This window comes from Ailuropoda melanoleuca, chromosome 8 (genome assembly GCF_002007445.2).
Source record: "Ailuropoda melanoleuca isolate Jingjing chromosome 8, ASM200744v2, whole genome shotgun sequence".
Taxonomy (NCBI): domain Eukaryota; kingdom Metazoa; phylum Chordata; class Mammalia; order Carnivora; family Ursidae; genus Ailuropoda; species Ailuropoda melanoleuca.
This window is the reverse complement of record NC_048225.1, coordinates 54,086,116-54,158,204: the sequence shown is the minus strand read 5'-3', so window position 1 is coordinate 54,158,204 and position 72,089 is coordinate 54,086,116. Positions and strand designations below refer to the sequence as shown.

At 40.5% G+C, this 72,089-nt stretch overlaps 1 protein-coding gene and 1 pseudogene across 2 annotated transcripts; one reads left to right on the top strand and one right to left on the bottom strand.

Moving 5' to 3' along the window:
* Positions 1-12,374: 12,374 nt before the first annotated feature.
* On the top strand, positions 12,375-56,320 carry POLD3 (DNA polymerase delta 3, accessory subunit). Of its 2 annotated transcripts, none has more exons than XM_019795381.2 (12): positions 12,375-12,556; positions 13,864-13,919; positions 23,319-23,421; positions 28,365-28,404; positions 29,644-29,776; positions 34,759-35,014; positions 36,130-36,202; positions 40,542-40,707; positions 43,377-43,483; positions 49,315-49,427; positions 50,820-50,895; positions 55,517-56,320. In XM_019795381.2, exons 1-12 carry the CDS (start codon positions 12,497-12,499, stop codon positions 55,714-55,716), a joined length of 1,383 nt encoding a protein of 460 aa, XP_019650940.1. In that variant the 5' UTR covers positions 12,375-12,496; the 3' UTR covers positions 55,717-56,320. The 2 variants fall into 2 exon arrangements, with proteins under 2 accessions (XP_019650940.1, XP_019650939.1); XM_019795380.2 differs by having other exon boundaries at positions 34,759-35,023.
* LOC105235889 lies at positions 26,976-27,454 on the bottom strand (annotated as a pseudogene).
* Positions 56,321-72,089: the final 15,769 nt, after the last annotated feature.

Below are 72,089 nucleotides of genomic sequence, written 5' to 3'. Positions count from 1 at the left end.
CAATGCCTCTTTCCCAGATTTTTCTTTTTGGCTAACTCCTCTTGATCTTTTAAAAAAAGGTCTCAAGTCTAGGTGAAGTCCTCCTTGAACTCCCTAGTCACAATACCCCCACGGCATCTTCTATCCAGCAGTCTCCCAGCAGCCACTGTGCTCTTTAAACTGTCTATTGAGATGCCTGTTCTCTCTAGACAGGGCCCTTCGAAATCGGGAGCCATTGCTGCACCCCCAGCACTTACACATCGGTACATGTTGGGGGTTGAGTGAGTGTATACATGGGACGGTTGGGTTGTCAGTTGGGTTGTTCTCACTTAAGCAGTTCTGACAAGGTCTACTCAACCTCTCCTTGATTGTATCCATCTCTGTCCCTCCCCATTGCCATTGCTACCACCCTAGTTCTCTTCTGTCATTGAACATCTAGACTATGGCAGCTGCCTGCCTGCTCACTGAGCTCTTTGCAACACTCTCTCCTCCAGATCATCCTCTATACAGCATCAAATAATGTATTGAAATAAAATATCCTTCAATAGCTCTGTGGAAAAGAGGGAAGTCCATACTGGTCTGAACTTTGTGGCCCCGTATGATCTGGCCCCTGGGGACCTGTCCATCCCCTCTGTTGCTCCGCGATCTCACACGCAAGCCTTCACCGTAGTGTTGCCCGTGGTTTCCCCTAATGCACTTGGCTGGTCCATGCCCTGATTTCCTTCCTTCTGCTTAGCAAGGCACCAACCCACTTTTTTCTTTTCTTTTCTTTTCTTTTTTTTCTTTTTTCTTTTCTTTTCTTTTTTTTCTTTTTTCTTTTCTTTTCTTTTCTTTTCTTTTCTTTTCTTTTCCTTTCTTTTTTTTTTTTTACCAACCCACCTTTTGAGTTTCTCCTCAAAGATTCTCCTCTGCAAAGACTTTCTGAATTTCACCAAGGAGAATTGACCAATCCCTTGTTTGTGCCCCTGTTTTCCTCCTTATAGTTTTAGCCTGGGACCCATAACACTCCATTTTTTCTTCTGCTCACTGCTTGAGTGCGAGGTCAGTGTTTTATTTGTTTCTGATTCCATATGGCTTAGCACAGGGCGAGCAAAAAGAGTTTTTAGGGGGCACCTGGGTGGCACAGCGGTTAAGCGTCTGCCTTCAGCTCAGGGCGTTATGGGATCGAGCCCCACATCAGGCTCCTCCGCTGGGAGCCTGCTTTTTCCTCTCCCACTCCCCCTGCTTGTGTTCCCTCTCTCGCTGGCTGTCTCTATCTCTGTCAAATAAATAAATAAAATCTTTAAAAAAAAAGAGTTTTTAGGTACTTAATAAGTGCTTACAGTGACTGCAGGCATACATGATTGAATATTTGAAGGACAGGTTAATCTGAAATATTTGCATTTTAACTGGGATTATATATATGTATAGAGGCTTGATTTTTAATTTTTGTTTGTTGTTTGGTTGGTTGGTTTGCTCACTTGCCAAACTCTAAACCCCTTTCTTATCTTTGGATATTTCTCCACCATAGGAGTCTTGGAGAGAGGCAGATCTTGTCTCCTATTATAGAAGTAAAAAAGGCCAGAAATGTCCTTTCCAGCCCTCCCTTACAGCTAAGGTATGCATATATGATTTAGACACTATCAGTCAGGTACCTTCTTCTGGAACGTAGAATAAGGCACTTGTATTGCAAAGAAGCAGGGATGGTGGAGAATTTGGTAGCAGTGGGGGCAGTGGTAGTAACATCTAGATTTCAGGGCAGCAATGCCAGTGAAGCGAATGGTGGCCTCTGGGTCCAGTGTTCAGGGCAGGGGTAGAGGTGGCAGTGGTGTCTGTATTGAATTGGTTCTGTAGCATGATAGATTAGGGATGAGGTTGTACCTGCCGACTCCCTTTGTTTCTGCCAATTGTTCTAACACCTTTATTGAGATATAATTCACATACCATACGATTCACCCTTGTAAAATATATAATTCATTTTCTAGATTACTCATAGATATATGTAACCATCACTGTGGGAAATTTTAGGATATTTTTATCATCTCAAAAAGAAACCTGCTCTTTAAGTATCACTCCCACCCCTCCTGCTTCTCCCTCCCCATCCCCCTCCCCAGCCTGAGCAACCGCTAAGCCACTTTCTATCTATCGATTTCCCTGTTCCTTTCATATGAATGGAATCACATAGTATATAGTCATTTGTGACTGGCTTATTTCATTTAGCACAATTTTTTCAACATTCGTCTATGCTGTATCTTGTATTAGTGATTCATTCCTTTTTATGACTGAATAATATTCCACTGTATTCCAGATCTTGTTTATTCAGTCATCAGTTGGTAGACATTTGGGCCTTTTCTACTTTTCGGCCATAATGAATAATACTACTATAAACATTTGTGTACAAGTGTGTGTGTGGATATATGCTTTCATTTTTAGCCCATTTTTTAAAAAATATTTTATTTATTTATTTGACAGAGACAGCCAGCGAGAGAGAGAACACAAGCAGGGGGAGTGGGAGAGGAAGAAGCAGGCTCCTAGCAGAGGAGCCTGATGTGGGGCTTGATCCCAGAACGCCGGGATCATGCCCTGAGCCGAAGGCACACGCTTAATGACTGCGCCACCCAGGCGCCCCATTAGCCCATTTTTTGACCCTAATTCTTCAGGCTTTCTGGTGATTCTATGAGCTATAGAAGATCATCCTAACGAATTTATTTCTTATTCAAATCAGCCAGAGTTCACTTCTATTCTTTACAACCTTGAGGTTTTTACTCCTTTCCCTTGGGGCCAAGTTCTTAGCCCCAGGACAAAAGGGTTATTGTTGGCTACTGTGACACACTTCCCAATTAACTTTCTAAGTTTCAAGTTCAGCTTTCTCTATACTTTCATGTGGATATTGAGATCCAAAGAGAGAAAGTGACTTGCCCTAGGCCACACAGCCAGTCAGTGGCACATCTAGGACTGGAATCTAGGACTCCCCATCACAATTTAAGTACCTCCCTTTATACTATGCTTCCTTTCATCAACTCAACAAATGTTTGTTAAGCTCTGTGGCTGTGGGATATATGGAAGAAGCAGGGGATATGAAGTCCAAAGACATGATTTCTATTCCCAGCTTTGCCACTTCCTACCTTTGTGACCTTGGACAGTTTACCTAATGTCCCTGGGCCTCAGCTAGCCTATCCATAGAAGAGGGGGAGGATTCTGGGGGAAGAGGTTGAATTAGACAGAAGCTCAAATGCCTACAGCCTCTGTAAAGTGCTACTGTTTTCCTTATTCTATTTTACTCACTTATAGTTTATTCCCTTTTAATTACAGTTTATAGCAGAAACATTTATCTGCATTAAAAAGAATAAATTCTGTTGTTTTAGTCCTTTCTCCCATTTTGTTGCTTTTTCATCTCACATCTTTTCCATATTCTTCTTAGTTCTTATTTTGCTTGATTTTAATGATGGCATTTCAGGTCGTATTCTTTCAACATAGACGACACTGTGTTTACTTCATTTTCACAAAAACTCGGTTCTTTTCCTCCTTTTCTTTATTTTCTTTCTTTCTTTCTTTCTTTCTTTCTTTCTTTTTCTTTCTTTCTTTCTTTTTCTTCTTTTTTTAAAGATTTTATTTATTTGACAGAAAGAGACCAACGGCAACATATCCTTGGCAGAAGATGGCAGCTAGATGCTTGGATTAATAAATAAGAACTAAAATCTGATTTTTAATGTGAAATCCCGTTCTTTAAACTCAGGCAATTAATTCAATTTAAAGATTGACCCACATAGTGTTTTTCCAATTAGTTGTTGAGATCCTGTAGTCACTATATTCTTCCTGTGAGAAGGAGCACCAGCGCCTCCTAATGGCAGATCAGAGAAGGAACGGTGACTCTGCCATGCGCCGCTTATTGACGGTACGTACCTCCTAGCCCTTTATTAGGGTTTAAGCACCACCCTCTGAAAGGGTCAGATCTGGAAGGCCTTGTCCTGGGCCCCTTGTTTTATGGCGTGTCTGAGGCACATGGAGGTCTTTCTTCCCAATACCCAGAAGCCACCTTGCCAGCTCCTGGGTAAAATCGATGAACAGAATCTGTCCTCTGGGAAGCATCAGGGATGTACTGGCACAGAGCCCAAATTGTGGCTAGAAAAGGATGTGGGGAAAGGAGAAAGGATTGGAGCAGGAGATACCAAAGGAAATTGGAGGCTGTTGCAGAGCTCTAGGAATGGGGCAAGGGCTAAGGTAAGAAAATGAGAAAAAAAGTGATTTGAGAAAAGAGGATGGAAAAGAAACAGACATGGGGAGACATGGGATCCAGAGAATGAAGGGGTGGGACTACCAATGTCCACCAATGAGTGACACTTTATGCTACCAGATTAGTTTTTATAAAACTTCAATTTGGCCATTCATTAACTGCAGCCAATTTGAGCTTTATCATGAGACCAGGCACGAGGCACTCTGTCACCATGTGGACACTGAATGCCCTTCCCCACACCCAGCCTTCTCCCCCAGGAGTGCATCAGGAATCCTAGACTAGATGGGGGTTAAGAAGTCCCAGTGTGAGTCCCATGTTCAATTATTTTCTGGAGCTTGGAGAAAGTCACTAAACATCTGGGATTTTAACTTTTTCATCTCTAGTGTACCTATCTGAACAATGGCTCCCTCCATGAGGCTGTTCTGCTGAGCCTGTGTGTTCATTCACTTTCTCCTCTAGTTGTGCATGCTATCTGAATTTACTCTTCTCACACAGATACCAGTCTTACTGGATTAAGGTCCACCCTAAATGACCTCATTTTAACTTTATTACCTCTTTAAAAACCATGTCTCCAAATACAATCACATTCTGAGGCACTGGGGGTGAGGACTTCAATATATGGTTGGGTTTGGGGGGGACACAATTCAGCCTATAACAGAGGCCATACACAAATAACTACAGATTGTAGGCTCCATCTATATGAAAAGACAAAATTACAAAGATGGAGAACAGATGAGTGGTTACCTGGAGTCGGGGATGGGAACAGAGATTGATTGTGTCAGTGGGGAATGAAGGCACACGGGAATATTTTGGGGGTGATCAAGCATTCTAAAATTGGGTTGTTGTTTTAGGTGGGGGGTAAAGTCATCAGATCTGTGTTTTAGAAACATCATCCTGGGGGCACCTGGGTGGTTCAGTCAGTTAAGCATCCAACTCTTAATTTCTGCTCAGTTCATGATCTCAGGGTTGTGAAAGCAAGCCCTGTGTTGGGCTCTGAGCTGGGGGTGGAGTCTGCTTGGGATTCTCTCTCCCCCTCTCCCTCTGTCCCTCCTTTCTAACAAAAAGAAAGAAAGAAATGGATGATCTTTCTTTCTTTCTTTCTTTCTTTCTTTCTTTCTTTCTTTCTTTCTTTCTTTCTTTCTTTCTTCTTATCATCCTGGAACTGGTGTTAAAGATGGACCATGGTACAGATTGGAATAGAGATGAGGTTGGAGAAGATGAAGGTGAACATGAATTTCCTTACTAAGCAGAAAAACAAGAAAAACAGACCGATGATAAGGATGTCCTGAAATTGGACAGGTACAGAGAAATCAAAGGTGTGATGGAGCCATCTCCTCCTGGACAGAGAAAGGGGAAACGAGGAGAATTTGTTTGGCTGAAGTTTACCCCTTAATTTTGTTTTTACTCCAGAGTCTTGGGAGAAAATATTGGAAGGTAAGATAATTCAAGTTAGTCAATCCATGGAATATTTACTAGATAAAATTAACTAGATAAAACACTGTGTATGAAGTTTATATATATAGGAATGTATGAAGCCTCCCTTTGGGGTCTCCAGCAGCAGTATTCTCTGCAACTCTCAAGCCTGTTTAGGACCTGTGCTTGGTCCTAACTTTTGTCCATAAAAGCACCCCACCCCCACCCCCGCCTCATTTCTGATCACTGGGCCTTTGAAGGAAGCTGGATTTCCCCAGTTAGTTTATCAGCAATGCTCACCGTGATAACAGACTATGCAATAGTTTGAGTGGTGGAAGGGGAGGTAGACAACACCTTCCACAAATAATATTCTGTAGATCAACAAAAGGGATTATAGAACAGAACAATATTTAATTCAGTTTTATCCATCCATTGATTCATTCAGCCATTCCGTTACCAGTCAATGCGTATTTGCTAAGGGCTCACCCTGTGCCAGCAATGACCACTCTGGGTGCTGGGAATCCAGGGATGAAAGAGATTTAAGAGATTTCCATTCCGTGGGAACTGAAGATCTGCTGTATGCCCTCCTTCTGCAGATTCCGGCCTGAAGTTTCTGAGGGATCCCTTCTGAGCACAGTCCAGATGGAAAAGACCCCAGAATGCCTGTCATACTTTTTCTAAGACAAATGCCCACCACCACCTCCCACCCCTGTTGCTTGGGTAGATAGGTTGTGAAGTTCATGACCACCCCCACTCCCAACCATTTCTGCATTTCCACATAGTTCATTGGCCAGAGCTGTCTTTACCCTCCATTTTAGTTCCTCTTCTTATTTTTTCTCACTCCGAACTCACTGCCATCTGGCTTTTGTGCCTCTTGCTTCTGGGACCCATGTCATCAGAGGCCTCCTGACTGCTGAATCCAATGACTTCCTCTCAACCCCTACCCTAACACCATTTCAGGGAAGCATTTGACACTGTTGGAAACTCCCTCTTTCAAACTCATTTCTTTTGTTTCCACATTAAACCCTCCCAGTGCCTCTCCTCTCTCTCTCAGTTCCCTTTTTAGGCCTTTTCTTCTTTGGGTGTCCCTTATCTGCTGATGCTCCCTAGGGTTCCGCCTTCAGCTCTGTCCCTGGGTGATCTACTCCCCTCTGAAGGTCCATCTAGGTGTTGTGGATCCCCAGTCTAACTCTGCATCTGGGCATCTTGTATTCCACTATATCTCATACATATAGTGAGCTCATAGAAGGAATTCAGTGAGTGACTGAGGAATGAGTAGAGGAGCACCTGTCCAAGAGGAACCTGTCCATGGCTGCTCAGTATCCTTAAAAAGATATCAATACTCTGAGATAGATTTATTTATTTATTTGTTTGTTTTTGGCGGGGAGGGGCAGAGGGAGAATCTTAAGCAGGCTCCACACCCAGCACGGAGCCCGATGTGGGGCTGGATCTCATGACCCCGAGATCATGACCTGAGCCCAAATCAAGAGTTGGACGCTTAACCAACTGAAGGTTGCCCTGATAACCTGAGATTTAAAAGACAAAACCCTGAGATAAGCTGAGCAAACCAGGTTCAACCACTTAGGAATTACAGAATGGGGCATAGTCAAGAGCATCTGTAAGGATGCAGTAAGAGCTGGAGGTAGTGGTGGAGATGAGCCCTGGTAACTTATGGCTGCATTCAAACTAAAGTTCTGAGGAAGCAGAAACTGTGATTAAGCCAAAGCCAAACAGAATGGTCGCGGAGAGAGAAGCAGTGATGCCAGGAGAACACTATGAGGCAAAGGGAGCAGCTACTATCTTCACTGTGTCTAGAATGGCCTTTGCACCCTCCTTTACTCCATACCAAACCTGAGGCCACATGACATTTCCTCAGGAAGTCTTCCCAACCAGCAGTGCTGGGGGCCAGAGAGCAATGGTCTCTAGAGAAGGTTCATGTTTCTTTCTAGCCCTGAATGCCAAGCCTCCCTCACCCTCTCTTCCGGCCCCCAATTTAATAATTCAGAAATGATGTCTTAGGACAAAACTTCCCATAACAAATGTCTAATTATCTTCATTTTTACCATCATCCCTCTGGTTTTAGGTAATTTTGCCATAAGCGTCTTTGTCACTTAACTAATTGGCTGTAAGGCGATATTGCCGCAAAAGAAAAAAGTAACTAGTTGATTGTTTGCTTTGACAGTTTGTTGGTTTCACCCACTGGTTGAATTTGGTTTCATTTCTCCATTAATGCAGTACTCCCATTTTTACATTGTATAAATCTTAGCTGTCATAATGGTCTATACAGTGGCACAGGGTTTTGAACCCACATTTCCCGTAGAATTTTGTAATGTCTATCAGTGGACATGTGGCAATATGCCAAGAACAAACAACAGTGTAGAAGGCTTTTGCAATGGAAATATGAAGTTCAATTACAGATACGCATCCTGCTCTTTGGAAACTGATACCTCTCTTAATGAAGGAAGAAATTTTAGCAAAAAACTTTTGATGTCTGGTGAGATGAATCACCAAGCGCTAAAAAAAAAAAAAAAGTATAATACTGTGAATGAAAGACTTTGAAGACAAATGCTTAGATATAATCTACAAATTAAAATCAGTTATTTATGCAGTGCTGCCATGAATCTACAGTATACATTTTGAATGTATTCAAATATTTCATATTTTGCCTATATCTTTTTAATTTTGTTATTCATTTTTACTTATGCCCTTTTTAATGAATGTGATTTTCTTTTTCGTGATTTTATCTTTTATGGCAAAATTGCCTTTCAGCTAATTAGTTATGTGGCCAAAATGCTTACAGCAAAGATGCTTGCTGCGAAAATATGGACACACACTCCTCCAAAACACCCTTCCAGCCCACAAGGGGATCGGGAAAGGAAAATAATATACAAAGCAATTGCAAGATGGGAGTGTGGTGGGGGGATCTTCCTGCTCTATTTCTGTGTGACTGAGGCAACAAAGGTAGTGAAAGGAACCTCTTGGCGATTGAGCTGAGAAATACACAGGCTGAGGTGCAAGCGTGGGCTGGGGGTGTGTGTGGTGGGGTGGCAGTGGGTGGGAAACAGGAACCAGTGTCTGAGTGCCCTCTTGGCTCACCCACTTTGTTTTGGTAACTGAGGGGTTTTACATTGATTTTTATAGAACTGATAAGGTGTGTTAGAACAGCATGTTATTTTAGCCTTCCCTGGGCTCTTGCCTCCCCATCTGTCAAGAGGGTTGATGTGTCCTGGCCTTGATAGCTGTACATTCCACAAGACAGTCTGCACAAGGTACACATGTTCTTATAAAATAGCTCTTTCTATATCAGCTTGTTGTGCACGTTAGAAGCTGTAACAATGAGAGCACTCTGATTTCATTTCTTATATATTTCAGCTAAAGTGAAACGATACATGCCATCTAGTCCTGGATACCTAATCCAGTTTTCCCCACATTTCTTCTGATCCCCAGGTTGAGTTAGTTGCCTTTGCCAGGTTTCCATGGCAACCTATGCTTCCCTCACAGGGCAGCTGTTTACTCCCCACAGACTTAACTCTCAGAGATGAAAACCATGCTGTGTTTCCAATAGTCACACAGGGCCTGATAGACAGGAGGCCTTGAATAATATTTGATGAATGAATGTATGAATGATCTAATGCTAAATACCTTGGTGTTAATAAGTTCTGGGTCACTAGGACTCTGGAATGACCTGTGGACAGTTATGTGGACCCTAAATCATGATTCTTAATCTTGTATTCCTTCTGACTTGTTCTCCTGCCTGAAATGCTATCCCCCAGAGACTTGTGGCAGCCCTGTAGCCCAGCTAGCTGGTGGGGCTCCTGGGCTGCTCCCACAGGCCCCCTTTCCTGGTCAGAGGCCTGGCCTCTTTCCCCTACTGTCAGTCTGGGGGTCCTGGCTGCATATAGGTTGACCACTCCTCATTTTCTCCCCAATATTAGGTCCAGTCTAGATTTCCCATCCCATGCCCTGTCGCAATCATTAGATTTTCTGATGCCAGCCATTTCTGGGATGAAGTGGGGATGAAAAGGAGGAAATAGGAGGGTCAGTCTTCTATTTCTAACATCAACATCTTTTGAAACACGAAGGCTGAAGAATCTTGATCTTATGGCTCCCACTTCTGGTATCAGCTGACGCTACCATCCCCAAGTTTTGGCTGGCCTCAGTTGCTTAGGAAATACTTTGATTGAATTTTCTGATTCCTGGGGAACTGTTCTTGTTTTTGACATTGATGTGAAGCTGCATCTTTAAGGAACAAGGACTGAATTGTCTTTTTTTTTTTTTTTTTAAGAAGCAGGATTAAGGTAGAGGTAGAAATGGTGGTACTTTTCCCTTTTGGAGATTTGCCAGTTACATTTCAAATAGGGAAAACGTTACAGATGCCTGGAATAAGAAGATGGGTTAATTTTACATTGCTAATGCCCCAGGCACTGAACATGCCCTGTTGGGTCTGCAATTGACCAGGGATGGTAGGGCTTGAGAGCTCCCCCTGCTGACCTCCCAAGTCTATTCCAAACTAGGTTTCCTTTTATTAATTTTTCACAAGAGCTGTTGTTAAAATTAAATTATATAAATTTACAATTAAATCATATTAAAAACAAAGACAACAAATATTCAAATATCATCACTTCCTAATTATTTTACTACATTTTACTGCCATATGTGCCCTTGAGGTTATTTGTTTACATATATTGTGGAAGTAATGGTGTGATATTGCGAGTCTGTATCTAACTCTGTGTTTAATGACATCAATATAAGGAGCTTGAAATCTGCCATGATGGGAGTATATACACCACAGACGTTGTCAACCACTACAAATCAGGGCTTTTAAGTTTGATTGTTAAACATTTATTAGTATACCACTGCTTTTTATTGTCCTTTCTTTGAAAGATCATGAAACAGAGGACTAGAAAAGTTAAGTGATTTGGCTAAGGCCACACAGCTAGGAAGTGGTAAAGCTGGGATTCAAGCCCAGGTTTTTGTTTGTTTGCTTGCTTTTTAAAAGAAAAATAGATTTCCAAAGCCCACATGTGTTCCTTTTAGCTCCTCTCCCCTGAGGTAGGAATGTTCAAGCTGGGTAGGCCTCCCAAGGTTAACCACTAATCTGGCTTCAAAAAGTCGCCCAACCTTTTAATATTGGTATATCTGGGGCCATGCTGGGGCAGGTATCCTATACAGTATTATCATCTGCTCCCTTTGGTGGGGGGTATTGTCAAGACTCTTTGGTCAATTATCTTGACTTACTTCCCATCCCTGTGGAACAATGACAAGAAACTTGAATTCCAATCCCTGCATTACTACTCAACCCTGTGGCCTGGAAAATTCATCTCTCCTCTTTAAACCTCAGCAATCTAGTCTATAAAATATGGACAAACACAAGCCATTTGGAGGGTTGCTATAGGAATTAAATGAAATCTCACTCTCAAGGCACCTAGTACAGTGTACTTGGTGTACAGTAATATAACCCAACAGTTATTGATTTTATTATGTGCAGGCACAATGCGAGGGTTTTATATATGTTTTCTCAATTATAACTGTGGCCAAATAGAATTCTTTGATTTTCTCATTTGCTCTTTCTCTGTCTTCCACAGCTCAGTAGTCAAATGCATCACCATTTACCTAAAGATGTAGATTCCAGATCTAGGTATTTTCCTTCATTCCTGTCTTTCCTACACTCTATTCATCTAATTCATCAGCAGGTTTTGGTGACTCTAAAAAGAAAACCCAAGTCACTCATTTCTCTCAATTTCCACTACCACTATCCTATTTTAAGCCATTACCATCCCTCAAATATCTTTATGAGAGTGTAAGCTACATGTGAACAGGCTCTGTGTATTATTGATCATGGCTATATCCCCAGCACCCAGAACAGTGCCTGGCCCTTAGTAGGCTTTTGCAGTCGTGAATGCGTACATGTTGCAACAAAACTTGTAGGTGGGTTCTATTGTTATTTCTATATTATAGATAGGGTAACAGGCTTGCAGTGGTTAAATAACTTACAGCAACGATCGAAACCAGGATTCAAATCCAGCGTCTAATTCTAGAGCTTGCTCCATTTTCCCCCATGCTGCCCTACTGAACTACGCTGGTTTAGGCTGAAGTCAATTATTACTGGTACTTTATAGCTGATGTTAGGAGAACTTTTAGATGAAATCCTCCAACCTGAAACCTTTTCCTGAGAATAAAGTTCTTGTGCCCCTTCACACAGCCTCATAGATGCCACATGAATCCTTCTCAAGTCTCACCTCTCTTCATTGGACTCTTCTCCCAACATTTTAGCTACAATAAACTCTTTTTTTTCTTCCCAGCAAATGCTCCTGCCTCTATCTGAAACATTTCTCCTCGCCTGTCCCTTCTGGAAAACCATCCATAATTTCTCAATTCTGAGGGATTATAACAAGCAATACTTTATCCCAGCTGGCATCACTCTACTAAAATTACTGTTTTTTTTCTGTCTTTATCATTCACTGCTGGGTCCCCAGTGTCTAAGTGGTGCCTGGACTAGGTCCTTGATACACGTTTGTTGAATAAAGGTATGAAAGGGCAAGGATTATTTTATCAATCTACAGGTGGTAAGGCTGTGGCTCCTAGAGCTCAGGTATTTTGTCCTGGGCCAGTCATTAGGTTGTAGACGGGAGATTTGAAACTACGGCGCCAAACACAGTCCCTCCAGATCACGCGCACGCACCTAACTGCTCACTTCCGTCCTCTCCTACCTGCTAGCTCCGCCTACTTGAGTCTGCGCGGTCTCCGAGACTAGTTTGACCCTTGGGCGGCCGCCGTAGTGCGTCGCCTCCGTTGCTGTGGGAAACGACCCGGGACCCGGGAGAGAGGAAAGACGTTTCCCGCCGGCGGGAGCTGCAGTTGTTGTGGCGGGGCTCCCAGCTCTGCAGCACCATGGCGGACCAGCTTTATTTGGAAAATATAGACGAGTTCGTCACGGACCAGAACAAGATCGTGAGGAACTGGGACTGGGGAATGTGGGCAGGCGACTGGAGTCCTGGGCCCGGCGAGGGCGGCGGGGGCCTTGACCCCTCAGCGCTTGGCCTGGTGGGGACTGGCTGAGGCGAGACAAGTCCCCACGTCTCGTGCCCCAGGGCGAGCGAGAACTCGCGGGGGGAATTTTCCTGGTGCGCGTACAAGTTCGCGTCTCTTGGGCGGGCGTGCTGGGCACTAGCAAGGAGTAGGGGCCAAGAAGGACAGGCGTGGAGGGAAGGGCACTGGTAGATAGTAATTCTAAGGCGTTTCTACACCTGTCTGATAAGGTGGTTGGAGTTTAAAGCCCCAAGTTTACTGTTGAAGAAATTGTGCCTTAATTGGGTTTGGTGACCACTTGTTTAACCTTTCAACAGTCGGTTTCCTCCTCTAGGAAATTTTGTCTTCATAGACTTGACCTGCCTCCCAGGGTTGGAATGAAAGATCCAGTGAGACGATGAATGTGAATGGAGTTTTCACGTAATAATTGAGTGCTTACTATGAGCTTGGGCTATACATTACTGCGTTTAATCTTTACAGCGACCCACCAGAGGGCCGTGGAAGTATCCCTAAAAAGGAAGTTGAAGCAGAGGGGCCAAGTAACTTATTTGTAGTTAGTAAGGGGATAGGCAGTTTTCCAGCCTAGGTTTGTCTCTTTTGCTAATACTTTGCCTCAACTATGTAAGTCTTAATTATTGGAAACTCAGCATTTAGCATTGGAATGTTTCAAGAGGTGAGGAGCGTACAAGGAAGTGACAAATGACAGGAGAGTTCAAGGAAGGGTGGAAGGAGTATCAAGGCTTGATGCCAGTGGATTCCAGTTTAACCCCAGATACAGTATTCATCCACTTTCGTTCCCAGGCCCCTGCACCACCTGTGCCTCTTAATGTTTGTATGGCTGCAACTTTTCTTAGTTTATGAGTCATGCACTTCAAAGTAATCTACTTCCTGGATGAGTTTTAATGGTTATCAGTGGCAGCCACAAAAAAGGGCAGAATGTGAATAAAGGGCACTCGTAAAACAAAGAATGTGAGGGAAATGAGAGCTTTTTCTTTGCATATTCAGCCTTTCTTTTTAAGACTTTCCCGTTAATTAGCCTGTGAAACAAACTTTTTAGTATTTGTAAGATAAAGATCTCAGTCCTACCTGCCCAGATGGTTCTTGGCAAAACTGGGGTGGCATCTACTGTAATTTATAAGGGATAATCATCTAAGAGTAGGAATCTTTAGGAGCCTTGGGACTGACCTGCACTCTGGAATCATCTAATGTTAAACAATTCCTTCTTGCAGGTGACATACAAGTGGCTGAGCTATACACTAGGGGTTCATGTTAACCAGGCCAAACAGTAAGTCCAATTTACTAGTAATTTTGCTCATATTGGAGTTGTTTTGTTTTTTGTTTTGCTTTGTTTTAAGCTTTACAGATAGCCTTGAAGTTAGAAGTTTTTACTTCCCTTGGAAAATAGGAAAGAATACCAATTTTACTACCTTATACCAGATTTGTCTATTATTTAAGAGATAGGTGGACTTATATACAAATTTGTGGTGATACATTTACTGGATTTATTTGTAGCCTTGACTTCTGGTTAACATCACTTTGTCATTTCAAATTTATTAAGTGGGTTAGACAATTCTGTTTACATCTCAGATTTTATATTACCTGTTATATCTTTGTTACATTTTCACATGTGCGCCTTAGGCCCACATGTGGGTGTTATTGAAGTACTTGATAATGAGGTCAACAGGTGTTCAACGCAAGCTGTGTGACAGTGTAAGACCAGGGAGAACGTGGTAAAAGGGAGTGTTTAGGATGGCACAGAGAATTGCCCTTCTCAAACTTTGCTGTATCACCTTTCTTGCTGAAACTTGTAGTTCCGCTTGAGGCCCAAAGGGAAAAGGCAAGCTTTTGAATTAACTTCAAAATTTCTTAAAAATGTTGTCTCTGTCCCAAGGAGAGGAAGAACAGGCCGAGGGCACACATATTAAGTTAAATACCCATTTCACTTTATTCCTGAAGATGGTCTGATTTTTCCCCATTCCTTGAGTCATGGGAGCTTTCTTTGAGTCAGGGAATGTTCCATGAACCTTAGAAAATTCTTGATATCTGGAATGGGTTGATTTGGCTTTATGTGGACTGCTGTTTGACAGACCTAGAATCTGGCTTTGACTGTGATGTTCATGCATTCAGGACCTGAAACTCTTGGCCTAAGGATGAATTTGGACTGATTTTGACTGAGATTTCTGTTGCAAGTGCCAGTGCTGACCCAAACCCAAGAGTTTTGGGTAACTTTCAGAATGGACATATATAAGACTAATTGTTATGGTTACAGATGTTTATGAAATAACTGTTACCCTATTAGCCTGTTGGGGCTTAAAGGTGCATATTGAGGGCTAGAAATGAAATAAAGTTGCCTGTAATTTTATTGTAGTTACCTTGATTACCTGTAATTTTTCTAGAATTAACATACTGTCTAGCCCCTATCTCTCAACCAGCTTCATCCCATGCTACTCTCTACCTGACTTACTCTATAGCCATATTCGGTTTTTTGTTTCTCAAATTTGCCAGGCTCATTTCTACCTTAGGACATTTGAACCATTCCCTCTGTCTGGAATGCTGCTCTCAGCTGTCCTCATCCTTCAAGTTTTAGCTCAAATGTCACACATTACTTTTTGCAACAACCTTTCCCTAATGCTCTATTTCAGGTAACCCCACCCCATCCTAACTCTCTATCACTCTGTTAATTACTTTCCTAATTAAAACAACAACAACAACAACAGCTTTATTGAGATATAATTCACATACCGTATAGTTCACCCATTGAAAATGTATAATTCAGTAGTTTCTAGTATATTCACAGAATTATGCAGCCATCAGTATAGTTGATTGTAGAACATTTTCATCACCCCCAAAAGAAACCTTGTATCCATTAGGAGTCACTTAGCATTTTCTCTCCACTCCTTTCTCATCTCTCCCCCACCCTCCCGGTATTAGGCAACCACTAGTGAACTCTCTTTCTGTAGATTTACCTATCCTGGTCATTTCATATGAATGGAATCCTGTAATATATAGTCTCCTGTGTCTGGTTTCTTTCACTTAGCTGATGTTTTCAAGGATTGTCCATGTTGTAGCATGTATCAGTACTTAATTCCTTTTTATAGCTGAATAATATTCCATTATATGGCAAGTTAGTTTCCTAGGGCTGCCATAGCAATGCTGTGAACAAGATCGCTTAAAATAGCAGAAATTTATTGTCATGCAGTTCTAGAGTCTGGAAGTCCAAAATTAAGCTGTTGGCAGGGCCATGCTCTCTCTGAAACCTATAGAGAAGAATCCTTCGTTCCTTCCTAGATTCTGGTTATAGCTTCGTAGCCCTGGTATCTGCGTTAGTTGCCACATGGCATTCTTCCTGTGTGCCATATCTTCACCTGGGTATCATGTAAGGACACCAGTCATACTGGATTAGGAGCCCACCCTACTCCAGTATAACCTCATCTTAACTAATTACATCTGCAAAGATCCTCTTTCCAAGGAAGGTCACACTCTGAGGCACTGGTGGTTAGGACATCAACATACCTTTTTGTGGGGGGGGGGTGGAGAACAGGGACACAATTCAACCTATAACATACTTAAATAGTATATTTTATTTATCGTCATCAATTGATCGACATTTGGGTTGTTTCCACATTTTGGGTATCATGAATAATGCTGCTATGAACATTTGTAAACAGGTTTTTATGTGGACATATGTATTCAGTTCTTTTGGATATATACCTATTTCTGGGTCATATATAACATTTTGAGGAACTTCCAAGCTGTTTGTTAAAGAGGCTGCACTAATTTAAAATCCCACCAGTAAGGTATGGAGGTTCCAATTTCTCCACATTCTTGCCAGCTCTTTATCATCTGTCTTTTTAATTTTAGCCATCTCCTAGTGGGTATGAAGTGGTATTATTATGGTTTTGATTTGATTTGCATTTCCATAATGACCAATGATGTTGGGCATCTTTTCATGTGCTTATTTGCTATTTGTGTATCTATGCCTATTCAGATCCTTTGTTTTTTCACTGGGTTGACTTAAGTTGTAAAGACTACTTTATGGATACAAGACCCCGATCACGTACATATGTGCTGCTGAAGTGAGCACCTGATCAGATATATGATTTGCAAAAATTTTATCCTATTCCATGGGTTGTCTTGGCACTTTTTGAAGCACCAAAGTTTTTATTGTTGATGAAGCCCAGTTTATTTCTTTTACCTTTTTTTTATTAATATTTATTTTGTTATATTAGTCACCATACAGTACATCCCCAATTCTTGATGCGATGTTCCATGATTCATTACTTGCATATAACACCCAGTGCAACATGCAATATGTGCCCTCCTTAATACCCATCACTGGCCTATCCCAATCCTCCACCCCCCCCCGAAGCCCTCAGTTTGTTTCCCAGAGTCCACAGTCTCCCATGGTTCATTCCCCCCTGTTTACCCCCCTTCATTCTTTCCTTCCTTCTCCTACCGATCTTTCTATTTCTTATATTCCATAAATGAGTGAAACCATATAATTGTCTTTCTCTGCTTATTTCACTTAGCATAATCTCCTCCAGTCCCGTCCATGTTGCTGCAAATGTTGTGTAATCGTTCTTTCTGATCGCTGAGTAATATTCCATTGTATATATGGACCACATCTTCTTAATCCAGTCATCTGTTGAAGGGTATCTCGGCTTCTTCCACGATTTAGCTACCGTGGACAATGTTGCCACGAACATCAGGGTGCATATGGCCCTTCTCTTTACTACGTCTGTATCTTTGGGGTAAATACCCAGTAGTGCAATTGCTAGATCATAGGGTAGCTCAATTTTTAACTTTTTAAGGGACCTCCAACACCGTTTTCCAAAGTGGCTGTACCAACTTGCATTCCCACCAACAGTGTAAGAGGGATCCCCTTTCTCCACATCCTCTCCAACATTTGTTGTTTCCTGCCTTGTCCATTTTTGCCATTCTAACTGGTATAAGATGGTATCTCAGGGTGGTTTTGATTTGAATTTCCCTGATGGCTAATGATTTTGAACATTTTTTCATGTGTCTGTTAGCCATTTCTATGTTTTCGTTGGAAAAGTGTCTATTCATATCTTCTTCCCATTTATTGATTTGATTATTTGTTTCACGTGTATTGAGTTTGAGAAGTTCTTTGTAGATCTTGGATACAAGTCTTTTATCTGTAGTGTCATTTGCAAATATCTTCTCCCATTCCGTGGGTTGCCTCTTAGTTTTTTTGACTGTTTCCTTGGCTGTGCAGAAGCTTTTTATCTTGATGAAGTCCCACACGTTCATTTTTTCTTTTGTTTCTCTTGCCTTTGGAGATGTGTCATGAAAAAAGTTGCTGTGGCCCTTTTACCTTTTTTTTAAATATTATTTTTAAGTAAACTCTACACCCAACATGGGGCTTGAGCTCACAACCCCAAGATCAAGAATCACATGCTCTACCAATTGAGCCAGCCAGGCGCCCCTATTTCTTTTATCTTTTGTTGCTTGTCCTTTGTGTATAGTATCCAAGAAGGCTTTGCTCAACCTAAGGTCATGAAGATTTACTTCTGTGTTTTATTCTAAGAATTTTGTAGTTTTAGCTCTTACAAGGGTAATTATAACTATATTCACGGTTTCTACATGTCATGTGCTTGTTAACACCTTAGAAATACTTCAGGCTTCACAGTAAGAATACACTGTAGTTTTCAAATTAGGTGTTGGCTCAAGCTAATTTTATTTTATTTATTTTTATTTTTTTAGAGAGGGGTGGGGAGAGGGGCAGAGGGAGAGGGAGAGAAGGGCAGAGGAAGAGGGAAGGAGAGAATCTCAAGCAGGCTCCACGCCCAGTGCAGAGCCCAGTTTGGGGCTCAATCCCACATCCCTGAGATTATGACCTGAGCCAAAATCAAGAGCTGGATGCTTAACTGACTGAGCCATCCAGGTGCTCCAACTCAAGCTAATTTTAAATGAAGCCCTACTGGGCACTCTTTCTTCCACGAATCATTTTGTATATGGTGTAAGGAAAGGGTCCAGTTTCATTTCTTTGCATGTAGATATCCAGTTGATACAGAATTTCATAATTATTACTATCTGACATTTTCTAGGGCTGCCTGCCTCCACTAGAATATAAACTCCATGAAGGTGGGGAATGCATTTATCAAGTTGATCATTTTTCCAGTTACTATTGCTATGGAACAAATTATCCCAAAATTTAGCAGCTTAAAACAACCATTTTATTATGTTCATAGATTCTTCCGGTTTTTTGGAATTTGGGCAGGGCACAGTGAGAATGGTTTATCTCTGCTCCATAATGTCTGGTGCTTCAGCTGGGAAACCTCAGTGGCTGGGGCCTGATCATCTGTGGCACCTTTTTTTTTTTTTTAAGATTTTTTTTTTTTTTAGTTGACAGAGAGGGAGAGAGCAAGCAGAAGCAGGGAGAGTGGCAGGCAGGGGAGAAGCAGACTCCCCACTGAGCAAAGAGCCCAATTTGGGGCTCGATCCCAGGACTCTGGGATCATGACCTGAGCCTAAGGCAGCCGCTTAATGGACTGAGCCGCCCAGGCGCCCCTGTGGGCATCTTTATGCACATATCTGGCAGTTGATGCTGGCCATCTGCTGCGACTTCAGCTGGGGCTGTTGATCAGACATTGCACGTGTCTTTCTGTATGGCCTGGGCTTTGTCAGAGCATGGTGTCTCCGGTGGTTGGACTTCTTACATAACAGCTCAGGACTCCAAAAGCTGGTGTTCCAGAGCAAGGCAGAAACTGATTGCCTTTTCCAACTAGTGTTAGAAGTCGAGCAGTGTCCCGTCTGCTTCATTGTTTTGGTTGAAATGAATCATTAGCCCTCCCAGGTTCAAGAGACGGGGGATGGACTCCACCTCTCTATGGGAGAATGTAGGAGAGCATGTGGGATGGGAGATGTTGTCGTCCCCATCTTTGGAAAATACAGTATGCCACAATCATTGTATCTTCAGGGCCTGGCTCATAATAGGTGCCAGTAAATATTTGTTGAGCGAGTACTAAGCTCTATGGTAGATATTTTCACGAATACATATCTCCCATAATCTTTGTAACAGTCCAGTATGATGGGGGTTATCAACTTATTTTAACAGTTGAGAAAATGGAGATTTAAGTGTCTTTTTAAATTTTATCTATAGTGGAAGCATTTTAAGTATCATTGGTCACACTGAGGGCAGTAATTGGGCATGGTTGTTATTGATTTGACTGGATTTGTTAAGTATTTTTTCATTTCTTATTTTTAGCATTATTTTAGGCTGTGTCATAAAACAGTAAACCTGACAGACTAGATCTTTCTCATCATTGATTTAAACAAGGTAATTTCAGGTTACAAAAATGCTGTGAAGGAATTAAAATAGGTTAGGGAAGGCGGTATAGACTATGCACTGTATTCATCCTAGGGAAAATTATGGGTGGAACTCATGAGGAGGGAAAATTAACAAATTAAAATGAGAAATATAGGGGCACCTGGGTGGCACAGCGGTTAAGCGTCTGCCTTCGGCTCAGGGCATGATCCCGGCGTTATGGGATTGAGCCCCACATCAGGCTCCTTTGCTGTGAGCCTGCTTCTTCCTCTCCCGCTCCCCCTGCTTGTGTTCCCTCTCTCGCTGGCTGTCTCTATCTCTGTCAAATAAAATAAATAAAATCTAAAAAAAAAAAAAAAGTTAAAGATTCCCATTTTAAAAAAAATAAATAAAATAAAATGAGAAATATAGTTAATCCTGTGTGCTGGAAGTGCATCTTGTAAGAAGTCATGTATGTTGTCATTGATATTTAAGAATATTTTGCATATTTTGTCAGTAAAGATAGAACGGTGTAATGTAATTAGATAGACATGTTTTAGAGACTCAAAAGATTTACAGAAATTATTATTTTTTAAAGATTTTATTTTTAAGTAATCTCTACATCCAGCATGGGGCTTGAACTTACAACCCCGAGATCAGCCATTGCATGCTTTACTGATTGAGCTAGCCAAGTACCCCTGGAAATTATTTTTTAAAAAGTTTGTGCAGTTTTGACCTTGTTAATATAAAAGAGAGCTTGAGTTGATTTGAGGAGACAAGTGCATAGAGGGCAATGGGTGTGATGATAGAGATAAGACAAGTTGTGAGTGAAAGAGAATGCATTTACCCAGCAAGCTTGAGAGCATCTTGGGCATGACCCCTGCCTATCGTTTCTTCTACTAACATGATCCTAACTAGCATAAATAAGTCAAAAGTTTCATGGATCTGCATTACTTCATCTTCCCTAGCATAATTGCTGCATGGAAGGAAACACTAAAGAGGACAAGATAGAGGAATCAACAAGAATGCTGAATAGGGCATTTTGTCCTCAAGGAGCTTATAGTCTAATGGGGATGGCAGATGTATGACTAAGTAGTTAGAGTACAATGTGATAAAGGCTATAACAGGTATGGTATAGTTTCTGTTAGAACTTAGAAGGCAGGGGTGCCCTGCTAGCCTGGTGGTGTTAGGGGAGGCTTCACATAGGACGTGATAACTGAGCTGTTGTCTTGATGAGTTAGGTAGATGAGGTCTGAGAAGAGCAGTCTAGGCAGAAGAAAGGGCATACCGAGGAGCAAGGGGAACTGCAGAATGTTTCCTAAGGCTGAAAATAGTGTGAATGTGGGAGAATGGTGAGAGATATAGGGACCAGAACAAGAAGGGTTTTACATGTCATTGCTAGGGTGTTGGAGTCAATCCTTAGGAGATGGGGAAAGACTGAAAACTTTGGAACAAGGATATTCAGAGAAGAATTCCAACTACCTTTCAACATCACTTACTAATAGGCATCTCAGACTTAACATGCTCCCAAACCTAACTCCTAATTTCTCCTCAAGCACCTGCTTTTCTCCATCTCAGTGAATGACACCTTCATTCTTTGAGTTGCTTAATCCATTTGTCCTTGACTCCTCTTTCTCTCATACCTCAAAATCAGTCCACCAGCAAATTCTTTTGTTTTTCCCTTTAAAATATACCCAGAATTCATCCACTAATTGCTGCCTCTATTGTTAACGTCCTTGTCTGAGCTACCATCATCTCTAGCCCAGATTATTGCAGTAGCCTCCTAACTAGTCTCCCTCTTTCCTCTCTTGTCCCTCAGCAGTACATTCTCCACACAGCAGTAGGAATCCTTTTAAAAGGTGAGATCAGCTTACTTCTGTTCTAAATTTTCTAATGACTTCCTTGCTTGAAGTCCTTCATAGGGCTGTAGAGACCTGCATATCTGGCACTTGGCTTTCTTTTCCCTACCACTGTTCTTCCTCTACACTTGTCTCTTTTCTGTTCCTTGGACCTTGCTTATTTACATTTTTGCCTCAGAGTCAAGAATGGCTTGGGAGGAAGAACTAATGAGATTTGGCAACTTACTGGATAGGGAGAAATGAAGGATAATGACTCCCAGATTTCTGGCGTGGGTGGTTTGAGGAAATGATGTTGACAGGAATGAATGAAACCAAAAGGAGAATAGGTAGTAAGGTGACCAACCATCTTGGTATGCCTAGGACTGTTGGTTTTAGCACTAAAATTCCACATCTCAGGAACCACCCCCCCCCATCCAGGCACACCTAGGTGATTGGTCACTCTATAAATTTAAGATAGCCGACAACAGAACTCTAACAGTATGGAAAAGGAGGAGGTAGTCAGGTCTGCAGGAAATGGGGCAGAGGCAGTTGGAGGGGTAGCAGAAGACTCTGGGGTATGGGATCATGGAAGCTAAGAGAGCAGATGCTTCAAGAATAGCAGTTATTTATCAGTGTAAGTTGAGTTTCCCTAGGAATTTTTGAGTTTTTAGCTATCCTTGGCAGAAGTATAACATGTCAGAGGCTCAGTAAATGTTTCTGGAAATAAAAGACACAAATGATGCATTTCTTTTGTTGTTTTTGTTAAACTGTTGCCTTAAACTGTAAGTTGTTACAGGGAGCTAACGTCTGTTGCTTCCTGGAGCATGAGGATAAAAATGAATGTAGGGATGTTACTAAAAGCAGCATTATTTCTACATTGAGTGGCAATTTTAGGTTAAAGAATATTCTGAATGCTGGGCAGTGTGAGTAAGGTGTTAGATTCTGCACTTCTGAAACAGCACTGAGTCTGAGTGAGCAGAAAATTGGAATTTCAGAACTAAATACTTATAATCATCTACAGAGTGTTTCTTAATGTTTTAGAGTAATCTCTCTGAGAATCTGTTGAAAACCCTGAACTGTCTCCCCCCAAAAAACACATGCGCATTTTGCTTACAGTTGGGGGGTGGAGGGTTATAAATGGCCATGTGAATCCCAGGTTAAGAGAATCACTGATCTAATACAGTCTTCTGGTTTTATACCTCAGGATTAAGAGGTCTAGAAAAATTAATTAACTTATCCAGGATCATATAGTTAGTGACTGAACTTTTTCTTGACTCATTGTTGTATCTATTGTATGTTATTGCCACTGTTTTAAAGCAGGTTCAGTCCCTCTTGACTTATTCCTAGATTTCTTTTATTTCAGTTGTTTGGTCACTGTGTCAGCTCAATCCAAGTTGACCCCAACCTGTATGTCCTCTCTAAAGTCTTTTTTAACTTTCTGTCCATGGGAGCAAAAATATTCTGTAAAAAAATTGATACACTGTCAGATTTAATACATCTCACTTTTAAGTCATGAATTAAAGAGTTGATGAGGTAAAAACTCTTACAAATAATGACTTGTACCTTTTGTTTGGAACAGGATGCTGTATGATTATGTTGAAAGGAAGCGAAAGGAGAATTCGGGAGCCCAGCTGCATGTCACCTATTTAGTGTCTGGCAGTCTCATTCAGAATGGACATTCCGTAAGTTCTCAGAATCTTATAATGAGCTGAAATATGTTTGAGCTACAAACCGTGTTATATAACATAACATGGGGAAAAAACAGGATTCAGTATTATGGAAGTTTTAAAAGACAACTTCAAGATGATGTTTATTTTGGATTTTTAGACTAAAACTCTGAGAAGTTTGGGTAATATCTCAGCTGTGATGCAGAGACAATATCATGATCATTTAGTTTTCTTAAGGCAGTAAGACATTAGGAGACTCCTCTGTTATTCCTCTTTCTTCCTCTTGAAAACATATTGGGAACAGTGATGGTTAATTTTCAGACTGTTCAGATGTCAAGCCACAGACTCAGGTGTTCAGGAAGTCCTTCTAATCTCAATCCAGAGAATCTTCCAGAGAATTATTTGAAAATTGCAAGGGAATGTTTTGTTAATTCTTTTTGTGGTTTTGAAGGTTGACAGCCTAATCCATGCTTTATGAAGTTCCCCATTAGCTGTTCATCTAATGATCTTAGCCAAGATTGATTTTTATCATTGCCTAGATTATTAATTCACTAGGAGTTACAAAATGGTAATGTTCTGTCATTCTTTCTGAATTTATTAGAATTTTTCTATAAAGAACAACTTTCTCTCATTAAATAGCCATATTTTCATTTTTTTGTCTTTAACTGCTGTAACGCTCAGAGGGCTTACCCCAGCCAGGCTCTGAGTTTGTGGATGCTGCACTTACTCCTCTGTTCATCTTAAAAGGAACCCCCTGAATCAGAGCTCTACCCGGGTCTGTGTTGTTCAGCATCAGCAAGTTGGCATTTCGACTGTGTTGTTTCTATGCATTTTCAGTATCCCCTGAGGCAACATTTAGCCACACTGAGCTGTCTGGGCTGTCCTGATTTTCTCCTGAAGCTACCAATTTTTGTTTTTAAGGCCTTACTTAACAAAGTTGCATAAGTTTGAGTGGTTAATTCTTACTGCTCCTTTTCTCATTAACTCTGTAATTTTTATTGTACAGTTTTATAGAATATGACATTTTTTGGAATGACTTTTTTTAAAGAGAAAATTGTGAAAACATAGAAATATTCCCAGTTTAAATTTACAGTTTAAATTTATGCTTTTTTTTTTAACTTGCTTGATTTTATACTGCTTTTTTCTCTTATATTGTAAATTTTGGCTAGTTCCTAACATTATTCATAAATATGTATTTGCTTTAGCCAAACATACAAGATTTAGAAAAGCAAAACTACTGTTTTTACTAATAATGTGATTACTGAAAACAATTTAAGACTTCTTTGCAGTTCCTTTTGTCTGTAGGATATATCCTACTAGGGATGCACAGTTAGTCTGTGTTTTAGTTACTTGCAATAACTCCTCTCTGTGGTTAAGCTCAGTATCTAGTTAAATTCAAGTCTTTTCCCACTTTCAATTTTTAGGTTCCCTGCTTTTCCTTACAGGTAACTATTTGAATAGATTTTGCTTCTCCTTCCATTGTTGTATGTATTTTTAATATATTCAAATATATATTCATATTACCCCTTTTTTTAGATGAAAGCTTTCATACTATATACCCTATTTTATACTTTGCTCTTTTACTTAAGTGGAGATCTTAAACGTCACTCCATAGCAGCTACAGAAACTCCTCATTCCTTATTACAGCCACCTGATCCTACATTGATCTACTTTAGTTTTTTCAGCAGTCCCATTTTGATAGTTTTTTGCATCATTTACAATATTTTGCCATTACAGATACTGCTATAGTGAATATGTGTTTTGTATATTTTTCCACTTTTAGGGTTACATTTCCTAGGATTCCTAAGATGTATATATACTGCATTGGGTAATTGCCAAATACCTCCCCATTTTTCATTCCCACCAGTTGTGAGAGCCGCCTTCTCCACACAAAGCATGTTGTCATCTGTTTCAGGGTCAGTTGCATTTCTTTTCCTGTGAACTGTCTGTTCATACCTTTTGCCTGTTTTTCTAAAGGAGTGTCTTTCTCTATTTTAGGATCTGTGTATTAACTCTTTGTGAAAGATGTGCAGATATTTCTTCCACTTTATCATTTGTCTTTGTACTTTGTTAGAGTTTATTTTTGTCATTCAGAGTTGTATATTTGTTAGTTTTTATGGATTAAATTAACTCATTGTTTATAGTTAGGAAACCTTTCCTCATTCTCGGATTATATCAGTTTACATTTACCCTCTCCCTCTGCTTGTGTTCCCTCTCTCCCTGTGTCTTTCTCTGTCAAATACAATCTTTAAAAAAAAGAAAATTTTGTAAAGAATGAAGTGTTTACTATAATCCTTCTTAAAATCCTTGGTCCATTTTGAAAGACCAACATTCATTTTTAAAAATCAAAAAAAAGGAAAATAAGTCCCCCCCCCCAAATACATAAGAACCACTGGCTGGCATTCATATTTTAAGTGCCCAGAATAAAATGGGTTTTCTTTTATTCTTTTTTTTTTTTTTGTACTTTAATTTGTTACTCATCAAGGCAGATCTTACATTTTGTTTAAAAAGCAAAACTAGATCCTAAAGCACACATTTCTAAACTGAATAACTTCTGAAAACATAAGACTTTAATTACACTTTCTGTTGAAAATTTGACTTGGGTGTTTTTGCAAGAACTTATGTCAATTTCTAACATACATCATATCCCTCAGTTCACGTGTATTCTCAAAAGAAAAATCTTAGGAAAGTAAATTTTCCTATTTGCTAATTAATACATTTTTATAACTTTGAAAATTCTGAGTAAGTGGAAGATATGTTTAACAACAAAATAAATTCAGCGTATATGACTAGTTTATAAATGTCTTAGTGTAGGGGCGCTGGGTGGCTCAGTTGGTTAGGTGTCTGACTCTTGGGTTCCGCTCAGGTCATGATCTCTTAGTATGTGAGGTGGAGCCCTGATTTGGGCTCTGTGCTCAGCAGGGAGTCTGCTTGGGGAATTTTCTCCCTTTGCCCCACCCCTCTGCTCCCTTGCTTGCTCGCCCTTGGGCTCTCTCTCTCTCAAAAAAAAAAGATCTTAGAAAAAAATAAGTGTCTTAGGTAAAGACAGCAGTGAATTTGCATCCTGCAACTAATCTGTAAATCCAATTGGGTTTTTTCCTGGAATTTTATAGACATAGTGTCTCAGCCATACACCACAGCGTTAAAGATGTCTTTTCTATGCAAAAGCCTCTGATGAGATACTTTCCCCAAATGACATGGAATTTTTTTGTTTCTTTTCCAGAAAGTAAGGAAACTTTATCAGCCGCTTACTCTTCTGAATAAATGTTAGGTTACTACCAATTGCTCTTTTAATTATGCTCTAAAAGTTCTTTTTTTTTAATTTAGACATTTCTGGTGTTTTTCATTTGCACCCCCATATCTAACTGAATAAAACACACTATGTGATTTCAGAAGATCAGTCTTCATATCTGACTTATGTGGCACATCCTTAATTTCCAGATAAAATCAGTAGAAATGAAACTAATATAATTTTCAAAGAAGTCATAGATGCCAGTCTTAGGACAAGGAGCTTCTAAATGCATGGATGAGGGGCTTCTGCTCATCTTACTAGGTGAATGCAGTTTTCCTCATGAAGTAACTGATATTTTCTGGTTTATTTGTTGAACTTTTGTTTGTAGGGAGGCATACACATAGGGCCAGATCTTGTCGGTTTCTGTTCTGGAGAATGTTTCTAACACCCCTTTTGTCTGGTAGGTAATATTCCAGGACCAGTTCTGTTTGGGCTTTGTAAAGCTTCAATCTCTTGAGAACCATCTCTCATCTGTTACTCTCACACTGGATGAGAGGCTCTCCGGTCAGATCACCAAGGCCCATAGTTTTGGGAGAGTCGACTTTGATGTTGGCGACTTGGTGGCTAGGCAGATGAATTTAAACAAGCAGTGGATGTTGGTTGCTTCATGACCTTGAAGAGCATTTTCAGATTACTCACTATCTGATAAACTATCCAGGGCTTCTGCCTGTGAAAGTGCCTTGGAAAACTATCCAATAGCCAGCTATATTGGGTGAGATTTTTCAGCTCGTGAAGGGCCGAGCTGAGTCATGACATTGTCCGAAATGAGCTTCCCTTGTTCAGTGAAAGTCTTGGCTCACACGCCAATTTCTGTGCCCCGAGCCTGTTGCACACTGGTTCCCTGCTGGAGAGGTGCTTCAGCTTGAAGTATTGCTGATGTATGATGACACACCTTGCCCGAGCTCAGTGCCACCATGATCACTGCGTTCAGTAGGCCTGGGTCCCACAGATAGTGGGGCTTTGGCCTGGCTGCACACTCACTGTCTTCTGTGGGCTGGCAGCACTGTGAGCTGGGGGCTGCCTTTTTGGCTTTTGATTGTATTGATATGTATATTCTATCACTTTTCTTACCCAGATGGAGAAATTTTAAACAAGTTATCTAAGTCTGACTTTATTAAACTGTACACTGATTTTTAAAAAAGATTTTATTTATTTGAGAGAGAGAGCGTGCAAGAGAGAGAGAGAGGGTGAGCATGGGGAGGGTGGCTGGGTGGGGGGGAGGAGTAGAGGGAGAGGGAGAAGCAGACTCCCTGGTGAGCGGGAAGCCCAACATAGGGCTTGATCCTGGGATCACGAACTGAGCTGAAGGCACTTAACTAATTGAGCCACCTGGGCGCCCCGTGCACAGATTTTTTTTAGAAGATTTTACTTATTTATTTAGTTAGTTTAGTCAGTTAAGCTTGGGGGGGAGAGGCAGAAGGGGAGGGAGAGGGGCAAGCAGATTCTGAGGCCTGCATCCCAGGGACCCTGAGATCATGTCCTGAGCTGAAACCAAGAGTCAGATCCTCAACCGACTGAGCCACCCAGGTGCCCCTGTACACAGATTTTTGGGGGTATCTGATGTTCCTATTATCACATCCAAGTGTAATTGAATTATCAGCAAAGAAACTAAAATTCCAAGTTGTATTACTACTTTAAATCATAATGAAGTGTTATTTCCTTACAGTGCCACAAGGTTGCGGTAGTGAGAGAAGATAAATTGGAAGGTAAGTGTTTTAGTGACTTAGCAAGATTTTCCTCTTATGGCGTCAATGTACGTACAGTAAAAAATCTGCCCTTAGCATCTGCATACAATATATTTAGCTATTTAACTGAAAAGCTGAATATTCCTTTTATTAGTAGTTTCTGAAACACGTTAAAATAGAATACCACCTCTGACTAACTTCCCATTTTTAAGACCAATAGGTGCTGAAATTTACAAAGCACTTTTATTACAGGTTCTCAAAACTCATGTCATTCATGCAAAAAACTATCATGAATACCATATGGAACACCTCATCAACTGAAAAAAGACAATAGCCTCTAAATATTGTGTTGTGTTCCATAACAGTTTTTTAGGAAGAAAATTAAAGAATGCTTTTCTAAAGTCAGAAAGACTTAATATAACTTCTAAATTAAATTTATCTTTCCATTTCAAGATTGTTAATGCTACGGTTCTATTATTTAAAAATCCAGTTCAGAGGAATTCTATGACAAGGTCCACATGATCTGGACATACGTCTCAAGACAACACCTGCCCTGTTGTTCTTGGTATACAAAGACTCCTGCCAGTGGTGTCATTTTCTTACAAAATAACTCTGAGGTCTTCAGGGTGGTGGTGATGTCCGCTTTTGTCTTTCTGAATTCCTACAGTGGTGGCCGAAGTGAGGTTTATTCATTTAGTAGATACATAATGAGTATTCACTCTGTCAAGTTCTGTGCTAGGTGATGGAGACTCGGTCACAGCCCCTTTCTTCGTGGAACCTAACATTTATTCTTGTGATGTTCTTTTGCGGGTTTTTTTCCAGCAGACTTACCTGGCTAGTAGTAGTTTTGTTATAGAGTTGCTTTCTCTACGCAAAAATTGAATTATATAATTGAGTCTTCTCAGATAGAAATTACTTATTCTTTAATTATATGCTAGAGTGTAAGATTCTTCTGTGACTGAAAAAAAAAATCATAGTCATCATCAATCATTCATTAATGTTTACTGAAAGTCCACTGGATGAGTGATACCCTCACAGGTGTTGTACTTAGAACTGACTCACCACCACCTACCTTGTCATGATGTTCCAGTTATAGACAGAAGAGTTGATGTTATACTGTGTATGTGACTCTTTGGCCTTTCAGAGCTTTTGGACCACCACAGATTGCAAATGGTTTTAATGCAGAAGGGTTTCTTGTTAAAGTGCCCACATGCTATGAAGTTTGTGTATTAACAGACTGCTTTTCCTGTTGACTTGTAGCAGTGAAGTCCAAGCTAGCGGTGACTGCCAGCATCCATGTGTACAGCATCCAGAAAGCCATGCTAAAGGACAGTGGGCCTCTGTTCAATACGGACTATGACATCCTTAAAAGCAACTTGCAGAACTGCAGCAAGTGAGCTCCTTAATGTTCCTTGTGGGCTTCTTTACGAATTGATTTTGTAAGATGTTTACACAGTGGCTGCCTCTTAAGAGTGAATGCCAGGTCTAGTAAAACCCCATTTATCTTGCAGTAAGACACATGCCTGGTTTTATTAGTACATCATAAGGTGAAAAATAGCAGCCACAACCCATACTGAAAACCCCAGTGGACTCCCCATAAATCTATTTCTCATGTATTTATCCTGTCACCGCCACCCGAAATGTTTATTGTGCCCTCTCATTACTCCCTTACCCCAGTCTCTGCTTGTCTAAATCCCACCCATTTTTCAAGAACCAATTCAGATGGCCTTCAAAAACTATTTCTAATTTGTTATCCCTCTACCTTCCATCCAAAAGCATTTTATCTTCCACAACCAGGATCAGACCTTGTTCATCTTTTGTATCCTTTGTGTCATCTTCAGTGAGGTGATGGACTGCAGTGCACAGGCTTGTGTTGTGGCTTAGCTGCTGAATAGCCTGGTGGTTTTGGACAAATTACTTAAACTCTTTTGAGCTGTGGGTTTTTCATTCTTAAATTAGATATAATAATGCCTACTTTGTGGGGCTGTATTGAAGGTTCAAGTCAGTTCCCCAGACATATTAAGCACCTACTACTTTGAAAGGTACTAAGTGAGGTGATTTGAATTCATTCCACAGAGATCCGATAAGTACCTATACCATGCCACACACGATAGAGTGAATATGGCCCAGTACCTGCTTATGCAGCTGATGGTCCTAGGGGAGGCAATTACAGCATAGTGGGACAGTGCTATAATAGGAATACTGTAGGAGAATGTTTGGGGGAGCACTCATCCCCCACTTTTGATTGAGGAGGCAAAAGAGGGAAGGCTTTCTGGAGGTGTGGCAGCTAAGGTGAGGCCTGAAGGCCTGAATAGAAGTAGCCAGTCACAGGAGAAGTAGGAAAGTAAGGACAGACCTGTGAGAAAACCTGGTGCTTGTGTGGGACCACAGTCGTTTTCTGTGGAACTTAGAGTGAGAGGTAGAAAATAATGAGATATAAGATGGAAGTGTGTGTCAGATTATATGCTTTGACCACTAGGGTAAGGAGTTCAGACTTTATTCTGAGGGCACTGGGGAGCCACTGAAGATTTTGAAGCAGGTGGGTGAAATGATCAAAATTGCATTACAGAAAGATCACTTGGGGGCACCTGGGTGGCTCAGTCGGTTAAGCATCTGACTCTTGATTTTGGCTCAGGTCATGGTCTCAGGCTCATGAGATTGAACCCTGTGTTGGGCTCTGTGCTCAGCAGGGAGTCCGCTTTAGATTCTGTCTCCCTCTGCCCCTCCCCATTTTCGCACGTGTGTGTGTGCATGCGCATGTGCTCTCTCTGAATGAATAAATAAATAAAATCTTAAAAAAAGAAAGATCATTTGGCTGTAGTGGTTAACTTAGATCAGAAGGGAATGAATAATTGGGAGACAAAGCCATCAGTGAGTGAGGAGAGATGTTGTAGTTATTCAGGGTGGAGATGACAGTTATCTGAAGTATGGTAGTGGTGTTGGGGGTGAAGCGGTATGAAGGTTAAAAGAGTCATGCTGTCAAAACCTGGATTTTTTAATGCTTGGGGACCAGGGGTATGTGTATGTGTGTTTATGGGGTGGGTGTTCATGGTGTTAAGGATGATGGCCATGTGTCTGGATGGATGATGGTGTCATCATTAAGAAAGGGAATATGTGGGAAGAAGTAGGCTTGGAGAGAGAAGGAAAACTGATGAATTGGGTTTGGACATGTTGAGTTTGGGAAGCCCGTGGGGAGTCCAAGTGGAGATGTCCATGCACTAGTCTAGAGTTAAGGAGAGAAGTCTGGTGTGAAGATAGAGATTTTGGAATCAGAAAATAGCTAATTAATTGGGCCACAACAGTAGATACAGTCATGCAGAAACAATGTATAGAGTGAAAGAGGGCAGAAAGTCAAACTCCAGGCCACATTTACTAGCTGTATAACTTTGAGCAAATTATTTAACCTCTCTGTGGCTCAACTTCCTCATCAGTAAAATGAAGCTAACAATGGTACCAACCTCAAAGGGTTGACAAAGAATAAATGAATGAATATATATAAAACACTTGTAACGGTGCTTGACACATGGTAAGCACTATTTAAATGATAGCCATTTTTCAAGGGATGGGCAAGAGAAGAGGAGCCTAAATGGGAGCAACCAGAGATGAAAGGAAAATCACAAGAGTATTTGGGGTTCTAAAAGCTAAGGAAAGAGTCTCAAGGAGGGACTGATTGACAATGTCATACCTTGCTGAGAAGCTAAGTAAAATAGGAACTGAAAAGTGTCCATTGGATTTAGTGATGGCCTTTGGTAAGAGGGTTTTCAGTGCAGTGACCGGATTCTGGTCAGCTGAGTAAATGGGAGCATGAGAAAGTGAGACAGCAAATATGAACACTCTTTCCAGGAAATTTGACTGTAAAATGGAGGAAAAAGAGAGGTAGCTAAAGAGGGATTGAGACTAAGGGAGGATCTATACATTTTTGAAGTTGAGAATGCCTTGAGTGTTAGGAAAGAGCCGTAAAAGAAGAAATGGTTGAAGTTACTGGGGAAGATGGGATAACTGATAGTACCAGGTCCTTGAGGAGAAATAGATATAGACTTGCCAAATACAGTTTCTGGAAGTTTCGTGAGAATAGGGATTGTGTCTATTTTGTATCCAAAATGGTGCCTAGCAAATGGTAAGTATTCAATAAGTAATTGTTGTGAGAATTAATGATAGACAATAGTTCTTTTATTCTACAGTTCAAAACCTTAAGTATAATAAGCATACAAATATTTATTAAATAAATATAATTACATAGCTAAAGAGTAATCATTTATAAGTGGTGTTTTTTAGGGAAGGATCACAAGAAAAGATGAATACCCTGATAGTTTATGTAAATTATATTATTAAATTCCAGAAATAACCTGTATTAAAATGTAGTTATGGCATGTGAAGCTCTAAAAATCAGTTCTTCAGTTGTATCTAATAAGTAAGCAAACAGGAATAAAGGTGACTCAAAAGTTCAAAATGAAATTTGCTCAGGGACCACTAAAGTAAACGTGGCAAGTAGAAATGTGGCAATAGAAAGCACTTTAATGAAACTTTACTTAAATACTTAAAGTATCATGGGTAGAAGAATTTATCTCCAATAAAGAAGTTTGTATTTGGTCCTGAGAATTATGGGCCAACTGAGATCTGACTCATTGTTTCGTGTGTTTTAAGAAGTGCTGTGACAGGAAGAAAGTTGAAATTTTAGGACTGAGCAGATTCTTCTCTCTTCGGACATGTTCCCAGCCTAACTTGGTCTCTTCCTTATTGCCAATTTCTGGTCCTGACCCTAAGGTGTGGAATGTAGACCAAATGGAGAAAGAGTTGTCTCAGGGCCAACTTTAGATGTTGACAATGAAATAAAACATTGCTCTTTTCCTTGTACATGGAAGCACTGCAAGGCTAGAGAGGAAGACTAGTGGGTGAAAGGAAATGATTTCCGTCTGTTCTTAACTCTGATGCACAGAATATTTGTGTTAGAGTGGGGTTTTCTGAAGTGGACCATAGTAAATCAGTGGAAGATTTTTGGAGCTATACACTCTAGCTTTGGGGCTGTTCAGTCTTAAGTTACTTCTGAAATTAAATGATTTATGAGAGACTTTTTTCTTAGGCTAGTTATTGTAGCAGTTAATCTTGAAGTTGTGCCTGGTTGATTTTCAAGATAATTATTATTACCACATCGTTTCTTTCTTAACCTCCGTGTTCTCCCACCCCAAGTTGAGGTGATACATTGAAGAAGAGAGAGAAACCAGGAATGTCACTTCCAGGGACTTCAGTTATCATTCTTTCACTAGTATTTCTATGTATCATTCTTTTCACTAGTATTTCTGTGTGCCAGGTCTCGTACTGTGTACCTAAAATACAAAAGATGAATAGTGGGGCGCCTGGGTGGCGCAGTCGTTAAGCGTCTGCCTTCGGCTCAGGGCGTGATCCTGGCGTTCTGGGATCGAGCCCCACATCAGGCTCCTCTGCTGGGAGCCTGCTTCTTCCTCTCTCACTCCCCCTGCTTGTGTTCCCTCTCTCGCTGGCTGTCTCTCTCTGTGTGAAATAAATAAATACAATCTTTAAAAATTAAAAAAAAAAAAAGATGAATAGTGCCTTTCCCTACAGCCAAGGAGTTCTCACCAACCCCTAGTAAGCTAAAGACTGGGGGAAATCAAAAGTTGTCCTTTGTTAGAAAAGTGGGGGAACTTTGCTTTAAGCACAGCTGTGATTTGTATGAAATAGGTACATCCACAGTGATTATAGAAAAAGAGATGAATGTTCCCTTAAATAATGCCATGCATACTGTGCCAGATTTCTTTACTTGGTTTTGGGCATACTTGTCTGGTACTGTTAGATGGTATTATTAGAAATTATTAACTAGTGACAGTGAAGGACCACCAGTCATAGGAGCCAGTGGCTCTGTTCCCAGCTTCTTCCTTGTTTTAAAGCATGATCCACTCTGGCCAGGAGAGTTGCCAGGAAATTTGTTAATATTTAAAGCTCATAATTTTGGTTCAGTCAATATTTATTGCATATGTAGTCCTCTAAGTTGAAGATCTTTAAAAACAAGAGATAATAATTTGATTTCCCAAGGATGGTGAAATTACTAGTCTTTCGTTATCTTTGGTGTATTTTTTTTGTTTTGAATTAAGATGCTTTCTTCAAAAAAGTAAAGATAGTCAATATGGTATGGTAGAAGACGTTGGATTCCAGTCCCAGTTCTATTACTAACCAGATGTATAATCTAGGGCAAGTCCCTCAGCGTCTCCCCCAATACTTGTTTTGTATCTAAATGAGAGTTTTGCACAAAATAATTTCTAAAATCCATTTTAGTTCTAAAATTTTCTAATTGCATTAGAGTTAGAAAGTATTGTGTGAAGAAGCAAGACTTTGAAATTAATGTAACATTTGTGGTCTCAGGTTTAGTGCCATACAGTGTGCAGCTGCAGTCCCCAGAGCTGCTGCTGAGTCCTCGTCTTCTGAAAAGTGTGAGCAGTCAAGTCTTCAAGTATCAAGTGAGACACCAGCCAATAATGAGTTGACAACCAATGGTCACAGTCCACCTACCTCCAAACAGATTTTCCAGCAGCCCAAAGGGATAATGGGAATGTTTGCCTCTAAAGCTGCATCTAAAACCCAAGATGCCAACAAGGAAACCAAAACAGAGACTAAAGAGGTAACAAATGTAAGTCTTTAAAGATATGTCTTTATGGCTCAGAATGTGTAACCGGAAAAGCATTAGTTATAGTTTAATCACATAAGGTTCTGATATATAATAATATGTTCTAGTTTTTCTACTTTAGTCTGAATCCTTTAATCCTTGATATTCTCATCTGAAACAGTGATAATGCTTCTCACCAAGCCTTGGATTCTCCTGTAAAATGGCCCCGTACACATTGCAAGGTTGTTGTGTAGGCCAGATGATGCAATGAGAACATTTGAAAATTACAAAGTTCAAGGAATTGTATATTGGCAATATGTCATTTTGGGAACATCTTATATTCTGAGCTTTATCATGTCTATCTTTCTTCTTAGTATATTTAACATTCTCGTTCTGTTTTATGAATTTTTGTTTTTCATCTGCTTCCTTTAGTTTATTATTGTTCACTCATCTGAGGTAACTTAAGTGCATTGACTTAAGAAAAGTCTCATTAAAACACTATTTAAAAATACTCCAGAAAAGTACAATTATTGTTATTATTATTACCTTCATTGTGATTTTACAACTTCCGCTTTGGGAAGGGAGAGGGGGATGGAAGGAAAACACTAACATTTATAGAACTAATGTGTGCCAGTAGTTAATCTTTGCTTAAATCCTCCTAAGAGGTCAGTGAGGGAGAGGTCTCCCTTTCATATGTGGTAGCACTAGACTTTGTTGAGTGATTTGCCTGGATATCAGATTGCTATTAAGTGGCACAACCAGTGTTCAAGTCCACTTTGATTGTTACAAATGTAACGTTTTGGAGGTTCTCCTGCCCACCCCGTGTGTACCGTACTGCCTCTGATCTGTTTTAATTCTATCAAACTGAGTAGTTTTTTAAATACTCAAAAGTTTAGACACATTCATGGATAGTAAGTCTGTAAGAACTATGAGCAAGTAAGCTTTGGAGATTAACATCAGATACTCTGGTCTGGATTTGTTCTTATATCTAATGCTGACACATTTTGGCATGATTATGTAGAGATTGTGCCATCGTGACAGTGTGCCCTGCTATTGAAGAGATTAAGACGGCTATTTGAAGAACAGCCTTAGACACTAGAAAAAAAATCACGTGTGTTTTCTGCTTTTAGGTATCTTCCACAGGCAACAAGCCACCAGGGAAAGGGAATGTGATGAGCAATTTTTTTGGAAAAGCTGCTATGAGTAAGCATGTTTTTTACCTTCCTTTGATTAATACATGAATGTTAATATAATAACATATTTGAGGTGAAAGCTACCTTGTCCAGTTTTTACCCATCTGGTATGTCATGCAACCTTCCTGCATCCTAACATAAAATTGCAGTCTACTGACCAAATATTGAATGGAAGTAACCCAACTGGAATAGTGGATTTTATGGGTGAGCTGGGTTCAGTTTAGATCTCTTGTAGGATAGTTTTATACTCCTGTTTTTACTTCCTGCCTTGGAAAGAGAATTTATTATTTGTTTCATAGGGCTCTTGAAAATGGGTGACAAAATAGAAGGGAGGCTGCTTGGTTATATAGTGCAGTGTTGGGGTTAATATCCTAGGTGCTGTGGTCAGGTTTGCCTCACGTGACCATTATTGATTATTACCCCTGTCTCCTAGGGGGTTGCAAAAACAAATCTTTGACTTTCTATAGTTATTTTTTACAGATTACTTATGATAATGAACTGGACCTCAGTATGATTTAGAAGAGCCGGGCTGGGGGTAGTGGCCACTTAAAAATAATACTTTTTGAGAAAGCAGAATCGCCTTTATTTAAAAATTTTTAAAAAATAAGAATTCTTTCATATGGAAAGAACCAGTAGTCACATATTTTCATACTTCTCATACCAAGTACACATCCCCTGAGGGTCTGTGGCATAATACCAGAAAGAATTCAGGAGCCGCGGGATAATTATGGCACACTTTCTTGGAGCATCAGTTTTACAGAGATCTTGTGGGTAGGCATTCTGTTACATGCCTAGGCAAGCAAAATTAGTCCGAATTCTGCTTTCCCATGATGGTCAAATTAGTGGTTGGAGTAGGCTTTGGGGTGATAGTGTTTATTTGCCATAAAAGCTATCAGAGAAGGTTTTTTGTTCTGAAAATAGATGGAAAATTTGATACTTTCAGGTTATTGGAAAGCACGTTGTATTGTTGCGGGCAGAGTGCACAAGGAGGGCTCCCTACTTCTGTGAAAATAGATGGTGCTAATGTCACTGGCCAGCATGGCTGGTACTGGTCCACTAAACCGAATCAGATTGTGTGGTTTCTTGATGACTATTAGGTCCACATTTTTATTTTATTTTGTTTTATTTTTTGTTTTCTGGTGCATTTGTAACCAGTGAATTTAAACATTTTTATTGTTTCTAAAATATATAAGCCATGAATATTTGCTAGTCATAAAAAAGTCAAGCTATACAGAAGTATACATTTATTTATTCATGTGTTTAGGAAATATTTATTGAGTACTGTGTACTTGGAACTATTATGCATGGTGATACAATGGAAAAATGTGGACAAGTGAGATCTCTGCCCTCATGGTCCTTGTATACTACTAGGAGAGACTGACAAATGAAGAATAAAATAGTCAATGATTATAATTGCTAGACTGACAAATGAAGAATAAAATAGTCAATGATTATAATTGCTAGGCAGACAGTAACAGTAATAGAGGGAGTGGGGAAACTGGATAAAATAAAAGAATTAAATACCTAATAAAAAGAATGGCTTCTAAAGTTGATTTATTTAACAGATGTTTTTTCAGGGATGAATGTTTAAGTAAAATGATGAATATTTTTATTGTATTGGACACATGACAAGATCATTGTGATGAAAATGAGGAGAGTTGGATGGAAAGTGTTGTGGGGACTTGAAGCATTTAAAACTTAATGCTGGACAATAGCAAGTGTAACAGTTACCCTCATACATTGCTGTGGGGAATATAAAATGATGTGCTTGTTCTAAAAACAGTATGGCTGTACTTCAAAAAGTTAAACAAGTATCCAACACTTCCTCTCCTACATATCTACTCAAGTGAATTAAAACTATATGTCCACACAAAAACTTGTACACAAATGTTCATAGCAGCATTATTCATAATAGCTAAAAAGTGGAAACAACCCAAAGGTCCATCATCTGATGAATGGATAATCAAAATGTGATAGAACTGCACAATGGAATGTTACTATTATTTTTAAAAATATTTTACTTATTTATTTGAGAGAGAGGGAGACAGAGCACAAGTAGGGGAGGGGCAGAGGCAGAGGGAGAGGGAGAAGCAGACTTCCTGGCGAGTGGGGAGCCCAATGCGGGGTTTGATCCCAGGACTCCAAGATCACAACCTGAGCCGAGGTCAGATGCTCAACTGACTGAGCCATTCAGTCCCACAACAGTCCCACTATTACTGAGCCATAAAAAAGTTCATGTCCTATGATATGGATGAACCTTGAAACATGTGAAAGAAGCTAGACAGGAAAGGCCACATATTATGTAATTCTCTTTATACAAGATGTCCAGAATGGGCAAATCTATCGAGACAGGATGTAGAATATTAGTAGATTAGTGTGATGGCCTGAGTTGGGATTGGGGAGTGACTACTAATGGGTACAGGTTTCCTTTTTGGGATGATGAAGATGTTCTGAATTTGGATAGTGGTGATGTTTGCCCAGTTAAAAACCACTGAATTTTAGTAAAAGGGTGAATTTTCTGGTATGTAAATTATCTCATTAACAAGAACCTTAATGCTTTCTATGTGAAAAAAAGTTACAGGATCGGTGACAAAACTAAGAAGTCATCTGTATCCTGTAAAGGTGTTTGTATTTTCTTGAGTATAAAAAAGGAGATGCTTTTTATTAGTCAAATGATACAAACGACTTGATCATTCAAATAAGAAGAAAAAAATGTGTTTAATTTTCCTTAACAGTAGTCTGAAAATGTTGCAATGAACTGCCTCCTTAACAGCTAATTGGCAATTGTAGCTACATATGTGAATGAGTTAGAGGAGTTCCTCAAATACTGTGAAACCAAGACAGTAAAAACTCTGGATGTTGAAATCTGTTTGATCACTGGTGTTTTAATTAAGATCAGTTTCCTGAAATTGGTAGACTCGATGCAATAGCCTCTCTTTCCTTACCCCAAGAGGGAGGCAGGAAATAGTTAACTTTTTTTGTAATTTTAAAACAGTTGCTGTCAATGTGATATAAATTCTGTAACAGAATGCAAAATTTGCATAAACTTTAAGGATATACGTGCAACTTCAGAGAACTTGCTTTTTGAGGGTCAGTTACGACTCTCTACCCCCTGGAGATGCATGTTTACTCTCCTGTACAATTCGGTGGAAAAGTTTGAGAAGTACTGATACTTGCGAACAGCAGTTTTGAAAAGTCAGGAGAGAATGCCACAATTCTCTAGTGGATTCCACCATTCAGAATTCTCAGTGAAGTCTTCAAAAAATAAAGTATAAACAGATTGCGTGTTATACTTTTATCCATCATCTGTTCTTTCACAAAATATACTTTATTTATAAACTATTATATTAAGCTGTGCGTAATGGCCAAGGCTAAGCTATCAGTTGTTTTTTTCTACACCTGTGGCTGGCTTAAGCTGTTCCGCAGCATATAACCATAGCTACTTATTGAGCCTCGGGCTTGTTCACAGCCTTCTGAGAGTATTTTGTGACTTCTCTTGAAAGAAACTATCACTAAATGGAGCACGAAGTCTATTCTTCTATAATTTCTCAGGTGGCTAGGCCCATCTTGCTTGCATTTCTTAGTTCTCTGCACAGCATTGTGGTTGTTTTTGTGTTTTTCAACTTGATGTGGGGAAAGAGGTAAGGATTTTGAGGAGTTAAACTGACTTAGGTTCAAATCCTGACTCTTAACCTTTTCTACCAATGTTACCTTGGGTAAGTCATATAACCTCACATACTAATCCCTTTTAATCCTTACAATAGTCTCATAAATATTACTTCAGTTTTTACAGAGAAGACTTTTAGGTAATTTACCCAAAGTAAAACAGTGTGAATCAAACTTTTCTGATTCCAAAGTAATCTTTTAATTATATCATTAAGATAGTAGTGAGATGATAAGAGTATCCAGGTTTAAGAAGATAGAATAGAATAGAAAATAAGATCTTGGTACAAATTTCTGTTGTCACTATTTGTAAGCTGTGTACTCTTGGAAAACATCTTTTATCCCTCAGACTCTTAATTTTCTCATCTAATAAATGAGAAAGATGTTAGCTCATAAAGTTGTATTTGCTTTTTGTAAGCCCTGCTTTTACTATTATTTGGCCTGGGGGCTGTGATATAATGAGGGATTAGCAAGAGGCAGAAATGAAAACAGAGTTAGAGTGGTAGTTGGAAAGGAGACGTGTTCTCCTCTGACTAGACCCTGAGTTCTGTTAGGACGGGGACTGTTTTTTATCCCTTTAGCCCCTGCTCCTAACAAATTACTTGGCACTTAGTAGACTGTCAGAGGAATGATAGATTAATATTGCATGATGAAGTTATATATCATCTGCTATACTGTATTTGTAGATAAACTTAAAGTCAATTTGGATTCAGAACAAGCAGTGAAAGAAGAAAAAATAGTGGAGCAACCTCCAGTGTCTGTCACTGAACCAAAGCTGGCAGCCCCTACAGGCCTGAAGAAATCCAGCAAAAAAGCAGAGCCTGTTAAGATGCAACAGAAGGAAAAAAAAAGGTAGGAAAATTTTGTTGCCTGTGGGGGAGGAGTGTCTCTGCTGGGGGTGAGAAGGTCTGTTTGGGCTTATTGACAGCAGGCAGTTTTCAGTTGAGTAGTAAATCCTACTTAATGCCTTAGGGATACAGCTGTATAACCAAAATGAAGAGAGAGAGAAGCTCAGCTTATCTAGTGAAGTAGAACTGTGGAATCAGCCAGTTTAGATGATTTAGAGCCCAAAGCCAGTTTTTTGGGCCCCATCGATCTAAATTGATTGTCTTTTTTTCTTTACTTCACTTTAAATTTGTGGGCATGGCATAAGTGTGCCGGATTGTGTCTGTGTCTGTTTTTCACTTCAGATTGCCAAGCGAGGGGTTACTGTTTCCAGTCAAATTTAAGAGAAAAAGTTCTTTGTTTTCTTTTTATATCAATGAGTTTATTTTTCAAGTGGTAAAATGTAATTAGAAAAGAAAATAAAAAGCACACAAGCTGTTAAAAATGGATCCAGGAATTTGAGACACTACCTCATAGTTGGTAGGGATTAGTCTGTTGAAAGAAATTCTAAAGACACTGTCAGCACTGATAGGCCCAGAAATACTTGACTTTTGTAGCAAGGCTGGGGCTGCTCTGGTAGAAAACATCAACAAAATGCTGAAGTTTCAGAGGATCAAGGTTCTGTCCAGTGGGCCTTACCCCCAAGAATATGTCACATGGGTGGATTAAAATGTCCCTAGCCCATAGGTAAGACACTCATTGTTGATGGTTATAGCCAGGAACGCATTCAATATTTCATTACCAAGTATGATGTTAACCGTATGTTTTTAGTAGATGCCCTTTACTAGTTGGAGGCAATCTTTTTCTATTCCTACTTTGAGGAGGTTTTTTTATGAATGGGTGCTAAATTTTGACAGAGCTTTCTCTGCATTTATTGAGCTGATAATTTGGTGTTTCTGTTATTGTGGTGAATTTACCTCGATTGGGTTTTAAATGTTAAACCAACCTTGCATTCTTGGGATAAACTTCACTTTGGTCATAAGACATTATCCTTTTTATAAATTGTTGGATTCTATTTGCTCGTATTATAAGGATATTTTTGCCACTGCATCTATGAGGGCTGTAGATCAGTTATTTTCTGTTAATGTCTTTATCAAATTTCAGTATCCAAGTTACACTAACTTCATAAAATTAGTTGGCAGTAGTTTCTTTCTCCTTTGTTTTCTGAAAGAGTTTATGAAAGATGTGTATCATTTTTTTTTCCGTAAAGATTTGATAAAATTCACTAGCGAATCCAATCTGAGAGTTTTCTTTGGTGGAAGGTTTATTTTTTTATTAATACGGTTTCTTTAAGTGGAGCTATTTAAGTTTTCTTGTTCTTGTTGGGTCAGTTTTAGATTATATATATATATATTTTTTTTTTTTTTTAAGGATTTTATTCATTTGGGAGGGGCAGGCAGAGGCAGAGGGACAAGCAGACTCCCTCCTGCACAGGGAGCCTGATGCAGGACTTGATCCCAGGACCCTAGGATCATGACCTGAGCTGAAGGCAGACACTTAACTGACTGAGCCACCCAGGCACCCCAGTTTTGGTTATACTTTTAAAGGATTTATTTCATCTAAGTTGTTGAGTTTATGGGCATAAGGTTCCTAATATATATAGCCTTATCCTTTGAGTGTCTATAGAATCTGTACTTGGCACTACAGATTCCTTCATTCTTTCATTCCTAATATTGGTAATAGGCAGTTTTGTCTTTTTTTAATCAGGCTTTAAAAGGGTTTATTAATTTTATTAATCTTTTGCCCCGGAATAACAACTTTTGGCTTTGTTAATGTTTTTCTATTTTATTTCATTGATTTCTGCTCTTTATTATTTTTTTCTAATCAGTTGGGGGTTTAATTTGTTTTTTTCTAGCTTGAGGTAGAAAAATAAGTTGATATTTAAAGTTACATAAGAAATAAGTTACTTGAAGATAAAAACTATATCTCATACATATTTGAATAGTGTGATAGAGTATTCAGAGGAGCTAACTAATGACAAGATGGAATCTAGTTTTTTATTAAGTCATTAGAATCACGTTAAGGTCTTACATCTATGTCTTTGCCCATATTTCCTCTTTAAAATATTTGTTTTTTCTCTTTAATATCTTTATCTCCCTTTTTTTTATCTGATAAACTTCCACTTAGCTTTCAGTTTTCAAGTAAGAGTCTTGTCCCATAACATTTTTTTGTCCATTGATATCTATCACATTGTCTTATATTTGGTGGTATTTGAATCTATTTCTCCTGCCAGAGCTTCTTGAGAACAGTATTTCTTCATCTTTCATCCTCAGTGTTTAGCAAAGAGCTTCTACTTAGTAGCTGCTTATTTAATGGTTGTTGAATGATTGAAAGGCCAATAGGAGAAGTAAGAAGGAATTTGTAGGAATTTGTAATGATTCTTGATGAGCTGGTAAGTAGCCTCCAATGATTAATATAGAGAGCTAGAAAAATGTTTAATTCTGGTCACCCCATGAAGTGACTTAGTTGCGGTGAGTTAGCAGAGTATCCTTAAAAAGAATCCTCATTGGTCTACTTTGACTCTTCCATCCTCTGGAATTAAGACCACGAGTAATGAAGCAGGACTTATAGTAGCATATATATACCAATATTTTTATTTTGTATAACATACTTAAATTATTCCTGGATTCCAACAGGGGGAAGCGAGCAGAGTTATCTGATGATGAGACAAAAGAAACTGAAAATATGAAGAAAAAGAGGAGACGAATCAAACTTCCTGAGTCTGATAGCAGTGAAGATGAAGGTGGGCATTGCTGTTAATTTTTGGCTGGTGGGATTGTCTCAGTCAGGCTGCTATAACAAAAATATCGTACACTGGGTGGCTTAAACAAGACAGATTTGTTCCTCAGTTCTGAAGACTGAGAAGTGCAAAATCAAGGCACTGCCTGATGTGTAGTTCCTGGTGGGAGCTCTCTCCCTATTTTGTAGGATACCTTCTTGCCACATCCTCACATGGTGGAGAGAGAAATCGTCTCTCTTGTCTCTTATAAGGGCAGTAATCTCATTCCATTAATTACCTCCCAGAGGCCTCACCTCCAGATACCATCACATTAGGGATTAGAGCTTCAGCATGTGAATTTTGGGAGAACACAAAACATTCAGTCAGTAGTGTGGGTCAATTCTTATTATGCTTAAGGAGTTAAAAAGTAATTTATTATAGGTCACAATGACAGCAATCCTAATGTTGAGAGACATACAACACCATTAAAGTCTACTTTTAGCCTTTTGACCAGAGCCATCATTTTCTGGTAATGTGCCAAAATAATGAACATAAAAGGAAAGAAAATAAGGATTATTATTATATATATCATCAAAGAGCTTTTCTTTTTAAAAAATGAAGTGGACATATTCCTTTGGCTACCTTCATGTGAATCTTTTAAAAACGGGTAATATCGTAGGCATCAAGGGTGTTGGTGGTATGGTGTTCCACACTACATAAGTAAAACTGTGCTAAGATTAAGAATCTGTAGTATTGTTGAAAGGGAATGATGCCATGGACCCTTTCAGTTTTAGGCTGTGGGCACTGTTGTAAGATAAACAGAATAAGGTCAAGATTCTTATCTGGAAAATTAATGTGCCTTTTCAAAGAATATCAAGTATTCTAAGAGCCAAGATCTCTTCCCAAAGAGTGTAAATGTGTAAATGAAGGTGTATAGAAAGAGGAGGCTGTTAAAGAGAAAGATGCCTTGGTTGAACTGATAGGCCAGATGACTTCTACCCTACTTTGAGAACAGTGGTGAAAAGCTTGAGTTTCTGTAATCAGTTCTCCATGAATTTTTGCCATATTGGGTATAAAACATTTTGAGGGGTTAGGGAGATCTAGTCCAAAGGAATTCAGCATCAGGTGAAGGTACAAAGACAAGCAAACTGATGTTAAAAGAGATTAAAGAAGAGGGGCACCTGGGTGGCTCAGTCGTTGGGCGTCTGCCTTCAGCCCAGGGTGTGATCCCAGAGTCCTGGGTTCGAGCCCCACATCGGGCTCCCTGCTCCACTGGGAGCCTGCTTCTTCCTCTCCCACTCCCCCTGCTTATGTTCCCTGTCTCACTGGCTGTCTCTCTCTCTGTCAAATGAATAAATAAAAATCTTAAAAAAAAAAAAAGATATTAAAGAAGAATAACAAAGAGAAAGGAATCTATTCTGCTGTTGAAGGACAAAATAAACTTGCTAGACTCTACTCTTACCAGAAACTGCTATAAGAAGAACTGAAAATGGTAACAGAGGTTCCCCCAAATCAACTCAGCAACTGTACATGTACAAATGAGTGAAAAAACAAATTATATAAACAGATGATCATAACATAAAAGAAATGAACAGACCCAAGAAATTGTACAAGGAAATTAAATCTACGATAGAGGTACATCTTTGACTCTTCCATGGATTTCGATCCTAACAGCCATGCTTACATGTGGGAGTTTATGGCCTCTGATATCCTGTGAGAGGTATAGTGCCCACCAGAGCTATGGTTTTTTAATGACTCTGGAATGGGTAGGGATAGGGCATTGTGAGCATCCCAGAGGGGCAGTTGCTGTATATTCATTCCATGTCATTTATCAAAATGCTTTGACCAAGATTACTGAAAGGAAGATACCCACACATGGAGATGAAACAAGAACATAAAGGAACATTCTCACCAGTTAAGAATTGAGGAGAAATAGAGGCAACTCTATGCAGATACATGGGAAAATAATTAGGAAGTAATAGGAATATGTGCTAATTGGATTAGTCTTCCGTATTTTCAACCAAGAAAAGGACTTGGGGAAGATTCTGGAAGTCTTTCAAGCCATCAGCCTAATGTACTTTGAAAAGGTAAACTAGATACTCTAGGGAAGGAGTCAGCTCTAAGTCAAGGAATTACTGTGGTTGATTGAGTACTATTACATACTTCTGAAATATTCTCTGTAGTTCTGATCCTTAGCCCACAAAAATAATACCTGTGGGTGATTAGAAATATGAGTGAGGTTATTAGTTTGGAAAGAAGTGAGAAGAAATGTGATAGAGGTGGACAACCTATAATAAAGATAATATAGATGAGAGGCTCTCAGATTTTTTATCTAGTAAAAATACTTTTAAGCATCTGACTAAATTTATAAACCTTTGCCATTTTATTCCTAAATTTTTTCTTTGTCTCAAAGCCAATGAACTTTAATTTAAACCTTCACACTGTCTCTAGCCTATTACCATTTTATTACCAATATATGTTATTCAGTATGCTGCCTTCAGCTGGAAATTAGCAGATAAGCAACAGCAGTGGAGGGAATGGCAGGGATTTTAGAGTCAAACAGGCCTGAATTTAAATCTTCCCTCTGCCACTTACTGTGTGACTGCAGGCAGATTATTTAACTTCTCCACTTCTTGGTTTCCCCATCTCTAAATTGGGGATGTTACCACACACTGTGTAAGTTTTTTATGAACATCAAATAAGATATATCAACAGTGCCAGGACAGTGCTTAACATAGCAGGTTTTCTTACTATTCACCCCACTTTTTTTATGGAGGTGTTCAATGAGTGTTTAACAGCAGTAAGTCTCTTCTCAGAAAATTCTGTTCAACTTCGTATCTTTAACTATCCACTCAAAGGACTTTTCCTTTGTTTTTCTCTTCCTGGTAGAGTCATGAGCACCTTGAGCAGTTCTACGTACTCTGTAAAGCAAGAAAAGGCCAGACCCAGAAAGAAATCACATTAAGAGTAATATCTACATTGCTAGGAAGAAATAGTTTTAACTGGTATGTTTAAGTTTTTGCTAACATTTTCAGTTTTTGCAAATTGCTTAGCAGAATCTTAAGCAAATGATGCACCTCTTTTAGGTTAAGATACGGTATTTAAAAAAATTTCCTAGGAAGCTGTGACTGATTTCCAGGATTTCTAATTACCTGTCTGTGCCATAGAACTCTGATTAAACAGTGGTTACATCACTGGATCTCTGAAATTAGTTTTACCACAGTTCTTATTCTGCACCAACAAAGGTTGTTTTCCCAGGATAAGTGTTACATTTCACTATTTGAGTACCTTTTGTCTGAAGAGCTGCAAATTCATTACAAATATATTTAAAATACACCAATGTATGAAACATTCCTTATACTTATGTCACTAAAAATATATCAAAGGTGAATGCTTGCCTTGATGGTAAAGGCAGACATGGATTCTAGCATGTGAATATGGGCAAATTTTTTAAAAACAAATAATAGGAATAGGCATTTTGTGGGATTATTATGAGAATGAATGATTAAATGTTTGTAAAGGCCAGAAAATTCTGTTTTCCCTATCCTTCCTTTCTTAAAATATTTTACTTAAAAAACATTTTTTTAAACAAAGTGAGACACAGTTTGAAAAATCAGATAAAATAGAAGTTTTGTAATAGATAGTAACCTCTCCTATCTGACTCATCTAATTGACTGATGGTTCTCTTGTCAACTTTCTCCCATCTGCCTTCCATCTTTTGGGGATTTGTTGAAAATTCTTATTCATTACAAATTCTTGGCTCCCTCTTCTTTTCTCTTCCCTGATACGGTGGGGGTGGGGGGTAGAGAGACAGGTTTACAGCTTTTCATTCCTTTGTCATCATTGTAATGATTCTCTTTGGGGGGATGTGGAAGGGAGAGGGAGGTATATGCTAATTCTTCCTTGGCCTAGAAGCCCCTCATCCCAAGTGTAGTTCAGAAGATGATTGTTTTCCTTTGTTAAAAAATACTGTTACTTGTATTCAGTGCCAGGGAAATTGTGATGTCTCTGCCTCTATGGAGGTTAGAGTTGGTGTGTGTGGGGGGGTCTAGATAAACAATTCCGTACTGTGCAGTGAGAGGGGTCTTAGAGGGTGCCACTAGGATTAAGTGTTTTTGTGGTTACTGAAGTAGAAATAGAATTAAAACTCCTTAATTTATTACTGTGAGTACTCAGAATTCCTTTTCTTTGGCTTTCTCACTGTGTAAACTTTCCTCCTGCCTGTGAAAAACATGTGACAGAGCTTTCTTAGTTGCTATACCTTCAGAAAAATGGGAGCTTGGTTCTGTGGTTTGACTTTTCTCTTGCTTACTTGAGCTCCTGTCATGTTCTAGCTTCCCAGAGCTGGGTTACTGGCTGGACCACTTTCCTCGTATGTTTCTGACTCTTGTTTCCCAGAGCTTATAAAGTTTTGGGGCCCATTTCATACTGAAGTGTATAATTTATTGTTTCGTTCTGGCTCTTATTTTGCTTCACCTCTTTGGGTCATTTGGCCTTGAACCCTCCACTGTCATAATTTTTAGCACTGACCTAATCAGTTGGGAGAATTTCAGATCCAAGACTTGTGCTAAGAATTTGAATACAGCCAGGAGATTCAGGGAGCAGGTGAGGCTAAGCAGTTACCCAGTCTTTTTACCAGCAATTTCTTTGTGATGATGAAGCAATAGGTCAGCTGAGGCTTTTCACTTCCTCTCTCATGAGCCCTGTAGAAGACCACTGTTTCAGGAACTGTTCAGGAATGATGGGATCCTGCTGGTGATGTGCTCTTCTTGGGTGATACCACTTCCAGAGCAATATTACGTTCCCAAAAGTGTTCTTTCCTGCTAATCTCACTGTAGCAAAACAAGCCTCATCAATGGGCAATGACTAGAAATAGCTGCCTATACAATATTGAGTAAGTCTTACTTGTTTGAGCCATAACTGTGACTGTTTCAAGGTGGTTTTTCCTTCAAAGTTTATGCTCTTAAGGTCAGCTGGAAAATTTCAGTCTAACAAACATCTGTGGGTGATTGCAAATAATCCTTACATCACAGTCACGAAGACTCCAGCACGGAACATTTGATATAATCTGAGAATTATATCCACTTAATCTTAAAAGAAAATGTCTGCCCTGAATGGTGAGGCAACACAGGATATTTGGAATAGTAAGGCTGTGGCATCAGACTGACTGGGGTTGAAAACTTCCTGTTTTCACTCGTAAGCTCTGTGACCTTGGCAAGTTCATTAACCTCCTTGAATCTCTTTTTACTCAACTGTTAATGTGTGAATAATATCTGTCTCCTAGGGTTGTTGTGAAGATAAATGAAACAGTTGTAAGTGGAGTACATGACACATGGTGGGTGTTCAGTGGATGTTTATAAAAAACTTTATAACCTGACTTTTCTGTAAAATAAAAAGTTACGCTAAGATGATCTCTAAGGTATATTCCAGCTTTAATAATTCTTAGTTCTCTAGTTTTCTTTGTATAAAATTAAGAAAATGTGTATTTTTTTTAAAGATTTATCTATCTATTCCAGAAAGAGGGAGACAGAGAGTGAGCAAGGGAAGGGGCAGAGGGAGAGAATCTTCAAGCAGACTCCCTGCTGAGTGCAGAGCCCAACATGGGGCTCCATCTCACGAACCATGAGATCGTGACCTGAGCTAAAGCCAAGAGTTGGATGCTCAACAAACTGAGCCACCCAGGCGCCCCAAGAAAATGTATATTTTAAAGATATATAACTGCAGAACCCTTGGTTGTCATGAATTACTGCTTGCAAAATGTCCTTTGTTGGACATGGATTTAAAAAGCCACTGGAGAAGGCATTGTACCAGAGAGTGCCACAGTTCTCTTATCCAAGTCTGTTTCATTATTTCAGTCATACCAGACTCTCCTGGGGATTATGAAGCTGAGTCACCATCCCCTCCTCCTCCTCCTTCTCCACCTCCTGAACCCGTGCCGAAGACTGAACCAGAGCCTCCTTCTTTCAAGGTAAAACTGTACTGGGATGGTTGCCTTTCCATCTGTCCTTTATCTCCCAAGGACCCGAAACTCCTATCTGAATCGATCGCTGCCGTCCGGTTCACGGAGACCAGTAGATGGCTCTTGTCTCGTTCTGCTCTCCTGTAGGTACTACAGACTGGCCATTCCCTCTCTTCTCACCTGAAGCGAGGGTTCAGCTCTAAGGGCAGAGTCTTAGGAAGGTTGCAGAGGTCAGGCCTGCGAGCGGTTTTGTTTTTCATGACCTCCAGCATCGGGGCTGCTGTGTTACCCAACTCCTGTTGGAATTGTGCAAAATAAGGTGTTGGCTTGCATCAGAGCAAAGCGTGGGAAAATAGAACAAACAATTATACACATCTGTTGCTCTTCAGAAACTCTTCTGGAAAAGGGCAAGGTGAGAAAAGCTGGCAACAAATGGGGAAATATAGTTTTCAATGATCTTCAGCTGCACCTGTCTACATCTGTTAGTGTAGAGAAGAGTTGAGAAGGGTGCTAACAAGCTTTTTTTCCCTTTTTGACTTTAGTTTTCCTTTCCTTAATTCCATTCCTTAATTCATTGTATTAAGACTGTCATTTAAATTTTGCACTAATTTCTTCATTAGCTGAGGAGAAAATGAATGAAAGACCAGTAGAGATAAAAGGACATTGGTATTGGTAATACCTATGTGAGACTAAATTACATGGGGGCAATGTCGCAGTGTCAAGGCAGAAAAAGCAAGTATCGGGGCACCTGGATGGCTTCAGTTGGCTGAGCGTCTGCCTTCAGCTCAGGTCATGATCCTGGGGTCCTGGGATCAAGCCCCACATCAGGCTCCCTGCTCAGCAGGGAGTCTGCTTCTCCCTCTGCCTCTGCCCCTCCTTCCCTCCCTCCTTCTTGTGCTCTCTCTCTCAAATAAATAAATAAAACCTTTAAAAAAATCAAATAGCAAGTATCTACAGCAAGTGTGGATGCCATGGAAACGTCTCATCTGGTTTAGGGGCCTTCCCTTTGTGCTCCCCTAATGTCTGCCACAGCCCTCCATTAAAGGCCTTACCGCAGTGGATTGCAGTGGTGTTTTCCTAGTCTCTCTCCCCTACTAAGGTCCTTTTTTTAACCATGGTGCCTGCACTACTCAACAGAAGCTAGCCGACTGGATGAACACAGTTCTTTGCTGAACGTGCTACTTTTTATCTCATAAACAGCTTGTATATACAAGAACGTATAACTTTTCTGTGTGGTAGGACTGGTCCCTAAAAGGAAATGGGTAGAGCTACTCACAACTTTTTATCATCAGGGAATATTGGAGGGTGATTATTGTAGATTAAAAATCTTTTGTTATTTTTCTCTGTAGATTCATTGATCAACTGAATGTTGTAACCTCTGATCTTCCTGTGATCTTTTAGAGCTCAAGTGGAGAAAAAAGAAAACGAAAGCGGGTGCTGAAGTCGAAAACCTTTGTGGATGACGAAGGCTGCATAGGTAAGAAGAGTTTTTGGCTCCAAATCTAGGGATAGAGTTATGACCATAGAGAGGCTCCATAATCTCTTCCTTGAGATGATGCACACTTGAGTGTGCACGTGACTCACCCCAAGTGAGGCCATGCTGCTTGTCTGTGGCGCGCACACCGAGTAGCGGAGTGTAGAGAACACTACAACTAAAATCAGAACATTGGTGCTTGCTTGAGCCATATGCTATAGAAGTGTGCTTTGAGATCTTGGATGAAAGCCACAGCACCTCTGGTGGGGAGTTTCTTGATCTATGGAATGGATGTAAAATACCCATTTTTGCCTGCACGTGGGGTTGTTAAGATGCAGGTGAGGTAACATTTAAAAACGCTTTCAGGGCACCTAGGTGGCTCAGTTGGTTGAGCGTCTGACTCTTGACTTTGGCTCAGGTCATGATCTCAGGCTCATAAGATCGAGCCCTGTGTCAGGTTCCCTGTGTAGTGGGGAGTCTGCTGAAGATTCTTTCCTTCTGCCCCTCCCCCTGCTTGTACTCGCTCACTCTCCGTGTCTGTCTGTCTGTCTCTCTCTCAAATAAATAAATCTTTAAAAAAAAAGACCAAAAACACTTTCAATATGGAAACCATAATACCAACTTAAAATGTTGTTACGGATGTTGAGAAGCTTTTGTTTTTTTAGAATGGTGGTTTTATACATTTGAACAGTGGAAAAGAAGCCCCCACAGATGATTAGACTCTAAAGAGAGTGTCAGGAATCTTCTTGGTATTTTGTCCCATTTGTTCTACAGAGGGGTTTGACTCTTCCAAATGACTTCCTTTATGTTGCATGTTTGTAAGTCATGTTAGGTAAAAGCACGTGCTTTCTATGGTGACCTAGAGAGGAATTAGAATTTAGGTTTTGAGTTACAGGTTGATTCTTCAGCCGTTGTTTAAGCTTGCCCTCCCCTTCCACACTGACCCACACTTCTGTGGGGATTTCGTACTTGCAGCCCAGTAGGATGCTCCGATCCTGGTACTGTCCTTTTGTGTTTAAAAAGAGTTGTGGGCTTAGGTTTGTAAGCCCCTTGTTAGTTGGCTAGCCCATGATTGTAGTTTCTCCCTGCCTGTGGCACTTGCTCTCCTAAAGAATTATTTTTTTTCCTTTCTTGATTTTCCTTTTCTGATTTAAACTTTCATTGTAAAAAGATTGATCACCTCTGAAGAATCCACTTTTCCTAGGATATGTGGTTGTTAGAGCTAGTGTGAACTCCATCTCATTGTTCCCCACTACCCACTTCTCTGAAAAGGCCTGTGCCATTTTAATTGTAGCATATGATCGGGGAATAAAATTCCTTACATGTGGAAATTTGTCTTTTCAGTGCCAAAATTTTTTGTGAGCCTGTGAATTCCAGACTTTGAGTAGGGTTGGTTTTTTTGTTTTTTTCTGTTTTGTTTTGTTTGCTTTCAGTCTTTTAATAGTGTATTTTTAAGCCTTTTGGTTTGACTATTGATGATATATATATTTACTATTGAAGTTCTTATTCTTTTTTTTTCTTTCTTTTAAATTTAAGAGGACAAAAGCATCACTGCCAGTTTTTTCCTCCTCCTACCCCAAAAGAAAAATGTCAGATATATCATTGTGAGCATTCAGTTGGGAGTTTGTGGCTAATAACCTATTGCTTTGTTCAAAATACAGCACTTAAGTTTGGGCCAGGTATGGGATGTGGGTTTTTTGTATTCCTGTCTCCAGACAGAAATATTAAGAGCCGTGGATGCAAGAATGAAAACTGTGCTCTCATAGCACTCTCTCTCTTTTTTTTTTTTTTTTTAAAGGTTTTTAGTCCAAGCTCAACCTAATGAATCTTGGCTCCTGTTACCAACAAAGGAGTTGTGCTTTCCTCTCTCTGTTTGGACTATTCCAAGCGTACCAGCACAGGGTCTTGCCCTATCCTATGCTGGGTCAGAGTTGGTATGGGGGCTTTAAAAACTGGTCTTTCCCTTCCTGTGAGTTTGCTGCAGGAACTGGGGAGTTGAGCCCCTGAGATAAGTTTGGGGTAGACTTCTAGACAAGGTGGATTTCTAGGAGCAAAACATTGTTTGAATGGAGAATAATTCTGATGTTACCCATGTAAACTGGGTTATTTTTTATGGAAGGTCAGAACAGTTGTGTGTTACTCAGTTAAAATGAAGGTTCTGTATCTTTTAAGCCGAAATCTCCTTTGTCCTGTAGTTTGAAGTAACTACAGCTTTGAATATAGAAATCCTTCTTTTAGCTCTCGAGGTATACCAGGTGTGCTGCTTAAGAAATTTTGTTGGTGTTGCCCTGACTGGTTTTTAACTCCCCCAAGCAATGCATTGCACAGAACTGGCAATGAGACAACCAGTGGTTTCAGTAATAAGTAATGAAATAATGAGCTAATTGATGTTGGAGTTCGATATTATAGACCTGCTGCCATTTGAATACAAAATACAGCTTACGAAGGAGCAAGTCTTATACCACCAACTAGTAGTAAGTTGTTTCTTTTTTATATCTGCATGGGACTCTTTAGACTTTCATAATTTGAGATATTGAGTAAATAGCAGCTCATAAGTTTGTTCCAATAATCCAGTTACATGATGCTTTTCAATTTGCCTATGAGATGGTGGTGGTATTCAGGGATCATAATTGCTGAACTAAGAGGTATGCCATGGGAATTTCCTAAGTATCTTAGAGCAGCATTTCTCAAACTTGGCTGAGTATATGCATTCCTTGAGGATATTGCTAAAATTCAAATTCTGATTCAGTAGGCCTTCGGGCAGGACCTGAAATTCTGCATTTCTAGTAAACTCATGGGAGATTCTAATGCCACTGGTCTGTGGAGCACAGTTGAGTAGTAATGCCTTTGAGAACACTTAATATATATCTTTAAAGCTTATCAGTGTTTTTAGCCTCTAAGTTGACAGGAATCAGCAAAGTGAATCCTAGGCTCTTGAAAGTAATGACAAATTCTAGGAACTCTTAACAGGGGAACCATTAATTATGCAACTTAATGGGATTAGATGGATATGGAGAAGAGATGCTGCACTGACAACAGCCGGTTGACCTCCAGCATGGCTTTCCCATTGTGAGGGGGGGAAATAGCAGGGAGGGGCACTTGCCTAAGATTATTAGGTGCATCCGTACCTTCTGTGAGGCGGCGTTATCCCCATTTTACAGGGGAGGAGAGAACAGTGATTGTCCGAGTGTGTGGTCTCCAGACCAGCGGACCAGCATTCCCTGGGAACAAGTTAGAAAAGCAGATTCTCAGGTCTGTCCCCGACCTACTGAATCTGAAACTCTGGAAATAGAGGCCAGCCGTCTGTTTTAACAAGCCCTGCAGGTGATCCCGATGCACACCAAAGTTTGAAAATATGTCAGTGGCAGACTAGGTGTTAGAATGCAGATGTGTTTGATTCCAAAGCCACTGCCTCTAGACAGTTTGACTAATACATTTTATTAGAACAATCAATAATTAAGTGCTTTAAACTATTATTGTTCTTTAATAGGAAAAATACTTTTCACTTCAATCGCTTGAGCATTTATTATTCATATTAGGTTACTGTGTTCAGTGAAGAGGAGATGTTTTCCTTTAGTGTTTCTCTTCATCCTCCTGCTGCAAGCAGGAAGGCTGAGAAAGAATTTAGACGTTAATACAGCTGGTGACACAGCTGCTGCAGCTCTCTCAAGTCACAGGAAGGTGGCATTGTACTGTTTCTCGTGTGTGGTTTGTGCGCCGCAGTAACACTGAAGAGACCCTCATCAGTTCTGTGACATCATTGTCGGAAGTCAGTGCCTGTGCCCTTTTCAGCTTCTTTGTCCTGACTGCTCACTTTTCAAAGTTTCCATGGGAAGGGATCAGTGAATATTATTGGTATAAAAAAGGACAAAATATGCCTTTGGCTGATAGGGAGTTAAGAGAATTGATAACTTTCTCATTTTATCACTGTCCTTCCTTTCTTAAAACTATCAAGTTTGTCATATGATTGAATTCGCTTGGGGCAGTTATCTTCATGATGTAGACCACTACTAAGCCTTGGATCATTCAGAACTAGGAACTGAACAATTGAGTAATCCACAATTCTTTGTACTTAGGATGTGCAGAGTGGATGATATCAGGATAGAGCTAGCCAGGAAGGTCCGTAGCTGTGAGCCTGGTTGGACAGGATGGGGACTGGCAAACAGAGCAGGGATTAGGGCCAGGGAAACTAACAATGGAAATAGGTAGGCACTGTTGGTCAGGGAACTGTGACTGAAGAAGTTAGTCAAAGCATGAAGGTAGAAGTAGGTGTTTGAGATATAGACAGTTCTAGTGCAGAGTTTAGGAAGTTAGTTAGCATAGACCAGGACCCAAATGCAATCAAATGATAAGGGCCCATTGAAAGGCATGGGCCATAACATGAGACAGTAAGGCTGAATGTTGATTCTGAGCCCCAACTAGAGACTGTGTGAGATCGGGACACATACTTCCTACCTGTGGCCAGATGTGATCTCCCAACAGGAGAAAGCTTCAGGACTAGGTGAGCATACGACTTGATCAGAGGATCTGAGGGAATCAGAGTGAACATGACATCTCATTCCCTTAATGCTAGTGTTCTAAATGACTCGACCCATTCCTATCCCATTTTTTCTTATTCTGCCAGTGACTGAAAAAGTCTACGAGAGTGAATCCTGCACAGATAGTGAAGAGGAGCTTAAGATGAAGACCTCCGTACACAGACCCTCCACTATGATTGTGAAAAAAGAACCCAAAGAAGAACGAAAGGTCCCAAAGAAAGGGACTGCTGCTCTGGGCAAAGCCAACAGACAAGTATCCATTACTGGCTTCTTCCAGAGGAAGTGAACTGCCATCTCTGTTAAGTCAGAGACTTGGAGTGGTCAAAGGAGAAGACCAAGACAGACAGACTCTCACTTACTGTGTAAGTTCATCCTGTGCCTCACCTTGCCTGGATCAAAAGACTTCTTCCACCTTGTGAGGTTTATGCTGTTTCTGGTTTTTAACCAAAGGGAAAGCACCTGGAAGCAAGAGGCAAAAGAATATTTAAGAAGCCGTTACGTGCTAAGGACATTTTTTTTAAGCACAGTCTTTGACCTGTTCTGGAGAAGAAGTCACTCCAAAAATAAATTGGAACAGGTTTCAGAATTATCACTGAAGCCATTCACTGGGCCCTACCCACCCTGTGCCCTGAGCACTTAGAGCTCGGGAAGTATTCCTCCTTGTTCCTTTGCATTCTGTGGACTTGTGTGGGTCTTTATTTATCCCTGAATTTTACTGAACGTGTTTACCTCTCCCCCTGTAATCCCTTCTCCACTACCATACTTCTGTGTGAAGCCATTTTCTGTAAGTCTTTTAAATCTTGGTTGGACTAAAGGCTGAAACAAAAATGTCCCTGTAATCCTCTAATCCTCTCTTCCTCCGTTATAAAATACACTGACACTTGGCTACAGACCAGCACATTGCTTGTGTTCTCCCCCTTTCACAAAAGCTCTCTGGACCTTCACTTGCAATTAGTAGGTAGGGAAAAGCCTCAGGCACAGCACAAATAGAAATGTAATGATGTATTCAACTCCATCAGAAATTACTTAGTGTCAGCATTGACGACAGTAGAGGCCTTGCCATGTTGCTGACACAGGGCATGCTTTACACTGCTCTTTGTGACTTTTGTCTCCTCCCCTCTCCCACTCTCAATACCTAGAGAGTGAGAAACCCAGGCAATGAAATGGAGGCATGGGTACAACAGTTAAGAAAAATGTCTCCTTCTCAAAGAAACTGGATGGTCCGAAACAGCAATTTTCCAGGAATGTAATGAGGAAGAGATAAAGCACACATATTTTTTTCTTTTTTTTTTTTTAAAGATTTTATTTATTTATTCGACAGAGACAGAGACAGCCAGCGAGAGAGGGAACACAAGCAGGGGGAGTGGGAGAGGAAGAGGCAGGCTCATAGCAGAGGAGCCTGACGTGGGGCTCGATCCCATAACGCCGGGATCACGCCCTGAGCTGAAGGCAGACGCTTAACCGCTGTGCCACCCAGGCGCCCCAAAAGCACACATATTTATGCAGATTTGCTCATCTGTATTTTTAACCCTCCCATTTGCCTAAAAATACATGCTGCCCAAGAAAAGATGGAGAGACCGAGTTGTTAGTAGGACTAAGCAGCAAGTAAAACATTTTCATTTGTTACTTATGGAAAATCATCTATTCCAGTGATAACTTGTAAGCAGTTTCCATTATGGCTGGATAGTGAGCTCAGTGGATCGAGGTGGTGTGATGGTGAGTCCTGCACAGTGAGTTCCGGGTGAAGGAACGCAGGCTCGGCTGCTGGCATGACTCACGACTGACAGACGAGGGATGTCTGACTTAGCCTGCGTATGTCGTGATGCAGTCAGCCGTCCACTGTTTAAGGTTAGGATTGCGACTGACCTTGGATTAACGTGAACGTCTTTAGCAGCCGTCACCCGGGGCTCTCCGGCCAGGCACCGTGTGGACTTGATTGAGACCAGAAGTTTGGGAGATGAGTCCTGGCGTTACGTCTGGGACTTGAGAAGGCAGAGGCTTTGTGTAGCAAGCAGAGTAAAGGTTGACATATTCCATAGCCCTTTCTTTTTAAAATGTGAAAGGATGGAAAGCCTGGACTTATCTTTACAAAAATCCTCTGGAGAGTGATCTCTTTTAAGTGGTTATTTTTGTCATTGCCTCTAGTCATTTTTCTAAAGAATGGCAAATTAAACAGAAAAGCAACAGTCTAATCTTTTTTTTTCCCCCCTTAATTATTATGCTGGGATCTCTAGTAAAACTGAATTTTGAATTGAAAAATTCTTGGTGGCGTTCGGAATTCCACCTTTGAAGGGATGATGCGAGTCCTGTGATCGCTCAGTTCAGTGTGCTGCCTAAACTCTGAGCTGTCTACAAGGCTTGGGAAGGAGTCAAGTAGGGGTCTTTTTTTTTCTTTTTATACAAAACTCTACCATGTTCTCCACAGGAGTTAAATAAATTTGAGAAGTTGTGTTAAAACAGTGCTTCAAACTGAATGTCTGCTGCGGCTGTTACTTGACAGGATGGCCACAGTGTGTGCAGTTATCTCAACTCTGAACAAGAACCAGGCTGGTTTTCAGTTTATATTGTTAAAACTGCACACCCGTAGTCTGAGATGAACAAGTTATTTGCTGCCTTCATCATTTTTTCAACCCCACAGGAAGTCTTAGTTTCAGCCAACATCAATTTTTAGTTCGTTTAGGAGAAAATGTAGTCCTGATCTTGCACATTGTATTAGTTTGACTTCATCACTCGGTAGCCATGTGACCTTGGCACATTTCTAAGCCTCAGGTTCTTAGTCAAAATAGAGCTAAAACGAGGTACTGTGGGTTGTCAAGACTGAAGAAATATGCATATGTGTAGCATAAATTTGGAATACGAGTGGTAGCACATAGGTGCTCTACAAATGGTGGCTTCTGTCCTGATGTGAAAAATGATGCAGTCAGCTGCCAGCTTTCCGAAATGTCAAGAATATGAGCCAGGGGCGCCTGGGTGGCACAGCGGTTAAGCGTCTGCCTTCGGCTCAGGGCGTGATCCCGGCGTTATGGGATCGAGCCCCACATCAGGCTCTTCCTCTATGAGCCTGCTTCTTCCTCTCCCACTCCCCCTGCTTGTGTTCCCTCTCTCGCTGGCTGTCTCTATCTCTGTCGAATAAATAAATTAAAAAAAAAAAAATGAGCCAGATGTTAGACTTGCTCAAAGTCCTCATTCTGGCTGTACATGTGATCAAAGGCTGTAAATGTGATAATTGTTCTATTTTATGAAACATTTTAGAGAGTAGAAACTTTTCTTTTGAAACAAAGTGAGATTCCTTGGTTGTATTTACTGTTCATGAAAATGTTTATGTGTGCCCACTATGTGTCAGGCCTCTGACCTGGGCACAAGAGGCTGTAGCAGAGTCCTAGACTTGTCTGCAGAATCTAGGGGAAGAGGCAAGCCAGTAAAATGAAATTATAACATCTTATGGTGAATGCAGTGACAAGTAAGCACAGGGTTCTCGGAGAGCTCAGGAGGGTGGACATTCTAGCTGAAAGAGAGAAAGCTAAGCAGATACTTGAAGGATAAGTAGGATGTTACCAAGCAAAGAGGAATGGGAAAGATTTCTCAGCAGAGGAGCGTGGCTTTAGGGGGAAAGGGATGGTAGACTTTGGTAGTAGGGAGGAAATGTATTGAGAAATGAAGCTGGGGTCTTGTTAAGGAGCTTGGATTTTGTTTGAAGACTGCGAGGGCCAAGTGAAGAATTTTAAGAAGACTAACATTAGAAGTTGATTCTCATTTAAGAGGGCAGCTGGCATTTTCTTTGATTTTGTCTGTCATAGACCGAGTCTTTCTACCCAGGCATTCACATTGTATCTTAGTTCTAGTATATTAAAATTAAAGTTTTAATGAGATTAAAGAAACATGTCATTGTTAAAACGAGGCTGCTTGATTCTGGCAGCCAGTGTAGACAATTGCAGTATTTCCCTTGTCTTCCCCAACAATACAGATTTCTCTAGCAGAAGTCATTTCAGTTTTTTTAAACTGATTTAAAAAACTGGGTGGTTCTCTGACACTCTCAAGGATGTGTGCCTCTACTCAGCTCCCTGAAAAGAACTGAGGAGGGGAGAGGAGGACGAGTGGAACAGTTCTATTTCTTTTCTATCTTTGTTTCTCTAAGAAGACATTAGTTATTTTACAGGAGAGAGCTGAAGAGAAGGGCCATATAAGGAAACTAAATAGTTTCTCCAGGACAAGAGTAGAACGAGTGCATAATAATGTATTTGCCAGAAACGTACTCTGTGTCAAGACTCGTTTTGGTAAACTTGTCTCCTTTCATTGGTTCCGGGATCTCAGTGTGCTGTAATGCAGCTTTTTACCACCATGAAACATTCTGGGGCTGCCTCGTTTTGTTGTGAGAAGGCAGGATTGCTTTCTGAGTTATTGCCCTGGCAGCTCTGTAAATTAGCCCATGCTGTCACCATGCCTTCTCTGAAGGGCACATTGTACCCAAATGACTGCATTTAGGATTGACTCTTGCCACTCCCTGCTGCATGACACTTCTCACACTTGTATCTGTGTCCAGTTTTTTTGTGTGTGTGTTCTTAAGTGTGGGCCACCCACAGACTGCCACCCAGGCTCTTTAGCCAGAGAAACTTGGTAAGGCTTCGGATCCAAACCCACCTTAATTCTAGAACTGCCCTTTCATTTCAAGCTCTAAATATTGTCTGGCTCCCCCACACCATTCCCTCTCTTTTTTTCTCATTTGCTCTTGCCAGACTCCTTATTTCTTGAGGCTTCACTTTGGCTTCTCCCCCTCTTTTTTTTTTTTTTTTTAATACTCAAAAGTTCCTCATAGCTGGTCCTTCTTTAACTTCTTTCTTTCGGTCTTTCAGGCTTTCTTCAGGTTCTTTCACATCTTTTACTGGACTGCTCTTGAAGAATGGAAAAACCACGTTGTTTAATAGCTGCTTTGGATCATTCAAATCCAAAGTGTCAAGCAGTTGTTGAATGCTAGTTATGTTTACTCCTGGATAAGCTACTTTAGAGATTTCAGGAGCTCAGAGGTTACCGTTCTGGAATGGCAGGACATGCACACTAAATAGCATTATGTAGCAGTGGAGATGACACTTAGAGGAGTGGTAGACAAAGGACTTAATAATTCAGAAAAGAACCAGGATAACCATGATGGGCAACATTTCATAGTCCTTTGTAAGAACAACAGAGGATTTAACTCAAGATACAGGCTGAGGAAGGTTCACCATTTCAGTGGGTCTTATTTAGCTGTTTGAATGTTACTCATCATTAACACAGTCATGGTATAAGTAATCCATAATTAAATGAACGTTTAGTAGAGTTATTTCTGTCCTATTTTAAGAATGAGAATTTTTTTTGAAGATTTTATTTATTTGAGAGAGAGAGTGAAGAGGGCAGAAGGAGAGGGAGAAGCAGACTCCATGCTGAGCAGGGAGCGCAACATGGGGATCGATCCTGGGACCCTGGGATCACGACCTAAGCTGAAGGCAGACGCTTAACTGACTGAGCCACTCAGGTGCCCCAAAAATGAGAATATTGACAAGAAAGAAGCAGGTGCCAAGGATTATTCCCAAAGGCAGTTTATGGGATATATATTGGATTAGCATAAATTCAGCTCAGTTTTACGCATGCTCAACTTTGGCATACTATGGAAGCAGGGTGCTTTGATGGAAACTGCCCAAGTTGGGAGGCAGAGGGCTCTGGATTCAAACTCTAAGGCACTGACTTTAGGTAAGGTACTCATCCTCCAAGAACTTGTTTCCTCATCTTTATTTATTTTTTAAAAGATTTTATTTATTAACTTATTTATTTAGAGCGAGCACATGAGTGGGGGCAGGGGAGAGGGAGAGAGGGAATCTCAAGCAGACTCCACATGGAGTGTGGAGCCCAACTCAGGGCTCGATCTCGTGACCCTGAGGTCATGACCTGAGCTGAAATCAAGAGTTGGATGCTCAACTGACTGAACCACCCAGGCTCCCCTACTCCTGTTTACAGTGAGCTACCACCTACTTTAAAGGGTTTTAAGGCTTTAATGAAATACTCCACAGGCAGCTCCTAGTATTTGTTTTTTTTTTTTTTTAAAGATTTTATTTATTTATGTGACAGAGTTAGAGACAGCCAGCGAGAGAGGGAACACAAGCCAGGGGGAGTGGGAGAGGAAGAAGCAGGCTCATAGCAGAGGAGCCTGATGTGGGGCTCGATCCCACAACGCCGGGATCACGCCCTGAGCCGAAGGCAGACGCTTAACCACTGTGCCACCCAGGCGCCCCAGCTCCTAGTATTTGGACATATATTAAACTCACACAAAACAGAATAACTCACACTTTTGAGCACCTACTATGTGTCAGGCACTGTTCAAGTATGTTAAGAAGTATTAACTCTTAATGCTCATAGCAACCCTATAAAATAGGTACTTTTATTCCAGTTTTACACATGAGGAAACTGAGGCAGAAAAGTTAAGTAACTTGTTCAAAGTCACACAGTCAGCAGGTGACACAGAGCCAAGATATAAATCTTGACAATTTGGCTTTAGTGCCTGAAGTCTTAACCAATATGCTATCTTGCTCTTGGCTCTATATTAGTTCACACTTTGATACTGCCCAGTGATGATTGATGTTCGTTTTTATAAGTGAAAGTACAACTAGTTGTTCAGTTCCCAGATTGTGAGATGTGAAGGCGACTTTAATGTTTATCTAACTCAACCACTCATCTGCTGCTCGAGTCCTCTCTACAGTATCCCTGCCAAGTGGTCTTGAATCTATAAACAAAGATTCCATTATGCTCAGTATACCATGCTTACTCAATTACCAAGTTAGATAAGTAGACTAATAAATGTTAAGAATTTAAAGAGAGGCTAGAATAAAATAAAGTTTTCTGATTAATTTAAGATCACCAGGAACCTCTTCTAAATAGAGCATACTTGTGTAAGCAATGCATTTAGTTGGTTTTGGTTTAAATTAAGAACACTGTTTTCCTTTGAAAAAAAAATTGTCCAGTTCGTGGCCTTGCCTTTGACTTAATCTTGAAAGAAAATCAAGAGGAAATATGGCATTTTTTTATCCTCTTTAAGCCATGCTGCAAGTTCACAGGTAGAGAAGTAGCCCTTGAACATTTGTTGCTCACTGATTGCACTGGGGTAGGACAAGGCAGTATTTTCCATTTTGAATATCAACACCAAGTTTGGGGTACCTGGCTGGTCAGTTGGAAGAGCATGGGACTCTCGATCTCAGAGTTGTGAGTTCAAGCCCCACATTGGGCGTAGCGATTAAAGAAATAGAACAAAAACAACAACAACTGGTTTTTCCAAAAGATGTGTGAGGAATATATAAACATAGCATAATCATGGTATTATGTTTTATTCTATCCTGGAGTGGGATGTACAGGAAGCAGAACTGCTTTCCTGCAAACCATAAAGCCTGATATGAGTGTGTTTCCATTAGTCTCTTAGTTATATTCTACCCATATATGGGTGCTTTATCTTATTATATCCTTGTAATAACCTGCAAAGTTTTTCTCTTCCCCATTTTACAGAAAGCAAGCCTAGTTTGCTTAGCTAGTATGCCCAGCATCTCTCAGGGAGTGAACCAGGGCTAGAACCTAGGTCTTCAGACTTCACATCCTGTGACTTTTCCACCTCTAGTAAGAAGAATGTATTGGTCCACTCATAAGTGTGCTTTGAAAATGCTTACTGATTTGCCCAGCAACCATGATGGTTACTGTGAAAGATAGAAGAGAAGCACTTGACAAGTTCTCTGCCTTCCCGGGACAGACCGTCATTGGAAAGGCAAACGTGCATGTTTGTGCATTTCACAGACTTTTGTTAAAAGTTTACTGTGTGCCCAGCACTATTGTGCTAGATGCTGGGGATACAAAGATGAATTTTTGCCCTTGAGGAATTTACTGTCTAGTGGAGGGAGAGATGTAGACAAGTAATTATAATGTGCTGTAATACCATCATAATACTAAAGAGTGCTTACCAAGGGCAAAATATCTAAATCCTTTTTCTCTAATCCTCACAACACTTTCATTTACAAATGAAGTTAGAGGGGCACCTGGGTGGCACAGTGGTTAAGCGTCTGCCTTTGGCTCAGGGCGTGATCCCGGCGATCTGGGATCGAGCCCCACATCAGTCTCCTCTGCTATGAGCCTGCTTCTTCCTCTCTCACTCCCCCTGCTTGTGTTCCCTCTCTTGCTGGCTGTCTCTGTCTGTCAAATAAATAAATAAAATCTTTAAAAAAACAAAACAAAACAAATGAAGTTAGGGAGTCTCAGAGAGTTAGGTGATTTGCCCAATAAGTGGCGAAGATGAGTTGTGTCTTTTCTTTTCTTTTTTAAAGATTTTATGTATTCATTTAGAGAAAGAGAGTGTGCAGATGAACCTGGGAAGGGACAGAGGGAGAAGGAGAGAGAATCTCCAGCAGGCTGTCCTGAGCGCAGGGCCCAGTGTGGGGCTCGATCCCACAATCCTGAGATCATGGCCTGGGACGAAGTTGAGTCAGACGCTTAACCAACTGAGCTACGCAGGTGCCTCTCTTTTTTCTTCTTTTAAAGATTTTATTTTTAAGTGATCTCTACACTCAACGTGGGGTTCAAACTTACAACCCTCAGATCAAGAGCTGAATGCTCCACCAACTGAGCCAGCCGGGTGCCCCAAGATGTGTCTTTAATAATAAATTTATAATGAAAAATTGGAGGAACTGAAATACTTGAGTGATTGTGATTAGCAAACCTGTATAGGAAGCTGACTCCCTGTCAGGTGGGTGTGGGAGTGAACAAAAGGAGTAAAATGAATTGCACCTTTAAAATTATTGATCCCAGATAGGGATGATCTTACCAATGGTTCAAGTCACTGACTCTTGGCTATGATGCCCTTGCTTCTATATATAAGGAAAACCATGCCCAGGGACTGTACATTAGGCTAGAGACTGAGGCTCACTCTCCTCTGATTGGCCTGGAGAGCCAGAATTTGAACGCTAGGCGTTTTGACTTGCAGCCTATATTCCTTCTACTGTACCATGTCCTTCCTCCTCTGTGTAAAGGGGGTATGTCCCCACAACTTGATGTGGGCCCCGGGGTGGGCTGTCTGTGACTGCCTTAGGGATTAAGGATTCAGAGGACAAAGTACTTAAACTGAAGTTTTTGAGAATAGGAGTTTGCCAGATGGGAAAGTGAAGGGCATCCCAGGCAGAAGGAACAGGACATGTAGCATGAGAGGCACACAGGCATAAGAGAAAGCATGGAGTGTTTAGAGATTGTAAGTGGTGTGAGAAGAGGTGTTATAGTGGGCTATGAGGTCAAGTAAGTGAGCAGAGGCCAGATCACAGAGGTCTTTCCTAAATAGTTTAGGGTCACTCTGTAGACAATAGGGGGCCACTAAGAATTTTAACTTGCCTGAGTTGTACATTGGAAAAATCACCTTTTGTAGTCTGAAGAGAGAATTACCTGTATGAAAGAGGTCATAAGCCAAAGCCAAGTTGCACCTACATCTTGAAATAAAGCAAGCAGAAGAAAATAATATGGAGCTGGATTTAGTTCAGTTTTAGGCAAATGACTTCTTGATTTCCTTGGAAACTCAGGACAGGAGAGAATTGGGAATAGCTTCAAATTTGAAATGATTAGGCTTTTGCTGGGTCATCTCAAGCTTGGAAATCCTCTGGCTCTTTCCTGAGCCATGGTCCTAGTTAAACCATGGAGATGGGATTGGTTCCACAGCTCCACTAAGGATACATGTAGGCCATTCTCTGACGCACAAACACAAACTCTGATTTAGACCTGGAACTTACTGCATCTCCCTGGAATTCTTTGGGCTAAAATGACCCGTGGTCCCAGAATGGTCAACTAAATTCATCCCAAGTCATATTTATTATACATTTATTCCATGCCAAGTGCTTCCAGATACTTTATGTTACTTAATGCTAATAATTTTGTGAGGTGTAGATATCAGCCCAATTTTGTGAATTAGGAAATTGAGTGGCAGAGGCCGCCCAGCTAGCGCATGGTAGAGCTGGGATTTGAGGGTCAGACTGGTGGCCTATCACTGTCCATTCTTGACCTGAGTTCTTTTCCAGTGATGTGGAACACAGTAAGCAGTATTGTATATCACAACTAGGGTGAGTATCAGTCACTCACGGAACAGCCATTATCCTTGGGACTGGTCAGAGATATGCTTTTACTTCTAGCAGTAAGTTTTTTGCTGCAAACCCTAAACCTCACCCCTAAAGTAAGAGGACAGCTATCCTGAATGAAGCTACGTGAAGCCCCTTTACCCTTATTTAGAATTGTGCATAGCTCACGATATGAGTTATATGGCTTCCCAGCTTATAGAAACAGTGGAGTAGCCAGAGACAGTTGCTTTTTGCTGTCAGGCAAGTGGTTGTCACTTACTGGTTTTGTAGAAACTACTTGGACTTTAAAATTGGACAGACGAGGGGCTCCTCAGTGGCTCAGTCTGTTAAGCATCTGACTCTTGATCTCAGCTCAGGTCTTGATCTCAAGGTTGTGAGTTCAAGCCCCTCACTGAGCTCCATGCTGGGCCTGGAGTATATATATATATATATATACATACATAAAAATAAAGTTGAACAGACTGGAACTCAGTGCCTGTTACTACCTGTGTAACATACACAAAGTCAGTTAACTTCTCTGAACCTCATTTTGCTCATCTGAAAGATGAGGGTAATAGCAACCTCAAGACTGTTGTGAGGATTAGAGATTGTAATAAAGTGCCCAGTTGATAGTGGTTAGCCAGTAGATAAATGACAACAATTATTTTTTTCAAAGCAGTGCTTTGGGCTTTAACCTATGTGAGAAAAATGAGTTGTCATCATTAATTTTCAACTATCCTTTATTAGAGTGTCCACTTTACGTTATAGTCAACACATTTGAACCCTCAAAACTAATGACAAAGCAAGGAGGAGGTGCTAATGGATCCAGTGTTCGGATGGGCTTCCTCGTGATACTACTCACCTGCCCAAGCTCCCCTTTGATCTCCCAGCACCCCTCCCTCTCAGGTGGGCCGCCATGTCATGCTGTGCATCCTGTACTCCTCGTTTCAACCATGTTTCTTACTTGAGACAATTTAGAGGAAAGCCAGCGGTCTGAGTGTGTATTCTATTTCCTCAAGTACAGACATCAGGGGGCGCCTTTATAAATGAAAAAATAAACATCTCCAGCAGGGAAGAGGCCTCCCCCTGCCTCCCCCAATGATGTATGGGGTGCTCAGGCAATAGTCACGCCTGTAGTTTAAGCCCATCTGTTTTCTCTGTTCACCTCCTGAGTACTGTCCCCTTGTGGTTTGCATCATTCCCAGAGACCAGCCAACTCCAACCCTCCTCAAGCCACTTGGTCAATAGCTGTCTTATTTAACCACACTCCCTCTCTTTGGGTGCCAGATGTGAAGTTTCAAGGCAGTAGAGGCCAGGCTGGCTAACGCTGTGACACCTGCTTTAGCAGGCAAGCCAGTCAGCTGCTGCTTCTGATGATGTTGGCCCCTTTTCATGGACAGCATGAGGGTTTCACCCCACCAAGCACACACACAGGCAGCTGAGGGAGCCTCATAAATTATGGTTTTGTTTGTTTACTCAGGGCAAGCAGCGTGGTGTAGTGGAAAGAGCCCTGCACTTTGAAGCAGAAAACATAGGTTTGAGTCCTCACTGGTTATGTGATTTTGTCTTCAGAGCACCGCTTTCTTTGTAGATTTATAATGTCTGAGATAGTGGTAAGTGCTATTTGTTTATCTGCTTATTGGCCATCTCCTCTACCACGATATAAATTTCGGGAAGCCAGAGGCTGTCTTGGCCATCATTCTAACTCCAGCACCTAGGACAGTGCCTAGAACATAGTAGGTTCTTAGAAAATATTTATTGAGGGGTGCCACGGCGGCACGGTTGGTTGAGTGTTCAACTCCTGGTTTTGGCTTAGATCGTGATTTTGGGCCGTGGGATCAAGCCTTGCTCTGGCTCCGTGCTCAGCATGGGGTTGGCTTGAATTTCTTTCTCTCTCCCTCTGCACCCCGCCACTCTCTCTCAAATAAATAAACAAATCTTAAAAACATATTTATTGAATGAATGGGTGAACTCTAAAACTACCTTGTCTACTTACTGGCCATGTGATCCTGGAAAAGTCATGTATCTTCCCTGGGCCTGAGTTTTGTCAGCTGTAAAATCTGTAAAATGAAGGCATTAGATCTCTATTCCTGGTGCTCTAAGATAATAAGGACTCGCTCATTTAACAAATGACTTCGGGTCTCTGTGCTGGGCACTCTCCAAGGCCTGAAAATATAGTCATGAACGAGGCAGAAACAGAACCTGCCCTCATGGAGTTTCAAAAGGGGGAGGCAGCCAAGTAAGTAATGGGGTAAACATGTTATTTAAGGACCATTGTGATAAGCCTTACAAAGGATCTGCAGAGGGCACTGCGAGAGAATATAATTAAGAGGTAGAACCTACCCATGCTGGGGGGTAGTCTGGGATGATGGCCTGATGAAAGTGACATTTAAGCTCGGATTCTGCAGATAAGTAGGAGTTGGCCAGGGAAAAGCAGTACAGGATTTGAGGCAGAGGGAAGGGCTTATGTGAAGGCCCTGGGGAGAAGTGTGACTGGAACAGTGACCAACAGGGAGGTCGTGCCCAAGATGAGGCTAGAGAGGTAGGCTGGGCCAGACCGTTGGAACTTTGTGGCTGTGGTAAGGATTTTGTCACTCGAAAGGCAAAGGGAAGCCAATAAAGACAATTCCTGTCATTATGGAGAGCTCACTAGTACAGACAAAAGGGAAAGTTGGATCCCCTCCTTACATGCCTGTCCAGTGCAGATAGGGCAGATATTACTCCATTTCGTAGATGAAAAAAGGGAGGTTAGGTGATCTTGCAAGTCAGAGGTGGAACTTAACCTTTGAAATTTTGTCCACTTCTCTCAATACTCTGCCACATTTATAGAATTGAGAGCTTTTTTCTCTCTCAAATCCTCCAAATGGTCAAATTTTAGACCTAAATATCTTATAATAATAGCTCTCATCTGAAAATTGAATGTCTCATAAGCAACTTTTAAGCAAGTCCGGTAGAGACAAATTTCTCCCAAGCAATTTGTCTTGCTTGCATTTTGGGTAACTACAACCTAATCTTTGATGCATTTTTAAATTATCCTTAGGAAGGATTCCTAGGAATAGGATTACTGTGTCAGAGGATATAAATTCTTAAGGAACTCTTGACACATACTGCCTGATTGCCCTCCCAAAGTTGTACCAGTTTTTATGCTCATCATCAGTACATGAGAATGACTTTCTCACTGCTTCAAATAATGACTCTCACTGCTTCAAGCCAATCTAACTTCTTAAGCAAAGCTAAATAAAGCTGAGTTTCCAGTTGTTTTGTTCATTTAGAGACAGGAAATACAACTAGGCTTTCATAATATTAGTTGGGTGAAGAGGATGAAAGTATAGATATGGTACCCAAGGGAAGCAGGAAACTCCCAGAGGCCTTGGAGGAAGCCAGCAAGTACGTCCTGTGGAGTCCGGTCATTCACTGACAGGGGGCACTCTTGTGTGTGCAGTTGCTGCCGTTCAGAACCTGCTGAGCTTCCTGGAGACATAAGTAGGGTCTCTAAAGCTGAAAGGGCTCTTAAAAGCACCGAGAAGGAAGAAACTTTCCCAGCAGAAGCTGAGTTAGTGGGAAGAGCAACAGTGAGTTATGACTACCGGCAGAATCAAGAGACAGTCAGCATGGGCTTTGTTAGCTCAGCAGGTGGGGACAAAGACCTAAGAGTCAGAGATCTCGGTGGTTGTTAACCACACTTGGGCTGGTGTGATGGGTCCGTATCTTTGTCTCCCTATAGTGCCTTGCACAGAGTAGGTGCTCGGGGAATGTTTCAGAGCCAAGCCAAGTGAACAGTAATTTTTTGTTAATTCAAATATTTAATGTGCAAGGCAGTGGAAATGAAGATTAGGATAACATGGTTCATGTCCCTACAGAGCTTCCAATCTAGTGATGGTTAACTATCAGTTATAAGCAAGCACAAAATACTAAGAGAAGGAGTAGGAGAGGAGTAGTATGGGGTACCATGAAAATATATAGCAGGGGACCCCCATGTCTAGCCTTGGTGGATATAGTAAGCCTACAGGGTAAATTCAATGAGGACAGGGCTGTATATACCTTATTCATTGCTGTATCCCAGTGCCTGCTGTATGATGGGTCCCCCATAAACATTTGATGAATGAATGAACAAAGGAATGAATGAATACATTAGTAAGCCAAGGAGAGGGTGGGAATAATGTTTCATACAGAGAGAAAGGCAATGTAAAGGCCTGGATAAAGAAAGTAGTTTGGTGTGGCTGAAGTAACGTCAAGGGAGCATAAAGTACCAAGATTCAAGGCTGAGGAAGTGAAAGAAGTCAAGCCAAGGAGGGTCTTCTAAGGCCTATTAGGGAATTTGGATTTTTTTTTTAAGAGAAAGAAGAAACCAAGGAAAGTTATTATGCAAGGAAGTGATATAGTCAGATGCTAGAGCTAATAGTAGTTAGTTATTACATGTCAGCTGTATGCTAGAGACTTTGCATATAACACCTCTTATTTTCAGAACAACCCTGCAAGGTATATATTATCCCCTGTCCTATAGATGAGATGTGGCCTACCTAAAGTCAAATAGCATATCTGGGATTGAAATCAAGGCCTGACTCCAAAGCCTGTGTATTCTTTCCACTAGATCCCACTGCCTCCCTACTGCTTGATGCTCTCACTTTCATTTGTTGTGGACAATGCCTTCACCTGGTCCTTGGCTTCAAGAACACTGTCCTTGAGCCAGGCGTGTCAGTAGCTGGTTAGGACAATCCAAAGCCTACAGGCTGTGCCACTGCTGCTGAATTTTTTGCTGTGTGTGACGGTGAGACCTTGTGGCTTCAGTTATGGGTCTTCACCTGTCTGTGTTGCTTCCCTGCTAGCCTTTTCAGTCATATCTGCCCGATACAGATTTTAACACATTACACCCTAACCACAGTAATATACAGCAGTCATTTGTGGAGCTTTTGCAAAAGTGCAGGCACTATCAGGAATTCATACATATTATTTCTTTGCATCTTAGTAACATTTTGAAGTAGCTATTATTAGCCTGATTTGACATGAAATAACTGAGGCTAAGAGGTTAAGTGACTTGCCCAAGATCACACAGTTAAAAAATGATAGAGGGTCATGCAGAGTAACTGATACTATATTTGCTCTTCTGCCACAAACACCTGTGAAACTGGATACCACATATGAAATAATTGTTTTCAGATGTTGGACAACAGACAGAGTAGGAATAGGATCCCTAATAGAAATAAAACAAATGTGATGTGCCTCATTATCACCCAGTTTGGAGGCATTTTCTAGATCCTGATGCAGGGATTTGCTAGGATGAGGAAACAAATCAGAGTTCAGGATTACTGAGGCAGCTGAAATTTGCAGGTCAGGGTTTCAGAGAGAATGAAGCTGGTATAGAAAAGGGGCTCCAGAAATATGCGTAGGTGTCCCTTATACACGGATAGGTAGATACTCCATAAAATTCAAGCAGAGAACAACTACCGGAGAATTGTGAGCTAACAACTACCGCTGCATGCAGAGACCTGAGGTATGTTTGAGTTACCACTAGCCAGAATATGGAGATCTCACTGAGTACTCCAAGCAGAGCTCTCAGAAATTCCAAGCCTTAAGGATAAGGCTGATCTAGCCCTAGAGGATAGGCTACTCTAGGTATACCCTAACAAGCTTTGGAACTGGCCTCAAAGGGATCGGGTTCATCCACAACTAAATTATCTGCCCGCCAGAGCAAAACTCAACACCCCATTAAGGAAGACAGCAAAATCCACACCCAACAATGTAGCATCCATAGTGTCCAGCACAAAACAAAGTATTAATAGACATGCAAAGAAGCAGAAAAGTGTGACTCATAATCAGAAAAATAATTTAGTAGAAACAGATCCATAAGTGACATCAATGTTTGGAATTAACAGACAATGAACTTAAATTAGTTGTAAACATGTTCAAGGCATTAGAGAAAAGTATAAACATAATGAGGGAAAATAAGGAATCTCAACAGGGAACAAAAAATTATCAAAAAAGAATCAAATAGAAATTATAGAACTGAAAAATATAATAATTTTTTAAAAATTCACTGCTTGGGGCACCTGGGTGGCTCAGTCAGTTAAGCCTCTGACTCTTGATTTCAGCTCAGGTCATGATCTCAGGGTCCTGGGATGGAGCCCCACGTTGGGCTCCCCACTCAGTAGGGAATCTGCTTGTCTTTCTCTCCCTCTGTGCATCCCCACACTCACACGTGCTCTCTCTCTAATACATCTTTCTAAAAGATTCACCGCTTGATCTGCAATCACAATCACAATCCCAGAAAGTTATTTTGTGAACATGGACAAACCAATTCTAAAGTTTATATGGAGAGGGAGAAGATCTCCAGAATAGATAACACAATATTGAAGGAGGAGAACGAAGTTCAAAGTCACTACCTGGCTTGAAGACTTACTATAAAGCTATCGTAATCAAGGTAGTGTGATGTTAGTGAAAGAATAGACAGATCAATGGAACAGCATAGAGAGTCCCAAAGTAGACCCATATAGATATAGTCAATTGATTATCGACAGAGGAGCACGTGCAATACAATGGAGCAGAGAGAGTCCTTTCAACAAATGGT

Bases quoted from the DNA above. Each gene is read 5' to 3' on its own strand.
- POLD3 (XM_019795380.2), top strand. From the start codon at position 12,497: ATGGCGGACCAGCTTTATTTGGAAAATATAGACGAGTTCGTCACGGAC. The intron at 35,024-36,129 runs GTAAGTCTTTAA...TTCTGCTTTTAG, and splicing joins AGACTAAAGAGGTAACAAAT to GTATCTTCCACAGGCAACAA. The intron at 43,484-49,314 runs GTGGGCATTGCT...TCATTATTTCAG, and splicing joins TGATAGCAGTGAAGATGAAG to TCATACCAGACTCTCCTGGG.